Source organism: Lathyrus oleraceus, chromosome 4 (genome assembly GCF_024323335.1).
Source record: "Lathyrus oleraceus cultivar Zhongwan6 chromosome 4, CAAS_Psat_ZW6_1.0, whole genome shotgun sequence".
In the NCBI taxonomy this organism is placed as follows: Eukaryota; Viridiplantae; Streptophyta; class Magnoliopsida; order Fabales; family Fabaceae; genus Lathyrus; species Lathyrus oleraceus.
Window position 1 is genome coordinate 40,888,054 of NC_066582.1, and position 72,089 is coordinate 40,960,142.

At 36.2% G+C, this 72,089-nt stretch overlaps 1 protein-coding gene across 3 annotated transcripts; it reads right to left on the minus strand.

Annotated features, from left to right (window-relative positions):
- Positions 1-18,312: 18,312 nt before the first annotated feature.
- Positions 18,313-24,163, minus strand: LOC127138727 (uncharacterized). Of its 3 annotated transcripts, XM_051065230.1 has the most exons (5): positions 20,232-24,163; positions 19,142-19,621; positions 18,864-18,927; positions 18,687-18,758; positions 18,313-18,582 (listed from the first exon to the last, which is right to left on the minus strand). In XM_051065230.1, the coding sequence occupies exon 1, from the start codon at positions 24,038-24,040 to the stop codon at positions 20,279-20,281; it is 3,762 nt and encodes a 1,253-aa protein (XP_050921187.1). In that variant the 5' UTR covers positions 24,041-24,163; the 3' UTR covers positions 18,313-18,582; positions 18,687-18,758; positions 18,864-18,927; positions 19,142-19,621; positions 20,232-20,278. The 3 variants fall into 3 exon arrangements, with proteins under 3 accessions (XP_050921187.1, XP_050921185.1, XP_050921186.1); XM_051065228.1 differs by having other exon boundaries at positions 18,313-18,758; XM_051065229.1 differs by lacking the exon at positions 19,142-19,621 and having other exon boundaries at positions 18,313-18,758.
- Between the last annotated feature and the right edge of the window lie 47,926 nt (positions 24,164-72,089).

The following is a 72,089-nucleotide window of genomic DNA, read 5'->3' on the forward strand; positions in this document are numbered from 1 at the left end:
CCGTAGACATTGTTTGTTCTCCACAAAAGCAGGTGTCTGAGGCAAGTGAGAAATACACCAATTATTCAGAAGAGGAATACAACAGACAATCGTTCCACCACCTTTAGAATTCCTTAGATGCAAAGAGAAATACATATCACCCAATAAAGTAGGCACAAGATTCCCAATCAAGAAAAGTCTAATGGCGTTAACATTAACAAAACCGTCAATGTTAGGGAACAAAGCTAATCCATAGATGAGCAACACAAAGATGGCTTCAAAAGCATCCATACTACCAGCTTGAGCAAAAGCAGTAGCTTCCTTGACGAGGAAATCAGATGGAAACCCAAATAAACCTCCTGTCTTCACCCAATGAGCCTCTATCTCAGACTTCTTCAAGTGAAGAGCCTCAACAATAAGATTAGATCGGGGAATCTCCTCCAATCCACTAAAAGGCACTCTACTAGAAATGGGAATTCCCAAGAGATGAGAATACTCCTTCAATGTAGGCACAAGCTGATAAGCCGGGAAAGTGAAGCAACGGTAGAGAGGATCATAGAACTGCACTAGCACACTCAAAAGTCCTTCAACCACACTAGTAGACAAGATAGACAGAAGCTTCCCATGACGTTGTTTGAAGTCCAAGGGATCTAATACAAAAGATGCTAGCTTCCTTAACTCTTTCAAGTCGGGACATCTGAAACTGTACTTCTTAGTGTTCCTTCGTCCATAATCCATGGTCTGAAAATATTTGCAAATAATACCTCAGTTCCTTGAAATTTTTGTGTGATGAATTTTATGATGCGCATGAATGCATGAATGCAACAATCACAAATAATGGATCACACACAAGGCAAACAAACAAAGGTCAAGGGATTAATCAAGTCATTGTCAAGATCAATAATCCATTTTGGTGGATTATGGTTTTCACCTTATCAACACCCAAGTTCCATTGATATTGACAAGACTTTATTGGATCAACCAAGAATCAAGGGTTTGTTGCAAGTCACGAGCATAGAGTCTGGGTAAGAACCATCCCAAAGGAGTAAACTAAGGATAAAAACCTGTAGATCATGTTCTAAAAAGTTCCCAGAGTCTTAATTCCATCTATCAGATATTACAGGTTAAGATGACTGACTTATCGACCCATCATATTCTCAAGAGAAACTCGTCTGAGTGTAGTATCGCGTAACAACTATTATCAAGTCTACACTTGAACAGTTTCTGCACTACGTCCTAAATAGGCCAAGATGGGTTAAATGTTCTAAGGTTCTCAGCTTCTCAGACCCAATTAGAAACAGTAATGTCTAACCATAAATACTTGTGTGACATTTCCAAATCCAAAAGAGTCTCCACTAAGCAGATGGGTCTCAAGCCAACTTGTTAAGGACTACTTCGCACAAGTTGAACATGACTATACCATTCTCCTATCTTAATTGCACTCAAGTTCAGGTTAGAACTTATCTCACCACTCAGAGATCACCAAGCACAACAAGCAGATTATATCACACATACATATATACAAACATCACATATATACAAATATATACACACAAAAAGTAGGCTAAACCCACGGGGGCTACTCCCCAGCAGAGTCGTCACTTAATTTCTGTAGCAGGAAATTCATGATCATCAAGCTATTGGCAAGCTAGAGATCAAAATACAAGAGTCGCCACCGCGCTTTTATTGTTTCCAAGGGAAAAGGGGAAAAGTACGAATAAAACCCAAAAGTAAGAAGTTTTCAAATCAAAACTAATAAAAAGTCAGAGATCACAGGTAAGGGGGTTGGTTACACAGAGGGAAGGTGTTAGCACCCAAAGTGTCATAGGTACTCATAGGAAGCCCTTTTGTATGCATATGTACTTGGTATAAAGTGATGTTTACAATCAAATAGAATGGGGGGATGAGAAAAGTATTCATTAATTATATTTTTGTGTTTGACAAGACCTTCGGTCTTATGCCTACGTACCAACATAAAAATGAGGGATCAAAACCTCGTAGTTCGTGATACAAATTTCAAAATGGATGCATTATTTTTAACAAAAATTAAGTTTGAAAGACACAAAGGCCTAAAAGATGGTTTGAATGAGTTAGTTCTTTTTGGCTTTTTTGAAAGTTTAGGTTGAGTATAATTAAGTTTATTTACAAGTCTGATTTAAGAAAATAAGTTTAAAAATGCAATGGCATAAGGCCAAAGTTTCTATCTTTTTCGTAAAAATGGTCTAAGTTTAGAACAAAAGTAGTTCACACAAAGAAGATTTTAAAAAAATGGAGGAAGAGATTTTGAAATTAAAGAAATGGTGAGAATATGAAGAGACTATCCTATGTACAAAATTAAAATTTTAGAGTTGAAAAGATCTGACCAAATGGGTAGCAATCCAATAGACAAGAATGTCAATAGAAACCCAGAATTCCTTGGACTTTTAGAATCAAGCAACACACAAATGCACAATTATATTATCTTGAAGAGCAAGGCATCAAATAAATATGGCCACATCCAAGCTTATCCATTCCATGATCTTCTCCAAAATAGCTCATGTAATAGATGAATTCCACAAGTCATAGGTTCAAAATAACAACTTCACAATGATAATGTTGCAGATGAACTTAGAGATGTCTTCAAAGATGCATCAGATGAATTTCAAATTGCAAGCACTTGGTTTCTCAACAAGTTGGCATTGGCCAAGTCCTTTAGCATAGGAATGTTGCCTAGATTCTAAGTCCATTAGTCCAAGATCAAGCCAACAGTCTACTCAAAAGTTTTTTAGGGTTTTTTGTTATTATTATGTACATTAATGGTCAAAGACCACACAAACAAGCAAAGTATACACAAGAAAAATATATCACACAATATGGTCCAAATGGACAAAGTGAAAATTGCATTAACATAAACAATTAGAATGATATGAACAATGGCAAATGAAATAGAGTGCTAAAAGTAAATTACATTAAAGTAAAAGCTTAAAATTAAAATTTAATAGTTAATTGGTTAGAAGTTAGTATTGTTTTGCTTTTGCTTTTCATTTCAAGATATTCTTTGGAGAACACTCAACCCACTCATCACAAGCGTGAATCCTTGAACCAAAACATCTTCCAAAGGAAGGAAATAAGGCTAAGTTTCCACACAATACCCTGAAAGAGGGGAGACTTACAATCTCGCTAACTAGAATGCTTATGCCTTTTATGTCACAAATTTAGCGTTATGTTAAGCAATTGTAATTGGACTTAGGTAGAAGTCACAACTATTTGAGGTCGGGCAATAGAATTTTGATGTTAATACATGTTAGAGACATAGTATAATGAACTATGCTTATGAAACATACCACACACAAAAAGAATATGTAAAAGGTGTGACCTAATTTCATCCATACTCATGCCAAATTTTCAATCAACTAGCATTAAGACTTTGAGATATCATAGGCCAAGTGGAATGAAGGCATCAAGAAGGGGAATGAGATGAAGAGGGAGGGGAATGGATTAAAACACAAATTGGCCAAAGGAGGACTTTTACCAAATTAATATCATCCATCCATTTTGGGAGATTGAATGTACATTCCATCAATCCCCTAAATCCAATGATATTAATTTGACAAAGTCAAATCAACCTTGACCAAGGCCCAACAACAAGAGTCAAACATAAACAAGTCATCACAATTGGTCAACAAATTTATTTGGCATTTTATCGAATTAAAAATACTAAAATAGTGCATTTAAATTAAATATGGTTTGTCCAATTCCTAAAATTTCATCAAAATACCAAAGAAATGGCTATGAGATTTATCATAGGTCAAACAAGGTCAAAGGACTTTGGAGAAAAAAATTCATAATTTTTGGACATTTAAAAATATTTGTAGACAATTAAAAACAAATGAAAAATCATTTAATTCATGAAAAATATTAATAATGATCCAAAAAATAATTTTAATTCAGAATATAAAAGAGAAAAATATTTAAATTTTTTTGGTGAAAGTCCCATATTTTTTGGATCAATATTGAATTTAATATGAATTATTGAAAATGGTGCAATTAAAATTAAAATTAAAATATCAGAAAAAATGTGGACCACTTGATCTCCCTCATTAATTGAGGTGGCAGATCAAGTGGCCAGGAACACGCGTTCCACCGTGCACATGAGTCAGCACGCAATGTGCATGGTATTCAAAAGGAACGATCGTGATTAAAACAAATGAGATGGATCCTATGGCTGCGAGAGATGCCAACACATTGTCGGAGTTATAGCTCCGATCTTCTTCTCCGGTGGACGTCACCAGACTGGTCCACCATCAACCATCACCAAAATTAAAAACAAGGACATGATTCCAAAGTAAAAATGGCACTGAGCTCGAATCTTGCCTCAATTCACTCTAACTCCAAGTATATTGAGAGATACATGGAGTTGAAATTTGAGGTACATGAACTAAGTTGCTTCAATTTGGCCTCAAAGCAACTCAATCTTCTTGCCTACATTGGTAGGACTTAAGACAACCAAAGAATCAATAGAATTGAGCAAGAACTTGAGAGAATCGAAGAGATCAAAATTTCTGGAAAATACCTTCAATGGAGGTCTGGATTCAACTGATCTTGATCTTGCTTGTGCTTGATCTCACTCCATTTGCTTGCAGAAGAAGGATTGAATGCTTACAAGCTTGTAGATTCCTGGAGATTTGAATTTCAAAACAGTGGAAATTCAATCTCAAATTCAAATGAATTTCTCAGGTTTATCCTTTGCAAAGTAAGGGTTAGAGATGGGGGATCAAAGCTGGCGCGAATGTATGTTGATTGCTGAGCATATGAGGCTCCATTTATAGCTGAATCCATTGCTTTTTGCACACTTGAAATCACTTTCCGAATTTGGTCATTGATGATGCATGGGTGCATGGGCGTGCATAAGCCCATAAAATCATTGCCATAAGTCCACAAATGTATGTTAGATAGTATGAATTCAGCTTGGATTGCAAGGCAAGTGTACATTTGGATTTGAAGTTTGATCTTTGCCATGTGATGACACCATGTTCATGCCATGCGTAGCCTATGCATTCCTTGTCCAAAATGAATGAATTTGAGCTCTTCGGAAAGGTGAGATTAAGAGGAACAACTTCCATGTTCAACACTTTTTAATTTGGAGCTTGGAACTTGAAGAAATTTGAGGTGGAACTTTGGAAATTTTTGACATATCAAAAATTTTCTAAGTGTCAAGCCATATGTATCAATATTCCATCTTGCTTAACTTTTTATATGAGCTTCAAATGAGAAAAGTGTATTCACCAAAGTTGTATCTCTCTCAAAGACCTTCAAAATGGTCACAAATTTCATGTCATTTGGATTTAAAATGATCGAGTTATGCATTTTTGAAGTTTGGAAAAATCACTTGATGAATGGTATAGGTCAAAAGTGACCTATAATGTAACCTCATATCACATGCTCAAAAAAGTTGAATTAGCTCCCACTCCAAACATAAAAGTTGAAGTAGACACATTGAATTTGATTGTGCAACTTGGAAATATTTCATCTCATAAAAATTGAGCAAGTTATGGCCTTGGGAAGTTGACTTTTAAATTAGGGTTTAGACAAAATGACCTATAATGTTTCAACATAGAAAATGATTTTCCAAGCAAAAATAGCTCTAGGTCTCAACATTAAAGTTGTTTTGAATTTAATTTAGAGTAAGTTTTATCTTGGAATCATTTTAATATAGTGAAAATTGTAGGATATAGGGTCTAGGGAGACCCAGTTTTGATCAGATGAATTCATGTGACCAACCACCATCAACCAACTTGCTAACCTTCAATTCTCTTGGCTTTTTAGTCTCATGATAGATCATATATGCAGAAGATGATGAATTTTAAAGTTTCCCTTGAGAAATTTGATCAATTGGTGAGATAGCTTGTTGGAGAAGTTACTCAAGATACCCAGTCAAACTAGGGTTTCCCAGGCAAATCACCTTCAAACTCTTGAAGAATACTTGATCAATATGACATGTAGAAATCATTGGGACTCATATATGATGCTTTGAGACATTATGGATCAATATTTGATTGTGATCTTAGCCGTGAGGGTCTCAAACCCTAGATGTGAACTTGATAGATCAATGGTGATCATGCCATACCTACAAAAGAGTTAGGGAAATACAAAGACATACTTTTGGTATTTTGATTAGTAAAATGATAATATACAAGTATGATACAATCACATGGTGCTTGGTCATCTCTCCCAAAACAAACCCAATGAACAAGGGGTAAGGAGGATGCCAAGGTGTGATCCCAATGCTAATGCATATGATGAGATAGTATGAGGGATCTTAGGGTCAAAATTGGGGTCTTACACACCAAAAGACTATGCAATTTCAAGGTAAGTGGGAGAGTTGTCTTCTTATGGGAGATTTAGGCATTCAGGAAAGTGAGAGTTCCTTACCCTCCTCCTATTAACGTCTTGGGATTTATGTTGTTTTCCCCTAATTTTCCCTAATTTATATGATATGTGTAATTCTATCAAATAGGGTTTGGGCAAAACCCTATGGGCATAATCGATAAAAAAAATTATTGTATGATTATTTTGAGACCTAAAAAGGGGATTTGGGATAAATCCTCTATGATCTCTTTATCGTGCTATTATTTGTAGGTTTACTCTATTGTGTTTGATTATTGTTGTTGATTATGATGGTCTGTATAAATCCAATGCCATGTTATTTGATCAGTTTTTTTTTTTAGTTGGGATTTTTCCCCAGGAATTCGAACGACTCTATTTTGGTCGTTAGATTCTCAATTTTGTAATCACCATAGTTTTTGGTAGATGTGTGATTTGGTCTATCTATGACCATAATCTTACATAGTATATGGTTTTGGCTATTAAGTCCTTTGATAAGGCGGGAGTATAAAATTGTAAAATTTGAATTCTTATTATCCATGACTAACCTTCTCGGTGTTGGGGAGGTTGAGACTCAATTGAGCGAATTAATCGAGTTTTGAATCGGTTCAATAAAGTGAAAAATGCAGAAAATTATAGGTAGCCATAGAAGGGGGTTAACCTTCTTATTTTAGGGATAACTTGAGTTTCATAAATCGGTTTAAGATGTCGCTAGTTACATTGAAAAACTAATGAGATAATCTTCCTTTTGAAGTAGAGAAATTGAGTTTTGGGGCACTATAACACTAGCAGTTCATTGGCTTTTATACCAGAGGCGTGGTCAATTTCAGCCTTGCGTTAGTCATCATATTTCACGTGTAACTTGAGTTTCATAAGTTCTTTTGGGATGTTGTTAGTTGCGTTAGAGAGAAGGCTTAATGATCGTTCAAAATGGAGAGTTTTATGATTTTATCATGAGTATATAATATTTCATGCTACTTTGAAGTCAAACATTCTGTTTTAGAATTTATGCAGGAATTATCATGATAGGCCTGAACTAAAACGAATAGAACTAGAGCTTTATAACTCCTCTTGAGGTACGATTAAGTTCATTTGAAAGAGGGTTTAAATAACCATCAAACTGGAGAGTTTCATAGTTTTATCATAAGTCTATAATATTTGGTGCTATTTTGAGGTGAGACAATTTTAGAGTTAGGTCTAGAGTTTCAAGCAATTTCGGGTGCGATGACCTTTCGTTACCTTTTTGATTAGTTTAAGGGTACTATTTTATTTTCTTAGAGATTATAAAGTTGTCAGCGTTGCTTTTGAGTTGTTCAGAGTTGGAGATCAGAATATAGGATACACTTGAGCTGAGATTGGAGCATTATTGACATTATAAGGTTACTTTTCGAGTAATTTGGAGGAAAAATGTCTGCTATGTCCTTAGTAGAATTAGCATTTGTGAATCTTACCCTTAGAGTAATTGGGTACTTTAGAGTACTCTTGATATACTCGATGGTTATCTTGAGCATTATGAGTTTTTAGACATTCTAAATTCCCCGAGTATTTTAAGGAGTTGAGAACTTTGGGTAATAATATGACTTTACCTTTTGATGATACGTGATTACAATTATTTTTAAAACATTTTTTAGTATAGTAATCCCGGTTGATTAAAATGACGACCTTTATTGGCAATATATGGTTCATACTCGAGACCCATTTTTGGTGGATAATTATTTAAATAACTTTGGGTGATTTATATTTGTTTTGGCGAACTGTATTGTTTGACTACTAGCATTCTTATGCATGCATATATATTGGAGTTATGTGGGACTTCGATCTATTCGGTGGACTCATATCTATTTGGTGGGATCATTGGTCTAGTTGAGAGACCAGAGACAGGTCTTAGATCCATTTGGTGGGGATCGTCAGTTCAGGTAAGGGATCGAAAACCGTGGGAGAAATCAGTAACATGCCTCTGATATCCACAAAACATGGTACCACGGGCATATAGGTGAAAGAGTTTGTTAATAATAACATTGCATGTGTTTAGTGTGTTTAGTGTGTTTGTATCCGCGTATATGTTTATGTAATAGTATTATTGTTATATTCATTTATCATATTGTTTTTAAATTTCATCGTTATTACTTATAAGTGTATTCTCACCCATATTTGTTATTGTGGCGTATATACTCTTTTAGAGTATAGACAATCAGGTACAGGAGTAACCGCTTGAGTTAGAGGGTAGGAATGATGCCTCTTTAGCTTTTATAACAGGGTCTTATAGGAGCCGCTCTGATATGTAGCATTGGGGATTGGATATCATTCGTTATTTGTGTTATGCTTTATTTATGTTGGAGTTTTTGGTTGTTAAGACTTTTATGTCACACTTGTTTATTTCCACTGCTTGCTTTTACATGACTATTCAGTATTTGATGTTTTTATGTTATGGTGAAACATGTGTGATACTCTAATTATGGATTTTTATTTGTATTATTTTATTAAATGTCGTGTCATGAATTAGGGTGTTACATAGTGGTATTAGAGTAGGTCGGTCCACCCGGCCAGGTTTTGTGATTTCTATTTGTTTCTTAGTATGCGACATGTGTGTGAAATACTATCGATACTTGTTTGTTTTCTTACCGCTTGCCAGCAGGAGCAGGATTAAAACAAGTGAGAATAAGCTTCTACTTCTCTAAGGGTCTTCTAGTGTTGAGGATTGGTTCAGTGGGCTGATGATTGCAAGAGAGTAGATGTTGTTGCGACTATGTTGTTTCTTGAACCCAAAAAGCATACAAATTTGAATTCCTTTTCCGTCGGTCAAGATGAGATGTCATCGAGGGAGGAAGATTAGGTGCTCGTGATGTTCACTCCCTTGATAATGGAATATGATGTTGTGGCTAGTGATATGCATGTGATGTGTGAGTTTTTAGATGTAGTTCTTGAGGATATTTGTGACTTTCCTCTAGAGTGAGAAGTTAAGATCACAATGGATTTAATACATAGTACTAGACATATGTCAATAGCACTATATAACATGCCTGCTTCAAAGTTGGTTGGACTGGAGATTCAGTTAGAACTTAGAAGACCTTCTTGAGAACAAATTCGTTAGACCAAGTGTATCACCTTAGGGAGCTCCGGTGTTATTAATGAAGAAGAAAGAAAATAATGTGAGATTGTGTGTAATTACTGTTAGTTGAATAAGGTCACCATCAAGAATAAGTATTCTATTAGGATCGATGACCTTATGGACCAGTTAGTGGGTGCATGTGTTTTTAGTAAGATCGCCTTGAGGTCAGGTGATCGTTAGATTTGAGTCGAGGATGAAGATATTCCAAAGACTTCATTCAGGGAATGATATGGTCGCTATGAGTACTCAATGATGTTGCTTGGTGTATCTAATGCACCTGGTGTATTTATGGAGTATATGAATAGGATTTTCTATCCTTATTTATATTAATTCGTAGTGGTGTTTATTGATGATATTCTGGTATACTCTAAATTAGATGAAGATCATGTTGGACATCTTCGTATTGTACTACTTGTTTTGAAAGAGATGAAGTTGCATGCCAAGTTATCTAATTGTGAGTTCTGGTCGCGATAAGTAAGTTTTCTTGGTCATGTGATTTCCAGTGGTGGTATAATGGTGGACCCTTCTAAGGTAGATGCGGTGCTACAGTGGGAGGCTCCAAAATTAATTATTGAGATTAGAATTTTCTTAAGGTTGGATGGAAACTTCGAAAGATTTATTGAAGGCTTTTCTAAGTTAGCCATTTATTTGACTCAATTGACTCGAAAAGGTCAAGTCTTTGTGTCAGACATGTTGTACGAAGAGAATATTTTAGAATTGAAAAAGAGGTTGACAACAACGTCAATATTGATATTGTCAGATCCGAAAGAGCCTTTTATAGTGTATTGTGATGCATCTAAGATGAGATGGGGGTTATTGCTTACATGGTGGAATTGTCGTTATCCCTTTCTAACCTGCATGATATGTTCCATGTGTCTCAACTCTGGAAGTACATTCCTGATCTGCCGCATATAATCCAGATGGACGATGTACAAGTGAGAGAGAATCTGACTGTTGAAGCATTGCCCATAAGGATCGAGGATCAAGAAGTGAAGCAACTCAGAGGGAAGTATATTGTTTTAGTGAAGGTGGTCTGGGGAGGACCTACTGGGGGAAGTTTGACATGGGAACTAGAGAGTCGAATGAAGGAATCATATCCTGATCTATTTTAGCCAGGTAATTTTCGTGACCGAAAATCCTTTTAAGTGGGGGGAGAGTCGTAACACCCTGATTTTTAATTAAATGTTTTATTTAATTATTAGTGTGTTTCATTCGTTATATTTGAATTTTTGTGTTATTTGGTGTGTAAGGGTATTTTAGTCATTTAATAATTACTAGAGTTATAAGATTGAAGAACAATAAAATACAATATTATTATTAAGGTTATTATGGATACTTAGACAAATTTAGTTATTTTATAATAGGTTAGAAGAGAAGAAAATATAAAGACCTTGATTAAATAATTATTTGACTTAAATATTTATATAAATTAAATATTTATTTAATTTAAATAATAATTTATGAAAAATTGATAATGGGGAAAAAAGTTTAGTTTTTAGAGAAGTTGTGGAGCTAAGTTGTAATGTTGGAGTGTTATGGGTAAAAATTATGAATTAACTTTATATAAATATAAAAAGTTGGGATTTAAAAAATTTTCACGTAAAATTGTAAGAAGCCTGGGAAGCTGATACGAGGAACCCTAAGGAGAACGTTAGGAAGGAAAAGTTAAACTTCATCAGAAGACTATAGGTTTCATTGAAATCTATTTCTTCATGTATCCCTTCGCAACAAGTCTAACTTTATTTATTAAAACATTTTCATCTCCATCTAGCTTGTTACGAAAGACCCGTTGGGAACCAATTACTAGATTAGTTGAAGTTTTGGGAACGAGTTCCAAAATATTGTTCCGTTCAAATTGATTTAACTCTTGTTCGATAGCAGAGGACCAATGTTCCTAGACTATAACTTTGTTGATTCCTATTGGCTCAATTTTTGAAACAAAAACCACAAAATTACAGACCTTATTGAGATGTTGTTGAGTAGCGACTCCCTTAGATATATCTCCAATAACATTTTGGATGAGATGGTCTTTTGTAGGTATCCATTCCTTTGGGAGATTTGGATGCTCTTGCGAAGTGCTTGAGATTTGATTCTGAACCAGTTTTTCCTCCGTGACTTGATTTTCATTTTGCTCTTGATCCAGTTCTTCATTATCCTTCTGACTTATCTTTTCCAAAATACATGCACAATCAACAACTTTTACTTCTACAGGTTTGGGGTTAGATTCATCCTAGGTAACATGATTTGATTCTTCAGTTGTCATAGTTCTTTTTATAGATTCTAAAATCTCTGCTAGAAGTGGAATATCCTATGAATATGCCTTCATTAGCTTTTGTGAACCACCATCATGTTCAAGTGGTCCATGTAGATATGAGATATTCTCATACGTCGTAGCAAAGGTTCATCTCCATTACTTATGAGACATACATCACTTAAAGGAATCTTATTTAAGTTTATTGTATAGGTATTTCACATCTTGAGCTAGTAAATAGAGTTTCATTTGATTTTGATTTTATGACCCAGTAACCAAAAGAATTAAATGTTACATTGTTACCCTTATCAGATGATTGACTTATGATGAGTAAGTTATGCTTAAGTACTTTTACCAAGAGAACTTCCCCAATCGTTAGATTTGCGGACTTACCAATGGTGCCAAAACCTAGAATCTTTCCCTTACTATTGTACCCATGGTAGATAAATCCTCATTCTTTGGGAAATAAAGTCAAAAATAAGGTTTTCTCACCTATCATATACTTTGAACAGTCGTTGACAAGATACCATTTGGTGTTTGAGACTGTAAAGCATTCCTACAAAAATAATGTTAGTTCTTAACTTTAGGTATCCATATCATCTTGGGTCCTTGCTTGTTAGTTTTATAAACATTTTTCTTCTTTGTTTTAGAGATATATGCATTCCCCGATTTAGACAAAACAATTACTTTGTGTTCACGGTGTTTCTGATTTAAGTATGAAGGAAGATGTCCTTCTTTGCTTTCATGGATTTTCTTAATGAAACAAAACATGACAATGTGAACTTGTTTATTACAGTAGTTTATTTTAAGGTTTTACAGTGAGATGTGGTTTTGGTCTTACAGATGTTTTCAAAACTTTTAGTGTTCTTATTTGGTTCATAGCCTAATCCATATCTGTTTTAAGAGGCTCTTTGATTCCCTAATAAGACATTTAAGTTATCTCTTCCTTTGGCGGACTTGACAAGTGTCTTTTGAAGATCAAAAATTTTATTTTTTAAATTGTCACAGTTACCGCACTTGTCAGATTCATCATCTTTATTTGAAGTCGAGGAGTTTTGAATATAATATTTTTGTTTCTCTCTAAGGAGTTCTATATCCTTTTCTAAGGTTTTATTTTTATATTAAAGAGAGGATATAGTATCCTTATATGTAGAAACAATTTGTTCTAGTTTGTTCATTTATTTTGTTACTTTTTATACAAATTCTAAATAAATCATGATAAGAGAAGTGAGAAGTTACCTCGCTGTCTTGATGATTTACCATTATACAGATGTTGGCTTTTTATTCTTCTTCATCGTCCAAGTATTCCATATCATTATATTCCCATGCGACATAACTTCTTCTTTTTTAGTTTTTATGAATTTTTTATTTGCTTTCTTGAATAGGGGACAATATGATTTGATGTGTCCTTTTTTTCCACACTTAAAGCATTAGAATGAATTGTGCTTTTTCACCATCTTTTTCTTGCTCTTCTTTTTGCTTTTTCTCATTCTTCAAAAATATTTTTGAGGTTTTTTACTATAAGAGTCATATCACCATCACAAACTCTTGTTTTTATTTCCCCCTTTTTCATATATGGGAAAGTCTTTTAAGTTTCATTTCATGTTCATGCAATTTACCAAAGAGAGTATGTTTGTCCATAGTCTCTAAATCCTTAGATTCACAAATCGCAGTGACTTTGGGTTGCCAACTACAGTTTAGGCATTTAACAATTTTTATGACTAATTCCTCATTTGAGAATGTTTTTCCCATCATATGACTCACGGTATGGGTGAATCATGTTTCCATTTGATTTATGTTCTCTTCAGGTTTCATTCTAAAGAGTTCATACTCACGGGTTAATATGCCCAACCTTCAGGTTTCATTCTTAATCAAGATTTTCACTTGCAAACAACACTTAACTATATTTCGATATCAAAAGGGACAATATCATCTAGAACTTTAGGTAATGTACATTTATATCATTGATCATCATATATATATTATGCTTTTTTTTACCATGAGCGCATAATCCGGAGATTGAAATCTAGATTCATGTAGAATTGGTCAGGAAATTGAAGTTCAAAGTCGTTCAAAGTTTATTAAAATTGTCTTCTTCTTTTTTTTTGTTATTGTTGTTATGGTGCACTCTGATGTTTTGATAAAACACCTTGATGTTGTGATCAAAGACCCTGGTGTTGTTATTAAAGTTAATGCATCTAAGGATGGTGATCAGATATTACCCCCAATAAATTCTTGTACACGTTTATATTCAGAAATAATTACCAGTAAAAATGAGTTTACTTTACATGAACCTATGCTTACATGGGCCCGCACAGAGGATGTTAAATTAGGTTTTGTCATTGTTATTGAGATATCGGATTCTGGTTTTCATATAAGACAGACATTTATTACAATGAGATGTGAAAGAATTTTCCATTATAAAGAACCTATCAAGAAGTTGAAACACAGTGACACTAGAACAAGGAAATATGGGTTTCCTTTTAAGTTGTGTGGGTACCACAAGATGAATAATAATGGACATTTAATGTGATATATGGTGCACATAATCCTAATTTAGGTCATAAGTTAGTTGGTCATCCGATTGTATGTCATTTTAATGTTGAAGAGAAAAAACTTGCTTCAGACATACGTTGAACCATTTTTAGCCCAAAGTTATACTATCCACTTTGAAAAGGAAAAGACCATAAAATGTCTCAAATATTAGACAAGTATACAATGTTTTCAACAAAAAAACCAAGGCAATAAGATGCCTAATATCTGAAATGAAATCATTGTTGAAACTGTAGGATGATGATCATTATGTATCTACGTAAATAGTGTGTGAAGATGAAAAAATTGTTCGAGATATATTTTGGGCTCATCATGATTCCATGAAGTTGTTCAACACCTTTTCTAGTGTGCTGATAATTTATTCAACATATAAGACCAACAATTATAGTCTTCTTCTTCTGAAGATTATTGGTGTTACTTCTATAAAGATTACTTATTCAGCTAACTTTGTGTTTTTGAATGTGAAAAAGTGGATAATGTTACATGGGCTTTGGAAGTGTGTTAGAAATTGTTGAAAGACCAATAAACATGCCACACGTGATTGTCACTTATTGTGATACCGCACTAATGAACTCAGTTGCAAAAAAAAATCCTAAATCATATGTTTTATTGTGCAAGTATCATATAACAAAAAATGTGATAAGTAGACTTAAACATGCGGTTGGGACTAAACAAATTAAAAGTGAAGACGGGAAAATGGTTAAACTAACTAGATTTTGGAAAGCATAATTGATTTCTGGAATTTTATAATAAACTCATCTATAGAGGAGTTATATGTCGAATATGTCATATAGTGTAGAAGGGCTTGCGTGAAATTTCTTAATTTCTTGCAATATGTTGAAGGCATTATATTAGACTACGTGAAGGAGAAATTTGTTTGTGCATAGGTTGATTAAGTTAGACACTTTAGATTTACTATAATTAATATAATTGAATCTTGTCATGATACATTTAAGAACTAGTTGATAAATAATAAAAGGGATTTGTGTAAGGGTTATGAATTAGTGAATTAAATGACTCAAAATCAGCATAGCGAGATACAAACATCATTTGGTTGCAGTATCACATAATTAGAACATAAATTCAAAGACAGTAATTTATATTCATAGTTGGTTGGTAATATACCTTGAGCTAGATTTAACTTTATTTATCATGAAGTTGTGTGAGTTGAGAAAATAGGTACAGATAACTCCAATTGTAGTTGTACACTTAGAAGAACATAAAAAACTTATTTGTGCTTGTATAATTTTGAAGATGATGAAACTTGATCGACTCATACATATGGATGAGTTACACATGCATAGGAAAATGCTTCAGTTGGATGATGATGGTTCGATCAAGGAGGATCCATCGGCTATATCTATTATGATAGAATGAGAGGTGATTCAAGAGATATATGTATTATGTTAAAATGAGAGCTGATTCAAGAGAGATTTTTGAAAGATGATTATAACATGAAATTTCATATCAAATAAGATTTGTAGAAGATATCTTATCTAGAAACCACAAATATGAAACCACCCGCAGAGCCGACAAAAACTAAGGGTGCTCTTAAGAAGATCAAACTAACACTAATTGACAATTCAACCAAGCAATCTCCATCTTATTTTGAACATGTTAACTCACCTTATTTGGATTATCCAAATTCACAATCCAAAATAAATTATATTAAAGGTGCTCGCATCAGCAAACCATTGACTTCACCACATTTATAAAAAATGATACATATTGAAGAAATGCTTGCTTTTATGCACAAACACGTTGATTAGATTATAGATATGAAAAGTGATGGTAATTGTGATTATTGCGTTGTTTCAACTCTGTGTGTGCGTGTGTGCGTGTGTGTGTGTGTGCGCGCGCGTGCGTGTGCGTGCGAGCGTACGTGCGTGTACGTGTGCGTGCGAGCGTGCGTGCGTGCGTGTGTGCGTGTGTGTGTGTCCGTGTATGCGTGCATGCGCGTGCGTGTGCGTGTGTGCATGTGTGTGCGTGCGTGTGTGCGTGTGTGTGTGTCCGTGTATGCGTGCATGCGCGTGCGTGTGCGTGTGTGCATGCGTGTGCGTGCGTGTGTGCGTGTGCATGTGCATATGCGTGTGTGTGTGTGTGCGCGTGCATGTGTGTGTGCGTGTGTGTGCGTGTGCGTGCGCGTGTCCGTGCGTGCGTGCATGCGCGTGCACGTGCGTGTGTGTGCGTGTGCGTGTGCGTGTGCGTGTGTGTGTGTATGTGTGTGTGCGTGTGTGTGTGCGTGCGTGTGCGTGCATACGTGCGTGCATGCGCGTGTGTGCGTTCATGCGTGTGCGTGCATGTGTGTGCGTGTGTGCGTGTGCGTGTGTGTGTGTGTGTGTGTGTGTGCGCGTGTGCGTGTGCATGTGTGTGTGCGTATGTGTGTGTGTGTGTGTGTGTGTGAGAGAGAGAGAGAGAGAGACGTTGACTAGATTGTAGATATTAAAAGTGATGGTAATTGTGATTATTGCGTTGTTTCAACTTTGTTAGGTAAGAGGGAGAGGGAGAGAGGGAGAGAGAGAGAGAGAGAGAGAGAGAGAGAGAGAGATCATACATTTTGTCCGCCATCTTATCAAAGAGTTGAAGCCACATAAAAAATCATACACGAGGCTATACGAGAAAAAAGTTTAATATGATGAAATTCACAATGCTCTTATTCATTCTCTTAACAGTGCAACACTAACGTCAAAATGAATGTATTTCCCTAAAATGAGTCATCTTATAGCAAGTGCATACATCCAAGTGTGTATTGGTCTGAAAAAATGTGGTTTCTTGAAATTATTTTTTCCACTTCGAAGTGACCCACCTTAAAATCCAGCTTGACGCATTATGTATATTGAATGACTTTTAAAATCACAATATTTTGTTCAAGTTTATTTGAAACCATGAAGTCTTATATCACGGACATCCCTTGAGTGGACATCTTCCGCAAAATAAGTTAAAGCTTAGTTGAATACTTTTTTGAATAGAATGGAAGAGTTTTCTAAATTGAACAATAATGAAAAAGATCAAATCAGGAAAATCAAAGGCAGAACCACTCATAGGTTTAGACGGTGACACATTTTTTAATAGATTTTAGTTTTTATCTTACGATGCATTTAGGTAGTCACACATTTTTTGGATGTTAGTTAGTTATTGTCATGGATGTAATTCAGATACATTTTGATGTGTTTCAATGTATATCTAACATTACTAGTATAAATCTTAGAATTAACATTTTGATGTGTTTGTATGCCATAAAACAAATCCATAAAACATGTATTGTCAACTCGTATGGTGTGATGCTAACATGGGAGAATCTAGATTCCAATCTCCATACAAACCCTATATTTTATGAGTATATGATGCTAACATGGAAAAATATGATATCAAAATTTAGATAAAGCTTGTATTATGTGCATATGTGATGCTGAGAGGGATGAATCCGAATTCAGGGACACCAAATGGGTATTCTTCGTACATGATAAAAGAAATATGAGGGGTGAATCCGAATTCGAAGACACCAAATGGGTATTCTTCGTACATGATAAAAGAAATGTGAGTTTGAGTTTCAATATTCGGACCAACCTTTTGAGACAAGATTATATTTGTATGGTCCAAAAGGATCTAAAGTATATTGCATACACCTCTTGAATTTAGAGTCAAAGAGAATACACCTCTCGTGTATATTTGAAATTAAAAGTGAAGAATCAACATTACACAAACCATTGAAGAATGATTAAACTCGGGTATCATTCACTAATGGTTGATAATAAAGAGAAGATTAAGTCTAATTTGAGCTAAGGCAGATATCAATGTATTATGTAAAGTATATTTTATCACTACACAACTAAAATTCCAATCAAGATGGATGCAACCCTCGCAGAATCTACCATAAATATTCTAAAGCTATGATGAAACATTCTAAACCATGTTAAATTTAAATTAACAAATATTCATATTATATATTTTGTGTTGGATAACAAAAATCTATATTAAATTATGTTATTTCATATTGTTTCTCAGATTGCTTGTGACAAGAGAAATTAATCCATATTTCAATATCTAGACAAACTCCTGGACCAAATTGTTTGTTTGATATATCTGCAACGAGTAAACACGAATTTCAATATCCAGACATGTTTGTTACTTGAATTTGGCGTAGTTAAGGTGTGAGTAAACAAACATTCCCCTTTTCAATAGTACATAATAGTTATTGAAACTACAAAGTAAAAATGGTTGAACATTCATTTTCAACATATCATCTATTGGAGGTCCCACGTCAAAGTCCGAGTTTTCCTTAGACCCAACAGCATATTACATCCCTCGAACTCCAATATTTTTAGTTCTGGTCCGGAAAATTGCCATAGAGAGAGAGACCAAATTTCAATTTAAAATAAAAATAGGTGTAGGTCAGTGAACCGTGTAGACTATCTATAAATTCTATTATACCATTTCCACAACAAAATATTACGGCATTATGTATCATATGTCTGCAGCAAGGATGTTACCTGACAGTGCTACCTGCAAAAATAAAATAAAATAATAATAAATGACTTATGCAACAAATGCTACATAACACATACCAAAGAAATGGCACCAAACTCGAGAGGGAGAGAAAAGTAGTACCTTGTCATCCATTTTGAAAGCAGGCCAGGCAGTCCCTGCTGCACCTAAACGCATCCCTAACCCACTGCAGATCAAAGGTAAACTTTCAGAACAATGGCCATGGAAGGAAAATAATAATAATCTTAAATAACATTAGTGAATATGTTGACATAATAGAGAGTAACTATTCAGAGAGGAAATCTCAGAAATTCACTGTCCAAGTTGATTAGAATTCAACCCAACCTTAGAAGGATTACTTTATGTACATAAAGGATTAGATAAGCAACTTAATCACTAACTTGGTTGGGACAGTGAGCTACATTTGATGCTGCTGTTTTCAGAAACAACCACTACAGGGCCCAGGTGTTAGACATTAGCTTGAACACGCACCTGCACTACTTAGTGATTGATCTGCTTCTGTCACAGTCAACCTCAAGCAAAATCAAGTTAATAATGTCTCAGCCAACCCAAAAAAAACTGACAATAAAGGAATCCCACACGACAAGGAAAGCCAACCCAAAAATAAAAACTTAGAAGCCAGTTAGTTACCCAAAATCTGTTCAATCAAACAATAACCAAATTCGAAAAAAGACGTGAGAAGAAAAATTTTGAACAAAAGTTTCACTGCTCCAACAGTAGTGATGCTTGAATCTGCCAAACTTGTGGCATCTCCCAATAGGAAGCTTGTGAGAAGGAAATGATTGAACAAGATTCATACTCCTCTAGCTAAAGTGACGGAAGCAAGGATGGATGAATCTAGCAGTGTCATGTAGAATATCCTTGAATTTTGACAAAAGAACAACATGTGAAAGGTCTGCAGTTCAAATATACATGTTTGCAAAGAAAATTGTTTGCTGGTAGAGTTTGATATGTAATTATGGCATCAAGGTAATTACTATATCATAGCAATATGTAACAATCATGCTATTAATGGATTGGTTCAATATTTGTTGGTCAAAGTTTTATTGTAGAAATGCTTGCTTTGAAAGACTCGGAAGTCAAAACCAGAAATATAGAACACAATCAAGACAACAAGAAATGCAAAACAGAACGAAATCATGGATGCCATAGTAACATATTTAAGAGTGCCATTCCAACTTTAGTACCTTTTTCTCCCGATCACACCTCTAACTCCATGCAATCAAATCAAATCAAATCAAATCAAATCAAAGTAACAAATAAGCAATTTCATACACTTTATTCTTTCAACAGCAATTCAATTTAAGATAATCAAAGTAATATACAAGTTATTACATACACAGATTCCACAGTCGTTTGATTTCAGATAAACAAAAATAACACTCAGCACATTAGAACAATTTTGCATAGAAAAGTGAAAGATGCATTAAGGTTAGGCAGTCAAAATACTACAATTCAGAGAGAACTTACCAATCCATTGATGTCTAACAAAAGTTCTCATTTGTCTAAATTGTAATCTAAATAAACATCATCAACTCTGATCTACTGTAAACATTGCTGTGCTCATCCTCTAGAGAAGGGTATGCTGCAACAAGAGCGTCCTGAGCTCCAATATACAGTGAGTTATAAATCTTCCAATACACTTCCCTAACTTTTCGAGCAGGGTGGAACAATCCTTGGAGACAGTAATTAAGAACAACAGCAGCACCCAAGGCTACCCGCATCCCTTCAATGGCTTCCATCACAGCATTTATCACATGTGGAGATGTTTCAAATATGTTTGGCCAGACATAGTTCAGCAAATGGACCAGCGCATCCTCACAACCCAAACCAGCCACTCCCAGTGCCATGTGCTTCACAGCAGATGCAGCTGTCTGCCTATGAACCAAATCCCTGTCCATAAGAGCATCCTCAAGCAAAGGAGTCACAGCATAGATGTAGTCCTTTCCCATTTCGCCTATATACTCAAAGAGGAAAGAAAGAGACTTGAGCACACCATTTTGCACATTAAGCTCTGGCACACGATACTCATTCATCAGTGCTGGCAAAACTGTGAACGGTGAACACGTTTCTGCAACAATAGCAATGGCCACAGTAGTGCATACACGATTCTGCCTCTCCTGCACTTTGAGATTATTCAATAGAGTTGCAAGGACATCCTGTGGTCCGATGGCTTTCGCAATATATCCGAAAGTGTTGACAGTAGCTCTACGAATTCCCTTCTTGTGTGCCTTAAGCATCTCAAGAAGCTCAAAACAAATCCTCATCCATTCCCTGGCAGGTACAAACTCAGCCCCACGATCAGCAATCCTACCCACAAGGTCGATACAGTTCTCCTGGACTTTCTCATGCCTATTCTTCAAGATTGGAGTCAGCCTGGGAAGCAAATCCTTAATAGGCGGAGTCATCTTCGTCATACCAATAACATTAACAATCGACTTGAGAGCACCCAGAATTGAACCAAGAACTTCTGGATACTCTTCTCCAAGATACTCATACAAGACAACACCAAGATGACCCATCAATTGTTCCTCATGGCATTGCTTCATGACAACAGCAATCCTCGAAATGAGGTCTGCTGCTTGCTGCCTCACCTTTGCACTTTTATTGTTCAACCTCCACTTGATGGTACCACAAATCTGAGGAAGATATGGTTTTACTCTCTGCCCGAGTGAATTTACAACTGCTCCAAACCCATTAAGCATTACATTAGCATCATCACTGGTCTGCTCTTGGAAGGCATAAAGAATACCATCAATCAAAAGCTCTTCCAACCGTGGATCTATATCAGATGATCCTAAGTTAGTGACGACCTTTTCAATAGTTTCCATGACCATTCGCCTGTAAGGTTCACTCTCATCTTTAAGATCTTCAACAATTCTTCCAACAATATCAGCAACACCGACCTTGTTTGCTATCTCAACTGTCGTCTCCACAAGTTGCTTGTAGTTTCTTCTATCCAAAGCCATCCTCCTAACCCAGAAATTTCTGAAAAACTCAGGGAGGATATCAGTTCTAATATACTCAGCTTCCACACCCTCAGTGCTCACACACTGCTTCACCACTTTCAGAACAATTTTCTTCATTTCTTCATCGGGTGACTGAAACTCCCGAATCAGAATAAGCATGACTTCCTTAGTATAGTAGCTGGCATATAAGGCTTCCATCAATGGAATGATAAACCCAATTGCCTTCAAAAACGCAGCCAGCACCTTACCGCGGTGTTGCCTAATACCCTTCCACAGAGGCTTCAACACCGAGTCAAAACTTTCAATACCATAAGGAGCAGCAGCTTCGGCAAGAGCGGCAAGAGACAGTGCAGTGATCGTCCTTACCTTCTGATTCTCATCACTCAAACCATGCTCTATAATTTCCACAAGAGATCTCAGATGGGGCAACACAGCGCAGCCAATTAAAATGGCAATCTGCTGCACAATCTTAATCCCAGTGTGCCGAGCTTGCCAAGATTTCTTACTCTGACAAACAGCCTTCAAGAATGGCAATAAAGCAGGTATACCAAGAGCAGATGCAACAACACTGAAAGCTCTAGCAGTAGTATTCCTAACATATTCATCAATGTTATCTATGTCAGGCCTCATGGCAGCAATCATAGTAGCCAGGCCAGCAGCTTTACTGAGATTAGATATTATTTCCCTCCCCTCAACACGAGCATAATAGTCTTCATCAATCAAAAGGGGCTCAATAACAACAAGAATCTTATGCACGTAAGGGCGAACCAATTCGTCCAATTTATAAAGAACTCTATCAATTACCTTAACCAAAAGATGTCTTTCCTGGTCCTCCAAAGTAGGTTGCATAAGCAACGGAAGAATTCGGTTAAACAAAGGTCCAGCGCCAAACTCACGAGCCTTATCAGTTAGCTGCCTCAAAGCTGTTTTCCTTTGTGGGGGTGTACCGTTCTTCACTTTAAGCAGAAGCTTCATAATCTTTCTCTCTTTCTGCTCATCTGGAGTCAATTCCTCTTCATTTTCTTCATTCAACAAAGCCCCAAAATACTGATAATCCTCAGGCTTCATGAAAGGCAAACCACCAGGAGCTTCCTTGGGTACATCAAACTGCTGACCACGATTCTCTTCGGGAATTTGATAAAGTGGAGTCCCCATAGGCGTAGGCGTAGCAAGAAGCTTCCTTGCAGGAGTTCTAATTGGCACATAAGAAGCAGGAGGGTCCAAAACCTTATACCCTTCTTGTGGAAACATAGCATCAAGCTCCTCATCAGTCAAAGGACGATTCCTCTCTTCAATATCTCTCTCCCACCTCAACAAATTATACTGCTCGGGAGTGAACGAACCTTGTAAAGCACCAGGAGTAGGAGTAGCCAATTCAACACCACCAACAGGAGTAACACCAGGTGTATAAGCACCAGCAGGAGTAGCACCAGGTAACGGAGTTGCACTTCCCATAGTAGCAGGCGTTTCATCCCACCTTGATCTTTGTCTCTTAGGAGTTGGAGTAGCCATTCCAGGCAACTTAGGAGTTGAATCCCAAGTAGTTGCACCAGGTGTAGCGCCAGGTGTAACACCGCCAGGAGTAGCATCGGAATCAACCAACCTCCCCGGCGTCGGAGTCTCATCCCACCTATTCCTCCTCCCCGGAGTAGCATCAATAACTCTCCCAGGTGTCGGAGTCGCATCCCACCGGCCCGGCGTCGTGGCATCAGGAGCATCCCAATCCGAAGTCTTAGCCTTCTTAGCACCGCCTTCATCCTGAGATTGATCCCACCTGTTCCTCCTCTTCTGCTGTTGCTGCTGAGCCTTCTCCGGTCCAGCTTCCTCCTCTTCCTTCTTCTTCTTCGAAATAGCCCTCAAAGTCTCCTCCTTCTCTCTCTTCAACGCTTCCTCTCTCATAATATCAGCATAAGTCCTCACCGACGGATCCGGCGTCTTCTCTCCAGCAGCAAAAGCATCATGCCTATCCGGCGAAAGAAGCTGGTTCAACCTACGCCTACGGTAATCATCTTCCCTATCAATAATTCTCTGAGGCTTTCCGAATCGGGTCTCCTCAGCATCATTACCGGCGGAAGGCATGTCTTTCAAGACGGATTTGGGGGCGGTGTATGAAGGCATTTTGCGAGCAGCCTCGTTATCTGCGTCGAGATTCTCGTCGTACTCGGTAGCGGGGATTGAAGTGAGGTATGAGTCTTTATCGCTTGCGCCATAGAGATCGGTGTCGAAGGTGAGTTCAGTGAGAGAGGCGAGTTGCTTCTCCAACTTTTTGCGCTCTTCTTGCGTCTTCTCAATCTCGTCATCGGAAGCCATGGTTCTACTTCGGTTTGGGTTCTAAAACCCTAGATATGTATTTTCAGGAGGTGATTGAGGAAGAGTAATATTACGTCTTTTTTTGGTTGAAAATGATTTTGCGGTTACATAGGTAAATGAACGGAAATACGAAAATAATCACTATGTAAATGTTATACTTTGGTTTTAGTTCTATAGAATTTTTTTTTTAAATAACCATTATTTTTTTAAAAATTCTAAAATAATCATTATTTAAAAAAAAATCTAAAATAACCACCTTTTAAAATAAATGCGCCGATGAACTGGGGCATCCATTTTGCATTAGGTGGAGGCGCCAGGTTGAGAGACGCATGCTTTGGAAGTCTCATGAAGAGGTGTCAATGTCTCTGGCGCATGTATTTGACTCATGAAGAAGCATCAATGCCTCTGGCGCCTACATGTCTTTGACATGTGAGGCGCCTAGCCCTTTGACGCATGTATTTTATGGCTCTTCTATATAAATATCGTCCTGGATGCAATATTTTTCGCACAACTCTTATCTTATAACCACATTTTTTTTCATTCAACTTCACTCTTCTTCAAGTTTTTAAGTTTTAACCATGTCTAAATACATTCACAAGCGAAATATCGATTTAATATTTTTCGTCGTTGCGTCTCCGATAAAGATTCGACTTTGGAATATAGATTCGTTTGAACGTCTTAATCGGACGTTGAATAGTTAGTTAGATATAAAAATTGGAGATGATGAAAGGATTAGAAGAATCCAATGGCTTGTGTCCACGTCCAACCAATATGGAGAAGTGCGTGAATGGATGGATATTAAGACTGACTGAGACGTTCATAGAATGGTGCATTACATGTTTGTGTTGTTGTTTTGATAGTTGTAATCGCTTAGTTATTGTATTGTAGTGATTTTAATTGTTTGTGTTGTTGTTTATGTAATGGTATCTCCTCACAAACTTATAATATGAAATAAATTTAGTTTTTCATATATTACAACAGAGGTACATGTGAATTTATTTGGTTGTGCTCATTCCAACACTAGGGCAGTTAGTACGATTGTGACCTGGCTGACGGCATGAACTACATAATCTAACCATTTTGTTTGTCGTATCCATTTCGGTTCGAATGCGGGTGCTGTTTGGGCGGTCCTTTTTTTTCCTTTGCATAACTTCGTTGTGACATATGATGTCCCATCGATATTCTGGACAGTAATCCTCGTTTGCCACTACGGAAAAACTAATTTTATAAACATTTGATAGGCTAGTGACTTTGTAAACGTCAGATAGCAAGTAGGATGAATCCCTTCGAACCTTTGAACATGCCACAATGACATGGGAGCAGGGCATACGGAAGGCTTGGAACTTTCCGCATTCGCACCAACCTCTATCTAGTTTAACTTTCTATTGTCATGTCGGCATGCCCTCATTGTGATCCATGTGTAGCGGTAAATTCATGATCATCAAGATATCAAATAACAAGAGTCGCCACCGCGCTTTTATTGTTTCCAAGGGAAAGGGAAAAAGTACGAACAAAACCCAAAAGGTAAGAAGTTTTCAAATCAAAACTAATAAAATGCCAGAGATTACAGGTAAGGGGGTTGGTTACACAGAGGGAAGGTGTTAGCACCCAAAGTGTCCTAGGTACTCCTGGGGAACCCTTTTTGTGTGCATATGTATTTAGTATAAAAAATGATGTTCACAAACAAATAGAATGGGGGGATGAGAAAATAATTCATTAATTATATTTTTGTATTTGACAAGACCTTCGGACTTGTGCTTACGTACCAACATAAAAATGAGGGATCAATGCCTCGTAGTTCGTGGTATAAATTTCAAAGTGGATGCATTGTTTTTAACAAAAAAATTAAGTTTGAAAGGCACAAAGGCCTAAAAATGATTTGAATGAGTTAGTTCTTTTTGACTTTTCTGAAAGTTTAAGTCATGTATAGTTAAGTTTATTTACACATTTGATTTAAGAAAATAAGTTTGAAAATACAATGGCATAAGGCCAAAGTTTCTATCTTTTTGCAAAGTGGTCAAAGTTTAGAACAAAATAAGTTAAATCAAAGAAGATTTTGAAAAGGGGGGGAGAGATTTTGAAATTAAAGAAATGGGAAGAAGATGAAGAGACTAATCCTATGCACAAAATTAAAAGTTAAGGGTTGAAAAGATCTGACCAAATGGGTAGCAATCCAATAGACAAGAATGTCAATAGAAACTCAGCTTTCCCTTGGACATTTAGAATCAAGCAACACACAAATGCACAATTATATTATCTTGAAGAGCAAAGGCATCAAATAAAGATAGCCACATCCAAGCTTTAGTCATTCTATGATCTTCAAAATTAGCCCATGTAGCAGATGAATTCCACAAGTCACAGGTTCAAAATAATAGCTTCACAGTGATCATGTTGCAGATGAACTCAGAGGGATCTTGAATGATGTATCAGATGAAGTTTCAAATTGCAAGCACTTGGTTTCACAAAAAGTTGGCATTGGCATAGCCCCCCATCAATGACCACTCAAGCATCCCATCACCAAAACATACAACCATTGTTTAACTATAGTACACCCCATGAACTATTGCTTCGCTTCCAAAACGATTCAATGTCCCAATTCGGGCAACTATACCGTCCATAATCCACCCAACCACATCGATCTAACTACGATGACATAGACATCGAACTCCATTACGGAAACGCTGTTAGCCAGAGCCCCCCGACTATTAGGAACAAATGATGACACATCTATCAAATATCGTTGGAACTTCCTTCGGACCTTCACACCAGCCATCATTGGATCAGGTCAGCATGCAAATACCCCAAACACCTCAGGAAAATTGTGGGAGACCTCGAAGACAAACTAATGCACCTGGATGTGGAATAGGGGGACGTTTTGATCGTGCCGGTCATTAAATTTTTGTCAATCCCATGTGACATTTATTATATCATGAATAAAAAATATAACATTATATTTTATTATTTAATAAAAAACAATTAATACAAAGGTGTATGCGCTAGATGAATTGGCGCATACACCACATGTAAAATGCATGCGCCAAAGGCATTGACGTCTCTTCATGAGGCTTCCAAAGCATGCGTCACTCAAGTTGGCGCCTCCTCCTAATGCAAAATGAATACGCCAGTTCATCTGACACATCTATTTTGAAAGGTGATTATTTTGAGGGGAAATTGAAATAATGGTTATTTTGGATTTTTTTTAAGTAGTGGTTATTTTAAAAAATATTCAGTTTTATATTACTACAATATTACAAAAGATAGAATGTTTATGTTATTTTATGTTGCTTTGTCATATTAACTAGTAGTAAGAAACATGCTATGTTCGCATCGATTCCGTCTGAATTCATAATTTATTTTGTCATTGTTGAATTCATATTTTATGATAGTTAATATTTAAAGAATTACAAATACAAGTTAATATAATCCTCAATTATGATTTTTTTAATCTAAAAAGTATATTTAAAAACAAAGATAATATAAATAAAACATTTAATAGGACGTAGTATATAAACTTCAAAGGGCAACATTTTTGAATTGTAATTTCTTGTGTCAAAATAGGTAGTGATTGACAGAAATAAGAATGTGTCGAAACATGTAATGTGTGTCAAAGTGTATTAGATGTCGAAGTGTCGAAGCAGGTTGTTTGACACGGGATTTTGACTTAGACCAAAATAGGTATTTTGGGCCTTTGTAATTTGTGGTCTTTACCTTAGTGAGCAAGCTATCCCAATTATAAATAGAGGGAGTAACCCTTATTTTCATAACAATCTTGTAATCACTGCAGTTGGAATATTAATGAGATTTTTCACAGATTATGGGCAGAGAGACTATGCAAAAATCATCTGCTTCCCCAATTTCCGTCAAACCCTAATCTTCTTTCTTATTCAATTTTCTTTTCTTATTTTCATCATTATGCAGCGATACAATCTTATAACCAAGGTTGGTTGATTAACACGGGTGAAAAGTGAGGAAGAAGTGGGAATTTGATCGGTTGATTGAATCTTGTTCATCAAGATTGACTCGGAATTACTCAAAGTTTTGAGTTTAATTTCAACATCTGGTATCTAGAGCATTGGTTGAGCGATTCGTGGGAAGCAAAACACGATGGTGATGAATCATCCGAACATACATTTTCCAGCGAGTCTCCCAATTTTGAAGAATCTGAATTACAAGAAGTTGTGCAAACACATAAATATTGTCTTTTGCTATCATGATCTTTGGGATCTTGTGAATGAGGGAGTGTCACTGCTTACAGCAAATGCGACGGGTGAAGAAAAAGCTACACACAAAGAATTAAAGAAGAAAGATTATAAAGCTCTCTTTATAATCCATCAATATGTTGATTCTGATAATTTTGAAAAGATTATTGATGTTGAATCAGCGAAAAAAGCATGGGAAATTATAGAAACAACATTTGGAGACAGAGAGAAGGTGAAAATGTGAGGTTACAAACTCACAAAAGAACTTATGAATTACTTCAGATGGATGACAACGAAAGCATAACTGGTTTTTTCACTAGAGTTACAAAACTGGTGAATCAAATCAAGGTATGTGGAGAAGTATTGACATCAAGATCAGTTGTTTCAAAGATCTTAAGGTCATTGGCTCCAAAGTTTGACCACATGGTAGTAGCCATAGAAGAATCAAAAGATTTGTCAACATTGACAAGGGAAGAGCTTCAAGGGACGCTTGAATCTCATGAACAAAGAATGGCTGAAAGAGTTGCAGGCAAGTCAAAGAGTGATGTAACTTTGCAGGCGCAATCAACAAGAGAAAAGAAAGGCAGAGGGAAGTGGGTCGACAACAAAGATAGAGAAGGATACAATAATTTGACTGGTTAAAATCAGCAAGAATGAGGTTGGGTGAACCAGAGAAGACCCTCATACCAAAGCAACCAAAGAGGTGGTGGTCGAAAATCTGACGAAAGTCACATTCAATGTTTCAACTGTCAGAATTATGGTCACTACTCCAGTGATTGTCCTGAAAAACAAAAGAATCAAGATAATGATGTAAAGTTTGCAATGCATGAAGAAGAAGAAATATTGTCGATGGTCACAACAAGAGATAGAGAAAAATTCCAGGACCAATGGTATTTGGACTCAGGATGCTCATCACACGTGACTGTTAGGAAATATTGGTTTGTCAACATGAAACCCTCAATGAAGAACATGGTAAAATTTGCAAATGACAATACTCTATCAGCTTAAGGTATTGGTGATGTTTTGATTATGAGGAAAGGTGGTAAAAGGTCGGAAGTTTCTAATGTACTGTATAAACCAGGCATGAAAAGTAATTTGCTCAGCATAGGACAGTTGGTCGAAAAGAACTACAAAGTGTCTATTAAAGACAAGATGATGAGAGCTCTCGACCCAGGTGGAAGGTTAATCTTGAAGGCACCTATGTCTTAAAATAGAACCTTCAGGATTGAACTTAATGTGATGGAGCACAAATGCCTTGCAACTACGACTAGCAGGGATGAATGGATATGTCATTGTAGACTTGTCCATCTTAATTTCAAAGACATTAGAGATCTGAAAAGAAGAAATATGGTTTCAAGGTTACCGAAAATCGACATTCCAAATGAAGTGTGTGAAGTATGTGTGCAGGCAAAGCAACACAAGAATAGCTACAACAAGGATGCAAGAAGCAAGTCGAAGGAAATCCTTAAAGTCATATACTTTAATGTGTGTGGTCCTATCCAGGTGGATTCAATTGGAGGTAACAGACACTTTGTCATATTCATAGATGATTTCAGTCGAAAAATGTGGACTTACCTGATCAAGAAGAAAAGTGAAGTGAGCGAGGTATTTTCCAAGTTTAAATCAATGGTCAAAAGACAAAGTGGTTGAAAGCTCAAGATTCTGAGTACTGATGGTGGTGAAGAGCATGTGTCATAAGACTTCGACAAGTTATGTGAGAAAGAAGGGATTGTGCATGAGGTGGTGTCACCCTACACTCCACAACAGAATGGAAATGAAGAAAGGAAGAATAGAACCATCATGAATATGGTAAGAAGTATGTTAAAAGGCAAACATTTACCTAAAGAATTGTGGGGAGAAGTTGTGTCGACAACAACATATATTTTGAACACATGTATGACGAATAAGCTAAAAGGAATTACGCCAGAAGAATGTTGGTTTGGTGTCAAGCCTAACTTAAGTCATCTGAAGGTATTTGGATCTATAACACATAGACATGCGTTAGACTAGTTGAGAAGAAAACTTGATGACAAGTCGAGTCAGATGATCTTAATAAGATATCATTTAATTGGAGATTACAAGTTATTTGACCTAGTGAACAAGCAAGTAGAGATTAGGTGGGACGTGATCATAGATGAGCTTACGGAGTGGGATTGGACTGAAAATGTCAAGAAAGATTCAGTGAGAATCTTATGTGAAGAACCAGCAAATGAAGTCGAAAGAGAAGTTTGACAAGAAGAAGTCAGAGGTCAAGCAAGCACAAGTAGACCTTAGAGAACAAGACATATGCCTACAAGGTTGCAAGAATGTGTGATTACATAAGATGATATGGTAGGTGATGAAGGTGAGCCGGTACACTATGATTTCTATGCAAATGTTGAACTCGTCAATGCAGTTGAGGCATTGAAGGAATCGAAGTGGGTGAAAGCAATGAACGAGGAAATTAAGCCCATGATCACTTCTCAAATTTCCTCAAGGCAAGAAGATAATCGATGTGAAGTGGGTATACAGGGTGAAGTTGAATCTAAAAGGTAAAGTATCGACACAAGGAAAGACTTGTGGCGAAAGGATTTCTTCAAAAGGAAGAAATCGACTTTGATGAAGTTTTTGCACCTATTTATAGGACTGAAACAATCAGGTTGGTTGTTGGTCTAACAAACATGATTAATTGGCACACATGTCAAATGAATGTGAAATGTGAGTTCCTGAATGTCCCCTTAGATGAAGAAGCGTATGTTACACAACAAGTTGGGTTTGTGAAACTTGGCGAAGAAAGCAAGGTATATAGGCTGCATAAAGCCTTGTATGGACTTAAGCAAACTACAAGAGTTTGGTACAAGAAGATAGATAAATTTCTAAGGGAAAAGGAATTTGTGAAGTGCATAACTAAGCATGAAGTATATGTAAGAAGAAGCAATAATGAATTGTTTATATTATGTCTCTATGTCGATGACCTATTAATAACATAAAGTTGCAAGAGGGAGATCGAAGATTTCAAACATGTCCTAAGTGAGGAGTTTGAAATGTCAGACTTGGGAAATCTCTCATACTTCCTCGACATTGAATTCTACAAGAGTGGTCGAGGTTTGATGATGCACCAAAGAAGATATGCATGCGAAATACTTAAGATATTTGAGATGCAAGATTGCAACCCAACTTCGACTCTATCTGAGCCCATATTGCAATTGGGAAAGACATAGATGAAGATAATATTGATCCAACGCAGTACAGAAGACTCATTGGATCATTTTGATACCTTTGTCACACAAGGCCTGATCTAGCATGCAATGTAGTTATGGTGAGTAGATTCACGCAGAAGCCAATGACATCACACCTAGCAGCGGCGAAGAGGATATTAAGGTATCTGAAAGGAACGTTTGAATACAAAATTTGTTTCCTGTAGATGATGAAGGAAAATAATGCAAGTTAGTGGGATACACCGACTCAAGTTGGTGTAGTGATGTTGAGGATAAAAAATCCACAACTGGCTATGTGTTTATGCTAGGTGGTGCACCAGTTGCTTGGAGTTAGAGAAAGAAACCAATAGTAGCATTGTCGTTGTATGAAGCAGAGTACATAGCTGCTTCTCTTTGTGCATGTCAAGCAACGCAGGTGGTGAATATGATCTAAGAGATTACGGGGAAGAATCATGGAGCAATTACCATGAAGATTAACAATATGTTCGTTATCAATCTGGCGAAGAATCCGATACCGCATGGATGAAGCAAACACATCAAAATAAGGTTTTATTATCTTCGAGAGCATGTAGCAAAAGCAAAGTTGAACTTGGAACATTGCAGAACTGAGAATCAGATTGCAGATATCATGACGAAAAAAGTGCAGGACGAAGTGTTTAAGAAGTTAAGATTTATGATGAATGTAGATAGCTTAGACACGATGAATTAAGTGGTATGTTGAATTGTAATTCCTTGTGTCGAAGTAGGTAGTGTTCGATAGAAACAAGGATATGTCGAAACATGTAGTATGCGTCAAGTTGTATTAGATGTCGAAGTGTCGAAGCAGGTTGCTTGATACACGATTTCGACTTAGACCAAAATAGGTATTTTAGGCCTTTGTAATTTTTGGGCTTTAGCTTAGAGAGCAAGCTAACTCAATTATAAATAGAGAGAGTAACCCCTATTTTCATAACAATTTTGTAATCACTTGCAATTGCAAAATTGACGAGATTTTCCACAGGCTGTGGCAGAGAGAGACTTTGCAGAAATCATATTCTTCCCTAATTTCCATCAAACCCTAATCTTCTTTCTTATCAAATTTTCTTTTCTTGTTTTCATCATCATTGTGCAGCGATATAATCTTGCAACCAAGCGATACAATCTTGCAACCAAAATTGGTTGATTCACTCGAGTGAAGAGTGAAGAACAATGAGAATTTGATCGGTTGATTGAATGTTGTTCATCAAGATTGACTCGGGATTACTCAAAGTTGTGGGTTTAATTCCAACAAACATGTCAACCTATCTAATAATATCTCTCAAATTAAACCATAAAACTTTACATTTCATCATTGCAGCAATACCAAAACTCATAACTTCTTTTCCCATCGTACAACAACATGAAGAAATTTATTAAATTCTATATTGTTTATTCAAATATGCAAAATGCACTATCAAGGTTATGTTTCAATGATTCATAAATTTACATAGTTTCATAATCAAACATAAACTAAAACTTATTGTAAAATCAAATCATACATGTAACATATCAATCATCAAAGATCTCCATTTGAATCAATATACATTGTTAGCCTCTCTGTAGTTTTTAAACTGAATCACCATATCTGATACACATCAAGTATGTCAATATCAAACAATTTATCACAAATATAAATCAAATAATTTTCTATTTTCTATTTGTTTTTATTTAAAGTAAATGGCAGAAAAATAATTATTTAAAAAGATGTAGATTTAAGTAGCTTTGAAATTTGTTTTATAGGTCATAAACATTCACAAAGTCACAAATATAAATTAACAAAATGTATCAACCTTTATGCATTGATCTAAATAATATTTTCAAATACTTGTAACAACAATACATTTATTTGATATAATATAAACGCTTAGAATTTGTGTGTGCATTTATAAAATTGTTTGTAACTTATATTTGTTTATAAAAATAATTATATCAACCATAGATTATTTTCTTTTATAAAAATATTTGTAACTTATTTTCATTTATAAAAATAATTGTGTCAACCGTAGACCTTTTTTTTCCGTTTATAAAAATATTTATAACTTATTCTCCTTTATAAAAATAATTGTATCAATAGAAGATTTTTTCCATTTATAAATTTTTTTGTAACTTATTCCCGTTTATAAAATAATTGTATCAACAATAAACTTTTTTCCATTTATAAATATATTAATAACTTATTCTCGTTTATTAATATAATTGCATCAACAATAGACTTTTTTTCGTTTATAAAAATATTTGTAACTTATTCTCGTTTATAAAAGTTATTGTATCAAAATAGACGTTTTCTGTTTATAAAAGTAATTGTATCAACAATTGAATTATTATCGTTTATAAAAATAATTGTAACTTATTCTCGTTTATAAAATAATTGTATCAACAATAAACTTTTTTCCGATTATAAAAATATTTGTAACTTATTCTCATTTATAAAACTAATTGTATCAATAATAAACTTTTTTCGTTTATACAAATATTTATAACTTATTTCCGTTTATAAAAATAATTGTATCAACAATAGACTTTTCTCGTTAATAAAAATATTTGTAAATTATTTCCGTTTATAAAAATAATTATACCGATAATTAAATTTTTCTCATTTATAAAAATATTTGTAACTCGTTTCCGTTTATAAAAATAATTATATCAATAATAAAAAAAATTGTTAATACAAATATTCGTAATTTATTCTTATTTATAAAAATAATTGTATTAAGAATTAAATTTTTCTCATTTATAAAAATATTTATAACTTATTTTAGTTTATAAAAATAATTATATCAAACCATTCAATTTTCAGCGTGTTTCTTGAGTTGCTCTTTGATATCAATGGCTTTCCATTTCTCAATGTGATCATTGAGTTGTTCAGCACTCAATGCATCGAGGAGAGGGATATTTGCATGGAGAACATAATAAATAATTATGATATATGATAAATTAAAATGGTAAATAATGGGCAAACATTAAAAGCCTTCATTAAATTAAATTAAGTGTGTATAAAGATATATAACCTTGTAATTAGGAGAAAATAAACTTAAGGGTTTAGATATGTGGATTGAGTTATTTTAAAATAAATAGTAAAATAGAGATGGAAAAAATAATACTTAAAATAATTTTGATAATTTTTTTTTTTATTAATCATATATGCACTTAACATATAATCAATTTTAAATTTAGTAATTGATTATGATACATCAAATTAGTGAAGTTATATATAGTTATGTCATTTTATAAACGTCCAAATAGAATAGTATGGTATCAATTTATTTTTAAATTAAACCTCATGTAGGCATCATATAAATATATATTACAATTAGGGGTGATAATTAGATCCTTTAAGACAAAATTCATTCAATTCATCCATCAAAAAATTCATCAAATTCATCCACTACATCAAAATTAAGTTAATAGATTATAGATTGAATTAACTTCATCCATTTATAAGCATGGATTAATCCAATTCATCAAACACGTTTTAATAATCAAATAAATTTTTTTATCTAATTTTTAAAAAAATGAATTTTTTCAAATATTAAAAAATTATTTTTAAAAAAAATACAAAATTAATTATTTTTTTCCGAAAAAAAAATCGATTTTTTTTAAAAATACAAAAAATTTAAAATCATATTTTTGGAAAATACCAAAATTCGATTTTACTTTCGGAAAAATTATTTTTTTACGAATATAGAAAAAAAATATTTTTTTTCAAAAAAAAAAGATTTTTAAATTATTTTTTTCCCGAAAAAAAATTAAAAAAAAAACTATTTTTTTTCATTAAAATACCAAAAATTATTTTTTCCTAAAAAATATAATTTTTTCAAAAAAGTAAGTGATTTTTTTTAAAAGTAAAAAGATTGAAAATTTTCAAAAATATAAAAATTAATATATTTAAAAATACTATTTTTTTAATAAAAAATGGATGAATGGATATCTATCTGCTAAAAATATGATAATGGATGGATTAGATGAATTTTATTGATTGAATTAGATATTTTTAAGAAACTTTTAGTTGATTGTTAATGAACTAATAGATTGTTTTGATTCATCCATTAGCGATCCAATCCATCCATTTTACCACCCCTAATTGCAATGATTTTAAACATTCAAATGTCATTGTTTTATATCAATCAATTTTTATCCATCATCATAGTTTTTCATGAATATCATATCAAAAACAAATAATTAATTAAGGTAAATTAACAAAACAAAATCTAAGAATGTAAAAACTGTACCCTATATTAACAGGGAAGTCACTGCTTTTCTTTAGTCTCATTACAGCACCTATAGCTAATTTGGAAAAATATATATCATGTTCATAAAAAAATATAGTAACCAAGCTATGACTAAAATACACTTATAAGTATCATATAAATCACAATTGTATCTAATTTTTACAATAAACTTTTTCAATCGCACCGTGTAGGTTTGCCACCACAAATTAAGGTTAGCAACGACACAACAGCAAACAACAATTGGTAAAATGGAGTTCAACTTTGAGTTAAATAAAGTCTCACCAAAATTAAAGTATTTATAAATAGAAATTTGGGATAAGATGCAAACAATAATACATTTATAAACATGCTAAAAGCAAATTAAAGCTTAAAAGACAATCGGTCTCCAACCATCAAAACCAAATATTGGTAGAGATAAAAAAAAATGAATCATATCAGAAAAAAATGTACATGTTATAAAATGTCTTAAGAAATCAACTTTTGTGTATATAAACCAAACGATTCATGTCACATTTCTAACAACACTTAGATAGAAAGCTTAGAAGACGTGACACACGTCGAAACACTAAATATGGATAGGTGTAAAATGAAATGTTCCTGATATGAAGTTTGCACCTTACACCACGATCTTACTATGTATTGAAGGTACTATGATACAAATGTAAATAAAATTTGTTTCTTATCAATACCAAATCCACAGTAAGACGCTAAAACACCCAAAGTCATGATGTAAACCAGGACTTGGCCTCCACCTCCCTTCTTTTCAAGCCAGCACACAATTGTGCCAGCACAAATGTCACTATAGTAAATTGAAGGAAATCATAAAAATCAGACTTTGTGCTAATGTCAAGTGTGAACCCATATCTATGTATCATCCATAATATCATACAAAACTGAGAGAGCATAGATATTAAACAGGCTAGTCGAATTAGAGTAAAGTTGTTGTACCTCGAAAAATGAGAACACGATCTCGTGGAGCGCAATTGCACGCTCGCGAGGTGGATTGAACAAAGTCGCCACCAAATTTTATTTATTTTCAAAGAGGGAAAAGAAAAATATCGATAAAACCCCCAAAAGAAAGAATAAGATATGATCATCGCAACCAATATCATGGTTCAGGAGCCGGTTACGCAAGGGGAATGCATTAGCACTTCTCACAACCATTGTACTCAACGGGAACTGTTTAGTTAGAATCGAATTGAATGTTAGCTTATGTTAATTTGCGATCTTCTACTTATTTGGGATAAAAAAAGAGAGAAGATAAATATTTTGAATTTTATTAATTAGAGAGGGCCTACAAGGTTTTTATTATTAGGGGAAGAAAGGAACTAAACCTATATTTTTTATTAATGGGTCTGACAAGATTTCACAATTCTACTCCTACGTATCTCCAGGTGCAATAGAGAATTCAAGACTTACGTAGTTCTTGGTAGAAAATGTTTGTTTGTTGGTCGATTTTAGCGAAAGCTATCTGTGTTAATCGACGAGAAATATTGTTTTACCCAAAATAGATGAGGAACAGACATATTCATCACATCGAATGGATTTACAAATCAACATTCGGGAAAACGTCACTTATCTCAACTCAACAATTATGGATGAAGCATTGCTTTGTGTCGCGCCACGAAAAATACAGAGTTGCCACTAGATTTTATTTATTCCAAACGAAATGGAAAACAACGATAAAACCTCAAATAAGAATGGTCTCGCAACTAAGAGCAGATTCTGAAGTCGGTTATACAAGTGGAAGGTATTAGCACCACACATCCATGGTACTCCATGGGAACCACTTGCTTATATCAATGTGTATGAATGTTGTTTATCTATATGTTGCTTACTATTAGTGAATGAGATGAATAAGAATAAGATGGGGGGAAAATAAGTTTTAAATTAGTGTGCTCACCAAGGGTTTGGGCCCTTGTGCCTACCTATCCTCATACGTGCAATGAGGAAGTCATAACTCTATAGTTCCGCTCACAAACGGAGTATGTGTTTGGTTATTTTTACTAAACAATATTGGTGTTCACGTGCCACTGTTCACTTGCTTGTATATTTTGTAATGGGAGCGTGAAGTATTTACTTGTTTGCGGTAAAGCGGATGCGCTTGGATCACACTCTAACAGTTAAACATTATTTGCTCACACATGGAGGCTTAAGTGTCATTCACGTTAGAACAAAAGTAACATGTCCTTTTTGAAAGGTTTGAAGAGTGTGCACTGAGGCAAAAGATGATTTGGTTTGTTGGGGTTGATTTTAGTGCGGAGACAAGCATCAAACCATTGGCTAGATACATTCAATACTCCTAAAACTCGGGAGTTTAGAGGATAATATTATCCTAACCACTCTTTTTCCTTCAAAAGAGATTTGAGTCGTGAAAAAGGTTTGGCAAGTCTAATCATGGGAACTTAGAGGGAAACAAGTATCTGACCCCTTAATTAAGTATTGCCAACAATCAGAATACTTGAGAGTCGAGAGTGTTGAATTGTAATTCCTTGTGTCGAAGCAGTTTGTTCGATAGAACAAGGATGTATCAAATAACCTAGTGCGTCAAGTTGTATTAGTGTGTCGAAGTGTCGACGTATGTTGATTCACATAGGATTTCGACTTAGGCCTATTTTAGTAGTGTTAACTATTTTGGGCTTTTATAGTTTGGGGCTTTGGCTTAGGGAGTAAGCTAACCTAAATCTATAAATAGAGGGAGTAAGCCTTATTCTTATGAAAAACATATAACATTGTATTCACAAATTTTTGCAGTTGCAAAGTGAATAAAGAAGTTTTCCACAGGTTACAGGCAGAAAGAAAACTGACAGAAAATATTTTTCTTCTTCTCCAACGTTCTTTTTCTTTCTTTCTCAACCGTTATTTTCTTTTCATTATCATTGCATGGTTGATAACAATCTTGTTCATCAATATTTATAGAAACTTTCCACGGGTTGTGGTGGATTTCTAACATCTGTTATCAAAGCTCCGGTTTGAGCGTTTCGTGGGAAAAAAATCACGACGACAATGAATCATCCAAACATGCATTTTCCAGCGAATCTTCTGATTCTCAAGAACAATAATTATTAGAATTTATGAAGGCAAATGAAGGTTGTGTTATGTTATCAAGGTATTTGGGATCTTGTGAAAGAAGGAGTAACAACGCTTGTAGAAAATGCAACAGATCAAGAAAGGGTTGCACATAAAGAATTGAAAAAGATAGATTATAAAGCTTTCTTTATAATCCATCAATGTGTTGATCCATATAACTTTGAAAATCTTAGTGATATAGAGTTAGATAAAAACGCATGGGAAATTATGGAGAAATCATTTTAAGGCACGAAGAAGGTGAAAGAGGTGAAGTTACAAACTCACAAAAGGACGTATGAATTGCTTCAGATGGAAAACAATGAAAGCGTGACTAATTTCTTCACTAAGGTTATGAAACTGGTGAATTAAATCAAGGTATGCACATCAAGATCTATTGTTTGAAAGATCTTGAGATCGTTAACTTCAAAGTTCTACCACGTGGTAGTAGCCATATAAGAGTCGAAAGATTTGTCAAAACTGAAAAAGGAAGAGCTTTAAGGGACGCTTGAATCTCATGAACAAAGAATGGCTGAAAGAGTTGTATGAAAGTTGAAGAGTGGTGTGGCTTTGCAGGCGCAATCAACAAAAGAAAGGAAAGATAAAAGGAAGCTGGAATGGCAACAAAGGCAAAAGAGGCTACAACAATTCGACTGGTCGAAATCAGAAATAAGGAAACTGGTCAAATCAGAAAAAACCCTAGAACCAAGGCAACCAAAGAGGTGGTGTTACAGGTAGAAGAATAGGTGGTGGTTGAAATCTAGACAAGAGTCACATTCAGTGTTACAATTGTCATAAGCATGGTCGATATTCTAGTGATTGTCCAGAAAAGCAGAAGAATCAAGAAACTGATGCAAAGTTGGAGAAATATGAAGAATAAGAGATGTCATTGATGGTTACAACGAGATATGAAAAGAGATTCAAGGATCAGTCGTACTCGGTCTCAAGATGCTCATCACACATGTCTAGAAGGAAAGACTGGTTTGTCAACATAAATCCCTCAATGAAGAACTTGGTGAAATTTGCAAATGACAATACTCTAGTAGCTGAAGGTGTTGGTGATGTTTTGGTTATGAGGAAAGATAGAAAGAGGTCAATAATTTCAAATGTGTTATACATACCAGGTATGAAGATCAATTTGCTCAACATAGGGAAGTTAGTTGAAAATAACTATAAGGTGTCGATCGAAGACAAGATGATGTGAGTTATTGACTCAAATGGAAGGTTGATCTTGAAGGCTCCAATGTCTCATAATAGAACCTTCAAAATTGAGCTTAATGTGATGGAGCATAAGTTCCTTGAAACAACAGTCAATAGAGATGAATGGATATGGCATTATAGACTTGGCCATCTCAATTTCAAAGGCATCAGAGATTTGAAGAGAAGAAATATGGTTTTAGGATTACCATAAATCAACATTCCAAACGAAGTGTGTGAAGAATGTGTGCAGGCGAAGCAACACAAGAACAACTTCAGTAAGGATGCAGGAAGCAGGTCGAAGGAAATTCTTAAAGTCATATACTCTGATGTATATGGTCCTATCCAAGTGGATTCAATTGGAGGTAGTGGATACTTTGTTACATTCATAGATGATTTTAGTCAAAAATTATGGGCTTACTTGATTAAGAAGAAAAGTGAAGTAATTGAAGTATTTGCCGAGTTTAAATCTATGGTTGAAAGACAAAGCAGTCGAAAGCTCAAGATTATGAGGATTGATGGTGGTGGAGAATATATATCGAAAGACTTCGACGCATTATGTGTGAAAGAAGGCATCGTGCATGAGGTGGTGCCACCCTACACTCCATAACAAAATGGAGTAGCAGAAAGGAAGAATAGAACTATCACAAATATGGTGAGAAATATGTTGAAAGGCAAGCATCTCCCCGGAGAATTATGGGAAGAAGTTATGTTGAATACAACATATATTGAAGGTGTCCGACGAAGAAGCTAGATGGAATCACGCTAGAAGAATGTTGGTTTGGTGTCAAGCATAGCTTGAGTCATTTGAAGGTGTTTGGGTATATAACACATAGACATGTTCCAAATCAGTTGAGAAGAAAACTTGATGACAAGTCGAGTCAGATGATCCTGATAGAATATCATTCGACCGAAGGATACAAGTTGTTTGACCTAGTGAACAAGCAAATGGTGATAAGCAAGTACATGATCATAAATGAGCTTAAGGAATGAGAATGTTAAGAAGGATTTAGTGAGAATCTTATGTGATGAACCAGCTAGTGAAGTTGAAAGAGAAGTTCGACAAGAAGTCAGAGGTGAAGCAGGCCTAAGCAGACATCAAAGAACAAGACACGTGACTACAGGGTTGCAAGAATGTGTGATTACATAATATGATATGGTTAATGAAAAAGGTGAGCTAGTACACTATGCTTTTTATGCAGATGTCGAGCCACTCAATACAGTTGATGCATTGAAAGATTCAAAGTGGGTGAAAGTAATGAACGAAGAACTGAAGTCAATCGAAGTGAAAAACACTTAGTCACTTGTTGATTGACCGAAGACAAGAAGGCAATCGATGTGAAATGGGTATACAAGGTGAAGTTGAATCCCAAAGGAGAAGTGACTCGACATAAAGTGAGACTTGTGGCGAAAGGATTTCTTCAGAAAGAAGGAATTGACTTCGACAAAGTTTTTTCACCTGTTGCTAGGATTGAAACAATCAAGTTGGTTATTGGTCTAGCAAACATGAACAACTGACAGATGTGTCATATGGATGTGAAATATGCATTCTTGAATGAACCCTTAGAAGAAGAAGTTTATGTTGCACAACCAGTTGGGTTTGTGAAACAAGGCGAAGAAAGAAAGGTATATAGGTTGCATAAAGCCCTGTATGGACTTAAACAAGCTCCACGAGCTTGGAACAAGAAGATAGATGGATTTCTAAGGAAGAAGGAATTTGTGAAGTGCACAACTGAACATGGAGTACATGTAAGAAGAAGCAAGAGTGAATTGCTTATACTATGTATCTATGTTGATGACTTGTTTATAATATGTAGCTGTAAGAATGAGACCGAAGACTTTAAAGGTGACCTCAACAAGGAATTTGAAATGTCAGATCTGGGTGACATTTCATATTTTCTTGGCATCGAATTCTACAATATTGGTAGAGGTTTGATGATGCATCAAAGAAAGTATGCATGCGAAATACTCAAGAGATTTAAGATGCAAGATTGTAACCCAACTTCGACTTCAACTGAGCCCAAATTACAATCATCGAAAGATTCAGATGAAAATGATGTCGACCCAACCCAATATAGAAGACTTATTGGGTAACTTAGATACCTTTGTCACACAAGCCCTGACTTAGCATACAATATATGTATGGTGAGTAGATTCATGCAGAAGCCAAAGGTATCACATCTAGCAGCGACGAAGAGGATACTAAGGGATCTAAAAGGAACTCTCGATTATGGAATTTTGTTTCTTGCAGGTGATGAAGGAAAATAATGCAAACTAGTGAGATACACCGACTCAAGTTGGTGTAATGATGTTGAGGATCGAAATCCACATATGACAATGTGTTTATGCTAGGCGGTGCACTAGTTGCTTGGAGTTCGAGAAAGGAGCCAGTAGTGGAATTATCATCGTGTGAAGCAGAATACATAGTTGCTTCCCTTTATGCATACTAAGCAATATGGATGATGAATTTGGTCGAAGAGATAACAACGAAAAGTCATGGAGCAATTACCATGAAGATCGACAACATGTCAGCTATCAATCTGGCAAAGAATCCGATAACACATGGTCGAAGCAAGCACATTGAAATGAGGTTCCATTATCTTCGAGAGAAGGTAGCAGACAGGAAGATGAATTTGGAAAACTACAGAGCTGAGAATCAGATTGCAGACATCATGACAAAGGGAGTGCAAGTTGAAGTGTTCAGAAGACTAAGAGTTATGATGAATGTAGATAGCTTAGACACAATGTATTAAGTGGTGTGATGAACTGTAATTCCCTGTGTCGAATCAGGTTGCTCGATAGAACAAGGATGCGTCGAATAGCCTAGTGTGTCGATAACTATTAGTGTGTCGAAGTGTTGAAGCATGTTGCTTCACACATGATTTTGACTTGGGCCTATTTTCAGTAGTGTTAACTATTTTTGGCTTTTATAGTTATGGTATTTGGCTTAGGGAGTAAGCTAACCTAAATATATAAATAGAGGGAGTAACCCCCTATTATTATGAAAAACATATAACATTGTGTTCACAGAATTTTGCAGTTGCAAAGTGAATAAAGAAGTTTTCCACAGGTTGTGGACATAGAGAAAACTCTGTAGAAAATATTCTTCTTCTTCTCCAACATTCTTTTTTTTATTTCTCAATCATTCTTTTCTTTTCATTGTCATTACATGGTTGATAACAACCTTGTTCATTAAGATTGGTAGAAATTATCCATAGGTTGTGGTGGATTTCCAACATTTGGTTGTTGAGAATGTATTAAGTGTGAGTAGTGTGGGTATAGTCCCACATTGGATGGAAATATAGAGAATTGAGCATTTATAAGTGATAGAACCCACCCAAATATCACCTTAAGGTTTTAGGTGAGTATATGGTGTGTCTCTCACAAAGGTGTTGCTCAAGAAGGAGAAGTCTCACAATGTCCAATGCTCCGCAGTGAAAAACTCCTCCAATAAATGGTGTCAGAGCCTTTGGTTCGAGAAAGGGACCGACTTACTTGTATCAAAAGTCAACGGTGCCACAAGGGTGATGAATAAGAAACATTTTATTGAAGAGTGTCAGCAGCGCCGGGGTGATGAATAAGAAACGTTCCATGCGGTACAATAGTTCGTGAAAGTAAAAAGAGCTTCCGCTTTAGGGGGAGCATTGTGGAATCACACTTGAGGGGGAGTGTTGAGAATGTATCAAGTGAGAGTAGTGTGGGTAGTAGTCCCACATTAGTTGGAAATATGGACACTTGAGCATTTATAAGTGAGAGAATCCACCCACCTATCATCTTAAGGTTTTGGGTGAATATGTGGTGTGTCTCTCACAAAGGTGTTGCTAAAAGGAAGAAGTCTTACAATGTTCAATGCTCCCTATTGAAAAACTCCCCCAACAAAGAGGACAATGGTATCCTAACTACCCTTTTTCTCCCTCATAGCACCTAGATCTAACTTGTTTGAATCATTAGATGTTTTAAGGGGGAAATCAAGTGTCGGGCCCTCAAGCTAGGTACGACTGATAACCCAAGTACTTGAATATTATTTACAAGCACGTACACCCCATTTTTGCATTCCGTTTGTTATGAAAATGTTTTGAAAAAGGAACTTGACGTTGGATAAAGTGTTTGAATTATTATGAGAGTGTGTATGAAATGGAGGTGAGAGATATGTTAAGATTGAGAAGAGAATGGATAAGAGATGAGGATCATGGATAATGGAATGGATGGGAAATACTTAACATTAGATCAAGTATTCACGTTACAATGGTGTGAGTTTTATTTGGAAAACAACTTGGACATTGGATCAAGTACCTTTTGTTTCTTTTGAAATGATTTATTTTTATCATTTGCTTTTATCTTTTTAGTTAGCATGCATGATGAACTGAAAAAATAATAAACATGGACTATTACATCTTTATGGGGTGGGGGACATATAACCCATAATGGGATGGAAAGAAATTAGACAGGATTACAAACTATGTATCGTGCATATAACATACAAGTGGCGTGGTACTCCACACAATACAAGTTAATTGAATGGGTTAAAGGCATTGAATATTTGGATCTCGTCTTGAACCTCAAAACTACATATGGATACAAAGGCAAATAGAGTTAGTATGAGATCAAGTCAAATGAGAATGATACAACAAATGTAAGCATATTCAAAGATTTAATGAACATGATCATGACAATCATAATGTGATATACATATCAAATTGAAATTAACCTAAAACCTAATCATGGTAAAAATTTACAATTAACCATATTAATCATGAATAAAATGAAATCAAGATCAACAATCCCTAATGACCCATTATATTAAAATCAAGGCATGATTAATTAGTTATGAGATTAATTCTGGAAAAATAAAATCCCAAAATCCAATTAAAACGATTAAACCTAATTTCTAATCTAATTAGAATCACATTAACTTCTAATTATCGATTAACCTAAACAAAAATATGCTAATCCTAATTAACAAAGTCAAGAACATCCCACGTTTTTAACCCTAACATGAAGAAAACTCAGTAACATGAATTAATCAACAAGAATTAAACAAGATAAAAATAGATTAATTAAGATTAAGAAAAGTGGATTATGGCTTAAACATATTGGGCCATGGGGTATCCAATTAATGGAGGGGTACATGAGCATGAATTACTCATTTGGGCCAAAGGCCAAGTTTCAAGATTTCATGCACACAGGTCTCACATGCCTGATCCAAACCGCGCCCATGTTGAAAGTTATATAGGTCAAATGCTCAATTCAAACATGCATGGGTTCAACACCAGTATGCCATGGCCTCACACAACTGTATGCCAATCTCAAACGCTTAAGACAATAATGACAAAAGTTCAAGAGAATCGGTGGTAACGAAGTTCAACTCAACGAAATCCGATTCTCAACCATGAAATCTCAAGCTCCCAAAATCCACGATTAATCATGATCATATTTCCTCCTCTATGAAGAAAAAAACACAATTTAGTTTGCGTCCATCCTCGTCTTCAAAAATCGAACTCCAAACTGAAGTTGTGCGTGAAATATAAGCGATTAAAGATTGAAGATGTGTCAGATTTGATGCAAGCTTCAGGTAATCCTTCTTCCTTGCTTTGTTCTAATATTTTTCTTGAGTTCTTGGTGAATTTTTTTCATTTTTTTCTATTGAGCTTCTTGTGTGATTGTTGTTAAAGGATGGAGGGTGAAGATCGGTGCAGTGGAAGGTTCTCTGTTGAAGTTGTTGAGGAAGCTTGGTTAGGGAGAATCGTGTCTAGTTCTCAATTATGTTAGGAGGTTTATTGTGGTTAGTAGATGGAGCTTTTTGGGAAGGTTCTATTGTCGCACCGTAAAAAATATAGAGTCACCATTGGATTTTATTTATTCCAAAGGAAAGGGAAAATAGCGATAAAACCCCAAATGAGAACGATCTCGCAACCAAGAACGAATTCGGAAGTCGGTCATGCAAGGGGAAGGTATTAGCACCCCTCACATCCATGGTACCCCATGGGAACCACTTACTTGTATCAATGAATATGGATGTTGCTTATATGTATGTTGCTTGCTATCGGTGAAATGAGATGAATAAGAATAAGGTGGGGAGAGAATAAGTTTTAAATTAGTGTGCTCGCTAAGGATTTGGGCCATTGTGCTTACGTATCCCCATACGTGCAATGAGGAAGTCAGAGCTCCATAGTTCTCCTTACAATGGAGTATTTGTTTGGTTGTTTTACTTAACAATGTTGACATTCACGTACTACTGTTCACTTGCTTGTATACTTTATCATGTGAGCGGGAAGTATTTGCTTGTTTGTTGTAAAATGGATGCGCTTAGATCACACTCTAGTAGTTAAACATTACTTGCTCACACATGGAGGCTTAAGCATCATTCACGGTAGAGCGGAAGTAACACGTTCTTTTTGAAAGGTTTGAAGAGTGCTCTAAGGCAAAAGATGTTTTGATTTGTTAGGGTTAATTTTAGTATGGAGACAAGCATCAGACCCTTAGCTAGATATAGTCAACAGTCCAAAAACTTGGGAATTGATAGGATAATATTATCCTAACCACTCGTTTTCGTCCAAAAAGAGATTTGAATTGAAAAAGGTTTGGTAAGTTTAATGATTGTAACTTAGAGGGAGACAAGTATCTGACCTTTGACTAAGTACTACCAACAATTAGAATACTTGGGAGTCGAGAGGACAATGGTATCCTAACTACCCTTTTTCTCCCTCATAGCACCTAGATATAACTTGTTTGAATCATTAGATGTTTTAAGGGGGAAGTCAAGTGTCGGGTCCTCAAGCTAGGTACGATCGACAATCCAAGTACGTGAATGTTATGTACAAGCACAGACACCCCATTTTCGCATTCTAGTTTGTTATGAAAATATTTTGAAAAAAGGCACTTGATGATGGAATGGATGGGAGACTTGACGCTGGATCAAGTACTCGTGTTGCTATGGTGTGAGTTTTATTTGGAAAACACTTGATGTTGAATCAAATATGTTTTATTCTCTTCTAAAAAATTTCTTTTTATCATTTGATTTTATCTTTTTTAGTTAGCATGCATGGAACTAATAAAAGAAATAAACTTAGGCTATTACATATTCATGGGGTGGGGGGACATATGACCCAGAATGGGGGGATGAAATCATTACAACATTACAAATTGTGTACCATGCCTAAAATATACAAGTTACACGATACTCTACATAATACAAGTCAATTGAATGGGTTTGAGGCATGGCTTGTTAGGAGTGTGTTTGAATCTCAAGGTCACACATGGAAACAAACAACAAATGGAGTTAGTAGGAGATTAAGTCAAATGAGAATAATATAACAAGTGTAAACATATTCAAATATCTAAATCAATTCAAATGAAAATGGATTAACCAATGACAAGTAATAAAAGATCTATCATGTAATCGTGACAAATGAAATTAAGCATACAAGGCATTCATCACCTAAATTGAAATGGGATTTTCAATTTATTCAAAATGATCACAAACCAAATAAATTGATTAAATGGACAATTAAAGTGAACATTAATTCTAAGGACAAAAATCTACCTAAACATGAATTAGGGAACAAACTAATCAAATGGGGAATTATCAATCCAAATCAAAACTTCATCTAATGAACATGATCATGACAATCATAATGTGATATACGAATCGAAATGGAAAATTAACCTAACAGACAATTCATGATAAAATCTATAATTAACCATATTAATAAAAATTACCAAATGGATTATCAAAACCTAATGACCAATTATCCTAATCACGACAAGGTTAATCAAATATGAGATTAATTCTGAAAAATCCAAGACCTAATTAAATATAAAATTGATTAAACCTAATCGAATTAACAAAATATTAATTCCTAATCAACCCTAATCACCCTAATTAAACCTAGTTTTATCATGTACTAAAAATCTACAATTCACCTAACCTAATTCTAGCATTCACAAAAAATGTAATCCAAAACTAAAAATCAAAATCAAAATTAGCTAACATAATTGCTAAAATTAACATAAATTAAAACAATAATCAATGATCAACTTATGGGACATGGGATTATGGGGTGTATGAATGGAGGGGGTGAATCCAGAAGAAGGAAAATAAAAGCACTTGGGCCAACAAACCAATCTTCTCAATACCAGACCCGGATCCAATACTAATGAGAAAAAAACTTTACCTCGTACCCCTACAATTGTACCCATACCTCTACAAATGATTTTTTTGACCAAAATACCCTCATATAAATAGGGTATATTTTTTAGAAATAGATTTTTTTTTTCATTTGGGCTTGAAGACTTTCGGAAGAGATTTTTTTGGCATTGTAAACCGGAACACTGGGAGTAAGTCTTCCGGTTCACAAAATGTATACCGGAACACTTCTTCAAAGACTTCCAGTTCGTTGTATTTTTGGGGCATTGAACCAGAACTCTTTAAGAAAGTCTTTCGGTTTGTAAGTGTATGTACCGAAACTCTTTCTCAAAGACTTCCGGTTTGAATGAACTAAACCATAACTCTTTTAAGAAGTGTTCTGATAGTCAACCTTATTTTTTTCCACACCGGAACTCTTTTAAGAAGTGTTCCGGTGCATTTTTTTATAGTTTTTTTTTTTAATTTTTTTTAATTTTTTGTATTTTTAATTATTTTGTTATAATATTTTTTTGTAGTGGTTCGAAGATGAGGTGCAGACGGTAGGATTCCAGACCGCAGTTTAGGCCGTGGTGCATCTTCATCTGCAGCAGAGCCGACTAGATATCCAGGAGGGTCGTACGATACGTCTCTTTTGGTAAAGTACGAGCATCATGTTGCTCGCTATTTATGGTTTGGTGAGGTAAATAAATGGGATATATTTGAAAATGAATCATATTTGAATATTTTATATTGTGTTTTCTAATATGTGTTTTAATTGTTTTTAGGAAAGAGGTCCGAAGAAAGAGTTAAAGGTTGTTGGACACGGACTAAAGCTGACATTGAGGGTTCCACTAGCTCTTCCACAACAGGTGCAAAGTTGGGTATCTAGATCTGGGTTATCTTCACTTCAGAGAACTAATAAATCTGGTATCTGCATTTGTAGAAAGATGGCATCTAGAGACATCTTCATTTCACATGTCGTTTGGTGAAATGAGTATTACTTTGGATGACGTCTCATGTCTGCTTCACTTGCCCATCATGGGTGTCTTCTGGAGTCCTCAGTATGGGTGGAAAACGGGCATGCCCACCTCGCAAAAGCCCGCAAAAAAATGGGGAGGGGCGGGGCCGTCATAGTTGAGGATGTGGGCCTAAAACTTAGACCCGCCCCGCAAAAAAGTGAGGGCGGGGCGGGAAAAGCCCATGGCACTGCACTCTTTAAGCCTAAAAATGCAAAAATTCATGTAAATACACGTGCCCGCAAAAGCCCACGAAAAAAATGGGGCGGGGCGGGGCGGACACATTTGAGAGTGAGGGCCTAAATCCTTGGCCTGCCCCGCACAAAAGTGCGAGCAAAACAGGCATGCCTAGCGGGCCGAGCCCGTTTTGCCACCCCTAGTCCTCAAGATGTCACGAAAGAGGTTGTTGTTGAACTTGTTGTTGACTACTTAAGAGTGTCACATGGTGAGGCACAATCACATGTTCGTAGCTGCAGGGGTTTGTATTATAAATTGGAGTGGTTATACGATTTATCCGTACAACATAAAGTTGCTTCTAGCTGGGCATATGCGACTAAAGCATATTTGTTGATGTTGGTGGGTTCCACCATTTTTTCCGACAATACCTTTACACTTGTCAAGGCACGATACCTCTTACTATTTACGGACTTAGATAGATGTTCGAGATATAGTTGGGGAGCAAATGCTCTAGTTACCTTATACATATACCTTGGAGATGCGTCCATGTTCAGTTGCAAACAACTCGGTGGATATCCTACTCTCCTACAGGTATATAATTTAATTTTGTTTATTAAGTGTTGGCTTCATTTCATAAAATATGTTAACTTAATTTATTTTGTTTATTATGTTTTTATTTTGTAATAGTGCTGGATTCACGAGTACTTTCCAACTGTTGGAAAAAGAGGAAAGAATTGGAAATCAGCTGATAATTGTGGTCTTCCTCGAGCGATGAGATGGTCCTATAGGCAAAGAGTCCTGAAGGTTGATGATTTACGACCTATTTTGGACGGGCTGACACCTGTCGACGTCATATGGCATCCATTTGAGGATCATAGAGCATGGCGTCAGTTTGATGAGTTAAGTGTTTACAGGGGGTGTTTGAAGTGGGGTGACACAGTTGTTCCATACTTGCCTGACAGATGTTTACATCAGTTCGGGTACAAGCAGTATGTTCCATCCCCACCTCTTGATTGTATGATGGTGGCTGATATTGATGTTGATTGGATTGGTTACCATCAGAGCGTTATTGTTGTGATCCGTCCAACTACCCTGGCCACCACTCCATCTAATATAAAAGATGGTTATCTGGAGTGGTATTATTGTGTTTCGCATCCATGTTTGGTCCCTCCCCATCGTGAAGAACCAAGAGAGGTACCAATTCCTGTTTATGACGCATGACCATCTGATCCTAAGTGGGCTTGTGTATCTACATTGATTCATCTTTATTTGAGACAGGTTAATACCGAAGAGGAAGATCCATAATTTGCTGATTTATTTGAAGCTTTGCATATTTCTCGTTCACATTGATTTATGTATTAAGTTTTAGAACTGAATATAATAGACATAATATAATATTCATGTTTTTATTACATATTCATGTTTTGAGTACATATTCATTCGAATATAGGTGTAAGTAATTGCCAATATTGTAGACGTCCTGCAAATCCTAACACCCAAGACGTTGTTGTCTGACAATGAAACTTCTTCCAATTTAATGTGACTGGTGGCAACAGAAACCCCTATTTCATGTTAACCTGATGACAATAGTTAAAACATATATTTAATAAAGTGAAATAATTAAAGTATTAAGTAATATAAAATCAAATACGTACTTGAACCCAATGATTTTGGTTAACAAAACCAATGCAATAAATGGAGACATTTGGTGAATATGAACTTGTCATTAGAAAGAAAGTCATGCACGAATTGCCTAAACAGACAAGTACAACATTATAGTGATTCGCTATCAAGTAACCCATATCTCGTAGAGTCAACCATTTTTCAGGTGGATGTGAACTAAAGGATTCTATCATCAAAGATTCTCTCACTTCTGACAACCGATTACAAAATAACTTGTCATACAAAGTTGACCTATCCTTGTCTATTATTTCCAACCCCAAGTCTCTGCGAACCATTGACCAACCATCCTCACCATATCCATGCAACGATTCAATGACTCTAAATCCACAATTACCATCTGATTCAACATTAACTACATCTTTAATGTATGACCTAATATGATTAGGAAATTGAAAAGTGAAATGTTTCTGTGATTGTGGTTACTTATTTGATAATTTTAACTTCTTCGAAGTCTGTGATGGTTGAGATTGCCTTTGTGAAGATTGAGATGCCTTATCAACATACTCATGATACGAAGCGTCCCTATTGAAATTCTAGTTAACAGACTTTCGATGTCACACGGGATGTTATGACATCCAATTCTGCACAGACAAGAATTATGCAGAACTTAAAAAGTAAGTGCAGTAAATAACACAAGGAATTATTTACCCAGTTCGGTGTCACACACACCTACGTCTGGGGGCTACCAAGCCAGGGAGGAAATCCACTATTAGTAGTATTAATTCAGACCTTAAACCAACTGTTTAATCCTATCACTTAATACCTACCCAATGCAATTTCAATCTTACACTAAGATAAGAGTTCCTACTCATTCCCCCTCAATCACCTCAGTGATTACAACCTTTAATTAGATTAAAGTTAATGGTGAAGTCACACTTCAAACAACTCTTGATTGTGCTTAACAACTTTAATCAAGATACACAGCACTCACGCTTAAAAGCTTAGAGTGACACAACACTTACAACTCAATGAACACCCTAGTCCAATGCAATCATCTAGGTGATAATTGCTTGGCTCACAAGATACACCTATTACAAGACACACACAAAAATACAACAGTGAAGTATGATGGACCAATAAAATCTTCACGCCTAAAACCCCTGAGTTCTGAAAGAAGGATTACCATCCTTTTATATTGCAGCACTTGAGCCTTGTACTTGTATTTCCTAAAATTAAGGTAAGCAAGTTAACCTAATTTCCACATATTAGGGTACTAACAAATATGCTATTTGTTAGGTTCATTAATTGTAGCTCAGTTGTTAGTTTCCTGGATTTTAGCTCAGCTGTTGGACTCCTGAAGAATAGCCTGAGAAAAATACTGAAACAGAAAAACTAACCATCCTACACTTTAGCATATGCTGTCAGGGATGAATGTCACAACATTCAGTTTGACGACCAGAACATATACCATATGCTAAGTCTGTTATTTTCCTGAAAACAGACTGTGCTAAATGTTGTACTGTAGCAGACCAACCAGTCTATACTTCAATATCAGCTTACAGTAATAAATGTCAAAACATCCAGTTTGACATTTACACAATGGCCTTATACCAGGTCTGTTATTCCCTTGATAAACAGACTAAGATACATATTGAACTGAAGCAGATAAACCAATCTGCCTATTATTCAGTATATGCTGTCACTGATGAATGTCATAACATCCAGTTTGACATTCAGACAGTAGGCCTTATGCCAGGTCTGTTATTCTCCTGAATAAACAGACTGAGATAAATACTGAGTTATAACAGACAACCAACTATTCTAAACCTCAGTATCTGCTGTCAGGGATGAATGCCATAAGATCTAGTTTGACATTTAGTAAATCCTTTATTAGCTACACCTACAGCATACTACTCAAGTATGTCATGACATCAGTTAAGACATCATAGTACAGTTAGATGTTCTAACACAAAATACAGCCAATCAAACATCTACAAACTCCCCCTTTGGCAAATTTTTTGCTAAAACAACTTGGCATCCCAACAGAGTTCACAGCAGCGAAAAACACACATCTAGTAGGGGAATTTACCTAGCTAATACATTCAGAGCAGCAACACACTCAACACACATAGAAGTTAAATAATAACTTCTAACAGCAGCACACATACAGAAGTTAAATAAAAACTTCAAACAACAGCACACATACAGATAACACACTCACACTCATCACACATAGGAGTGGAACATCAGGCTGCAGCACAACCTCTGGATTAGAGGATCTTCAATATCTGTTTAATCACATAGCAAATAATTTGTTGTCCTGGGGCATCACAGGTGCTACTCCCCCTTTTTTGTCAAAAATGTTACCAAAGCAACAACATAAATTACAGTTCAAAATAAAACAGAATTACACATACTTGTCAGGAACACAATCTTGATTTTACTTCACAGTTTCAATCAAGAATACCCCCTCTTGATCTTGCTTTACAGCTTTGATCAAGACACCACCCACTTGATCTTGCCTCACATCTTTGATCAAGTAGTCACACACCCTTGCTTTACAGCAGGTACACCCATATCAGATGCCATGACTTTGAGTCTGACATCTTGAACCACTCCTGCATGAACACTTTCTTGAAGTCCAGCAGACACATAGGCTGTCTCATGTTAGGATATCCCCTTAACATCTTGTTACCACACTTGCAGCAAGTAACATAGCTATGATCTGTTGTCCAGTCATAGCACACTTTCAATTGTTTAATAGGTTGAGATATTAAACAATACATCCCAAACATCATTGGTTTCTATAAATCCTCATAAAGGCATATTCTCAATTTGCCCCTTAAATTTTCAAACTGAGTAGCATCCAGAGCCTTTGTGAATATGTCAGCAAGTTGTAGTTCAGTGGCTACATGTTCCAAGGTAATCACTTTGTCTTCCACCAGATCTCTGATGAAGTGATGTCTAATGTCAATATGTTTGGTCCTGCTGTGTTGGATGGGATTCTTGGAAATATTGATGGCACTGAGATTGTCATAGAATAATGTCATGACATTCTGAGAGACATTGTACTCAGTAAGCATCTGTTTCATCCACACCAATTGGGAACAACTGCTTCCAGCTGCTATGTACTCAGCCTCTGCAGTGGACAGTGATACACAGTTCTGTTTCTTGCTGAACCATGATATGAGATTGTTTCCCAAGAAGAAACATCCTCCTGATGTGCTTTTTCTGTCATCAACACTCCCAACCCAATCAGCATCACAATACCCAGATAAGACAGGCTCAGAGCCATGAGAGTATAACATACCATAGTCACAAGTCCCACTGACATACTTGAGAATCCTCTTGACTTGATTTAAGTGGCTCACTTTGGGTTCTGCTTGGTATCTAGCACACACTCCAACTGCATAGGAAATATCAGGTCTACTTGCAGTTAGATATAGTAGACTACCTATCATGCTTCTATACAAGCATTGATCAACACCGAGACCTCCTTCATCTTTGGTTAATTTTAAATGAGTAGGTGCAGGAGTTCTTTTGTGTCTAGCATTATCCATACCAAACTTCTTAACTATGTTTTTGGCATATTTGCTTTGGGAGAGAAACATAGAATCCTCCATTTGGTTAACTTGCATTCCAAGAAAATAAGTCAATTCCCCAACCAGACTCATTTCAAACTCAGATTGCATCTGGTGAACAAAATGTTTCACCATTTGCTCTGACATTCCACCAAAGACAATATCATCCACATAAATTTGGGCAATCATGATTTTACCATCTTCATCCTTCACAAACAGGGTCTTATCTATCCCTCCTTTCCTGTACCCATGAGAGGTCAGAAATTCAGTCAACCTTTCATACCAAGCTCTAGGAGCTTGCTTCAACCCATACAAAGCTTTCCTCAACTTGTACACATGTTTAGGCAGGTTAGGATCACAGAACCCTTTAGGTTGTTCCACATAGACTTCTTCATTTAAGTAGCCATTTAAAAAGGCACTTTTCACATCCATTTGGAACAATTTGAACTTCAGAATGCAGGCCACACCTAACAGCAATCTTATTGACTCAAGTCTTGCAACGGATGCAAACGTCTCATCAAAATCAACCCCTTCAACTTGAGTATACCCTTGTGCCACTAGTCTTGCTTTATTCCTAGTGATTACTCCTTTCTCATCAGACTTGTTCTTGTAAATCCACTTGGTACCAATGATGTTAGTCCCTTCAGGTCGTGGAACTAGATCCCATACTTCATTCCTTTTAAACTGCTCCAGTTCATCTTGCATGGCATTGATCCAATATTCATCAGTCAGGGCTTCTTTCACATTTTTTGGTTCAACCTTGGATATAAAACAGGAATTTGAGCTAATTTCCCTTGATCTGGTAGTCACACCACTATTAGGATCCCCTATGATAAGATCCTTAGGGTGGTATTTCTGAATTCTGATTGACGGCACTTTGTTGGATGCATCTACCCCACATTCAGGAGGAGTCTCCTGTACTTTTTCAGACTTGACTGGTATGTCTGTTGAAGTATCAAGGAATGTTCCAACATCCTCTATGACATCGACTCCTTCCTATTTATCATTCACAATAACATTTATGGATTCCACCAGGACATTGGTCCTGGAGTTGAATACTCTGTAGGCTCTGCTGTTAGTTGAGTATCCTAGGAATATACCCTTATCACTTTTGGGGTCCATTTTCCTTCTTTGTTCACGATCTGTAAGAATGTAACATCTGCTTCCAAAGATATGAAAATACTTCACAATGGGTTTTCTGCCTTTCCATATTTCATACAGAGTGGACGAGGTTCCTTTTCTCAAGGTAACTCTATTGTGAACATAACAAGCTGTATTCATAGCTTCAGCCCAAAAGTGCACAGGTAGCTTCTTTGCATGAATCATAGCTCTGGCAGATTCTTGAATAGTTCTGTTTTTCCTTTCAACTATCCCATTTTGCTGAGGAGTTATAGGAGAGGAAAACTTATGACTTATCCCTTCAGACGAGCAGAACTCATCAAACTTGGAATTTTTAAACTCTGTCCCACGGTCACTCCTAATTCGGACCACACAACTGTCCTTTTCCCTTTGAAGTTTGATGCACAGTTCCTTGAAGACGTCAAATGCATCTGATTTTTCTCTGATGAAGCTTATCCAAGTGTATCTGGAGTGGTCATCAACAACCACATAGGCATATCTCTTTCCACCCAAACTTTCAACCTGCATAGGTCCCATTAAGTCCATGTGCAAAAGTTCTAGAGTTTTGGATGTTGTAGGATGTCCCAGCTTAGGATGTGACATCTTGGTTTGCTTGTCAACCTGGCATTCTCCACAGACTCTTCCTTCATCAATAAGCAGCTTTGGGATTCCTCTAACTGCTTCCTTGGATATGATCTTTTTCATTCCCCTTAAATGAAGATGACCAAGACATCTATACCACAGCTTCACCTCTTGTTCTTCCTTGGATGAGGAGAAAATTGTGGAGTAGTTTGAGACTTTAGGTTCCCATAGATAGCAGTTACCTTTGGATCTAGGTCCTCTCATAACTTCCTGATTATCTCCATTCATCACAACACATAGCTCCTTAGTGAACTGAACATAGAACCCTTGATCACACAGCTGGCTTATGCTGATGAGATTAGTGGTTAGTCCTTTTACTAACAACACATTATTCAGTTCTGGAACTCCAGAGCTGTCCAGTTTACCCACACCTTTGATTTTTCCTTTAGCACCATCACCAAAGGTCACATAACTGGTAGTGTGAGGTTGTATATCCACCAATAAATTCTCCATACCAGTCATATGTCTTGAGCAGCCACTATCAAAGTACCAGTCTTCTCTGGTAGATGCCCTTAGAGCTGTGTGAGCTAACCTAGCAACCCATTGACGTTTCTTGATGGGGGCATTGTGCTTATATGCCTTATGCTTAGGTTTGACATGAGGGGTTTGGTTAGGATAACCATGCAACCTGTAGCAGAAGGCTTTTATATGACCAAATCTACCACAGTAGTGACATCTCCATCTCTGAAATTTCTTCTTCTGATGGTTACTCATCCTGGTTCCCTGATGTTGAGACATTAGTTGTGACTTCTGCTTGAATTTCTGAACTTCAGCCTTTGAGCGTTTGAGGTCAGTTGAGGATTTCTTCACAAAGCCTAAACCAGACATGGCTCCTGACTTCTGTCCCACCTTTAGGATCTCTTCCAATGTGTCTGTTCCTTTATTTAGCATTCTGATGGATTTTGTCATTTGATCTAGCTTGGAGGTCAGCAAGGTTATCTCACCATTTAGACCATCTATGACTGTCAAATGCTTCTTTTTCTCATCCTCCAGCTCCTTGATGAGGTTCTTCTGCTTTCCTCCTTGGACATGCACTTCTGCGCTTTTGACACATAGCTCTTTATATGATGCAGCAAGTTCATCAAAAGTCAGTTCATCAAAAGTCAGTTTATCTCCACTTGAGTCATCATCATATGCACAGACACTAGTTAGTGCAGTGACATGTTTAACAGATTCTCCTTCAGATTCACTCTTAGAATCTCCTTCAGACCAGGTGACAGATAGCCCCTTCTTTTGCATATTGAGGTAAGTAGGACATTCAACTCTAACGTGTCCAAAACCTTCACATCCATGACATTGGATTCCCTTGCCTTGGTTGAACTTTTCTTCAGAAGTTGATCTTTTCCTGATGTCAGACGAGATGTTCTTGACATTTGGTCTACCTTTTTGATCAATCTTCTTTATGAACTGTCTCCCAAGCATGGCTATGGCTTCTGACATGCTTTCATCACCTCCAGTACTTCTTTCTTCTGACTCCTCTTCATTATTTGATACAAAAGCTACACTTTTGTTCTTCTTTTCAACATTCTCACACAAGCCCATTTCAAAAGTTTTGAGAGAAACAATAAGCTCATCAACCTTCATATTGCTGATATCTTGAGCCTCTTCTATGGTTGTGACCTTCATGGCAAATCTCTTTGGCAATGATCTGAGAATCTTTCTTACAAGTTTCTCTTCAGCCATTTTCTCACCTAAGCCACCAGAAGTATTGGCAATTTCAAGAATATTCATGTGGAAGTCATGAATAGTCTCATCCTCTTTCATCCTCAGATTTTCAAACTTGGTGGTCAGCATCTGAAGTTTAGACATCCTCACCTTGGAGGTACCTTCATGAGTTATATTGAGGGTATCCCAAACTTCCTTAGCCAGCTCACAGTGATGCACCAGTCTGAAGATGTTCTTACTTATTCCATTGAACAATGCATTCAAGGCCTTAGAATTTCCAAGGGCTAATGCCTCTTGCTCCTTGTCCCACTCTTCTTCAGGAATTTGCATACTGACTCCATCTGTACCTGTCTTCGTTGGATGTTCCCATCCTTTGTTGACAGCTCTCCAGACTTTGCTATCTAGAGACCTCAAGAAGGCTATCATACGAGGCTTCCAATCATCATAGTTAGAACCATCCAGCATGGGTGGTCTATTTGAGTATCCTACATCCTTGTCCATGGTACTAGAAAGTAACTTCCCTAGATCTCACCTAGAAATTAACAGGCAGGGTGCCTGCTCTGATGCCAATTGAAATTCTAGTTAACAGACTTTCGATGTCACATGGGATGTTATGACATCCAATTATGCGCAGACAAGAATTATGCAGAACTTAAAAAGTAAGTGCAGTAAATAACACAAGGAATTGTTTACCCAGTTCGGTGTCACACAGACCTACGTCTGGGGGCTACCAAGCCAGGGAGGAAATCCATTATTAATAGTATTAATTCAGACCTTAAACCAACTGTTTAATCCTATCACTTAATACCTACCCAATGTAATTTCAATCTTACACTAAGATCAGAGTTCCTACTCACTCCCCCTCAATCACCTCAGTGATTACAACCTTTAATTAGATTAAAGTTAATGGTGAAGTCACACTTCAAACAACTCTTGATTGTGCTTAACAGCTTTAATCAAGATACACAGCACTCACGCTTAAAAGCTTAGAGTAACACAACACTTACAACTCAATGAACACCCTAGTCCAATGCAATCATCTAGGTGATAATTGCTTGGCTCACAAGATACACCTATTACAAGACACACACAAAAATACAGAAGTGAAGTATGATAGACCAATAAAATCTTCACGCCTAAAACCCTCGAGTTCTGAAAGAAGGATTGCCATCCTTTTATATTGCAGCACTTGGGCCTTGTGTAACACCTCAAAATTTGCCCTCCTCTCTTGGGACTAGCATATCATATTGCATATCATTTTTAGGTCATTAGGCATTGCATATTGCATATCATGTGGATACATTGTGCAAGTCATCCCTCACAAGTCTTGATCAGGAGATGAAGAGGTCATGTGCAAGCTAGGGTTTCATTGGACTGGTCATTGATCATCTGAGGATATGAAGGTCCAAATTAGGGTTTTGTGGTTCTCAAGGAGATTGGTCTTCATCTTGGTGGGATTGATACATCATCATCATCATGGTCTTGATATCATTCAGAAGATTCCAGTGATTGATCATATACCTTGAGATTAGGGTTTTGACCACTGGTCAACCCTAATCAGTTGCATTGGGCCAATCAGGGCATAGCAAGGAGATGGGGTCTATGTTGGACATGAGGATCATTTCATGGTTTTATTGAGCTTATGGAGGCTAGGATTTCACCCTTGAGCCATTTCATCAGAGGATTGGGGCTCAGATTGATCAGTGCATTGCCAGATTCATCTATCAGTTGAAAAAGTCAACTGTGGTCAACTGTGCTTGATTTTATGGATTTGGAGGTGGAAATGAGTTGGATATACTTCATTCATGTTGAAACAAGTGTTATTTGACATGTCAAAGCTTAAGAATGAAGAAAATCAAGTCAGGACAAGAATTGCCAAAAATAGAAAGTGACTTGTAATGGAAGTTTCCAAAAATGGAAAGTTTTTGACCACAAAATTACATGTCCAAGGAAGCTTCAAATGAAAATTTGTTCAACCTGAAAGTTGTAGATCTTGGTCTCATCTTTCCAAAAAGTCCAAGAACTTGAAATTCCCATGTATGGTTGGCAAGTTATGGTCCATTCAATTTCAAAAATGACCCATAATCAAAGTGGCATAACTTCCACATGGAGTGTCCAAATTGAGTGATCTTTTTATGAGCAAACTCCATTTGACATGTAATTTCATGGTGCATAATTGGAATTCATCAAAAATGGTCAATGCAAAAAGTCAATTTTCCAGTGTACAGTTAAAAATCCAAGGGCAAAATGGTCCAAGTTGAGAAATAATTGGAATTTTGGCATGGGAGTTTTTGCAACACCTCACAAATGCAAATTAGAAATTGTTTCAACTGTCATAACATGTTAAGGTTCAATATTTGACCAAGTCATTTTGGAATTGTACTTGAAAATGCATTTTGTGGCATGACATGGTGAAAATGAGAATTACAAGTTCAATTGCCATGAGACAAGTGCCAACACATCACAACTGGTATTTGGAGAGTGTGTGAGCTGTCATACAGTTGTCACAAGGCCTGATGTGAAATACCAATTTTGCCCTTGCTTAGTAAAATGCATTTTTGCTAATCACATTTCATTTTGGTTAATTGGATGATTAAGAGTGTGATTAAGTGGAGGTATATATCACTAATCATAACTAACTTTGAGATCAGAATCACATTTCACAAAATCTCTACCAATTTTCCCTCCAATTCTCCAAATTCACCAAGAACATTCAAGAACCAAATTCAACAAAACTCCTTCAATTCTTCATCAATTCGAGTGATTCTTCTTGCTGCCTCTTCCATGGATCGTGAGCTTGAACTGTTTTGACTAATCCATGCCAAAAACCTCACGAATCTCAACTGTTGCAAAGGAGCTCATCAATGGCAAATTGCAATTTCTCATAATTGGAGCATCCTCGAGCTGTTCTATCTTCTCCAATCAACTTCCCTAGCATCATACTTCATCTGTTTTGGATCATCACGCGCAAATTTGTCAAGAATCATCACTGCCATCTCACAAGGTGCAAAATTCGAATCTCATGATTTCTTAAATTATTATATGCGTTTGAAAGATCGTTGCATGTAGATCGACATGATATAGCTAGTTTTTGATTTGATTAACTGTAGATTGAGTTATCATGCTTTTAAGATTTGAATGCGAAACTTTAATTGATCGATCCGGATTGTACAGTTAGAATTAGGATGAATTGATTACATATTTGAGATCCTCACGCTCAGACCTTTCCAATGGATATCCGTTTGTGTATTTTGGTTGAGGAATGAGCGAAACCGATGTTGAGGCGATGAACATGTGTAATGACGCGAGGAAGATGATGAAATTTCTGGATTTTTCACTGTTTGATCCATTCAGCGCCTGGCTATTTTTAAATTGTTGTTTGCCGCCAAATCTGGCGAATGGAAGCGAGACACTGAATTAGTAAAACGCATGCGTTTTGGCTGTGGTTAGGGGAATCACAAAATTGCCACTGTAATTTAATTTAACTCATTTTCACATTCAATAATTATTCAATAATTCATTTAACTTACAAAAATCATAGAAAATTCAATTTAAATCCAAAATTAGTGAGACTTTTTTTGTTGGATTCATAATTTTGTCTAGAATTTTATAGGCATGATACCATAAGTTGTGCATGGAGAAATTTTGACCTTGCCTATTGATCTTTGACTTGTGTGCATATTTTGTATGTTTTGCCATTTTTAACATGAAATGCTCATACTTGTAAATAAATGGATGAAAATTTTTGTGCTTATTCTGAACATGTTGATGGTGATTTCCATGTAGAGTTTGTGAATTTTGGATACTTGGTTGATTAAATATAATTTTTTGAATTAAGGTGTGACAATTTGTGTCACACCAAGCTAGGTCAACTTTCTGAATTTATTTATATGACCTAGGGTTGTTGAATTGCTCCAATTTTTTGCATGAATGATCACTGATATGTCAAGATAACATGTGATTTTTGCTGGAATTTTTGGTTGCATTTTCAAATTGATTGATAATTTTCTTCACTGTTGGTTCATTTTGCAACATTGTGTGACACATGTTTGTATATTGTTTGTGAAATTCTCATATGGTTTTGGATGAAGATGAAATTTGGTATGCTGGTTATAGACACATTGTAGGACATCATGCTTTTGGTCCCATTCATTTCTTAATTGTTGTCACTGTTTTGTGAATTTTTGAAGTGAATGCATGTGTTGGTGCTATGAATTGGCTTGAATAATTGTGTCTGGATTTCTTGATTTTCATTGACCTAGTTCCTTTGGTCCAATTGAGCTGAAAATTGACATGCTACTTGTTGATTGTGTCCTGTTTAGGTGTGAATTATTTGAGGATTTTTGGAATTGTTTTGGTATGCCTTTGATTGAAGTCATTCTGTTTGGACTTTTGGTGTTGTATTTGACCTAGTTTGTGGTATATTGTGCATGAATTGATATTGGTGAATGGTATAAGCATGGGACCAATTGCATTTGCTTTTGAATGGTTTTAATTTGATTTTGGATTGGTTTGGCTTGCTGTTTAGATTTTTTTCTCCCTTTTGGACCCTAGGCTTGGCCTAGTGGTCTAGTTTCTCACATTTGGTGTGGATTTTCAGGATGAAATGCACAATGCTTAAGGAGATTGCTTCAAGGCAATTTGAATTGAGTTTGGTTGATGTTTATAAACTAACTTGACTTTGTTTTGTAGGTTGTGAAGCTTGGGCTTGAGCTTATGGCTTGCACTTGTGTGCATTAAATTGTGTTGTCTGTATAGATTAACATTTGCTGTTTACTGTTGGTTTGTCTGAGTACTGATGATACTTGATTGATTTCAGGTACATTTAGTCGCTTACAGTTCTTTAAGAACTTGCTTGCTGCTGCTTGGTTTTTAAACCACTTGAGGTAGGACTTCTATTCTTCATGTAGTCTGGAAGACCTGGCCTGTTACTTGGCCAGGCAACTGTCTGAAGTCCTCCTTAAGAGGCGATGTTTGTGGTTGTTTACATTTGTGCCAAGCAGGTAAAGACCTCTATGAGGCAATTGGTGGATCAAAGGGATATGCAATCTATCCCCCACTATTCTGTGAGTCGTCCCTCTGCTCACACGGCTGTGTGTTGATGCATTGGGACACAAACCCAAGATCTTGTGCTGTTGCACAATCGAGTCAGAGTCTTTGAGCGTAGAAGGGTCCCTCCATTCTGGACCCACGCTCCTTTGTCTGAAGCTCTCCCTGGTCAGGGATAAGAGTTGTGAAGTCTAATCTTCACTCACCTTTCATCTGCTTCACCTTAGCCTCGCAATGGCAAGGTTAAGAGCGAATAATACCCATGTACAGATGACTTGCTTCGGCAGTCAAACCCATTGTGTGAGCCTCACTTGATTGGTTATAGTGTGTGCTATGTGAATATTTGCTTGAAATGCTTGTTTTGATCTGTTGATGCTTGTATGCTTGTATGCTTGTTTTCCTGGATAGGATTAGCTTGCAGTTGTGCAAGTAGGTAGAAACCACAACGTAGGGCAATGATGCATGACAACACTAGGCTCGAGTACAGCTCCCTGGTAGTGTGTCTTCCCTTGGTTTCTGGCTAGATTTTCTTCCCCTTGAGGGGGAACTACATCGCCCTGATCCTCGTTCCAGACGAGGTATGTAGGCAGGAGACCGTGCGAGGTCTCTCCGGGCACTTTTTTTCTTTTTGTGTGTGTTTACTTGTTATCTTCTGGTGTGTGTTTTGGTTCGGATGCCGACGTAAGTCCAGTGATTGGCGGTCGGGCTCCACGTTTGCCCTTTTGTGTGCGTTTTGGTTCGGATGCTGATGTAAGTCCAGTGATTGGCATTCAGGCTCCATGTTTGCCGGTGTGTTTATTTGCTTGTTTGGCGTGCGTGAGCCGAACTACGGCAGCTCTGATTCTCGTTCCAGACGAGATACGTAGGCATAGGATGCGACGTCCTATCGAGCTCTCTTCCCCTTAACCCCACCTGTGTTGTCTTCGGTGTGTGTGTGTGATGTTTTAGCAACCTTTTCTTTTCTTAGAACATGGATCCCGTCGAGTACGACGGACGTGAGGGGTGCTAATACCTTCCCCTTGCGTAACCGACTCCCTTACCCTTTCTCTTTGGTCGCGAGACCATGCTTTTCCAGGTTTCTCTGAGCGTTTCCTTTCCCTATCTTGGGATAAATAACACGCAGTGGCGGCTCTGTGTTGTGTTTTTGTTTCAGCCCGCCGGTTGTTTTTTCGCGGATGCGACACCTTGTACTTGTATTTCCTAAAATTAAGGTTAAGCAAGTTAACCTAATTTCCACATATTAGGGTACTAACAAATAGGCTATTTGTTAGGTTCATTAATTGTAGCTCAGTTGTTAGTTTCCTGGACTTTAGCTCAGTTGTTGGACTCCTGAAGAATAGCCTGAGAAAAATACTGAAATAGAAAAACTAACCATCCTACACTTTAGCATATGCTGTCAGGGATGAATGTCACAACATTCAGTTTGACGACCATAACATATACCATATGCTGAGTCTATTATTTTCCTGAAAACAGATTGTGCTAAATGTTGTATTGTAGTAGATCAACCAGTTTATACTTCAATATCAGCTTACAGTAATAAATGTCAAAACATCCAGTTTGACATTTACACAATGGCCTTATGCCAGGTCTGCTATTCCCTTGATAAACAGACTGAGATACATACTGAACTGAAGCAGAGAAACCAGCCTGCCTATTATTCAGTATATGTTGTCACTAATGAATGTCATAACATCTAGTTTGACATTCAGACAGTAGGCCTTATGCCAGGTCTGTTATTCTCCTGAATAAACAGACTGAGATAAATACTGAGTTATAACAGACAACCAACTATTCTAAACCCCAGTATCTGCTGTCAGGGATGAATGTCATAACATCTAGTTTGACATTCAGTAAATCCTATATTAGCTACACCTGCAACATACTACTCAAGTATGTCATGACATCAGTTAAGACATCATAGTACAGTTAGATGTTTTAACACATAATGCAGCCAATCAAACATCTACACCTATAAACATCATATTCTGCTGGTTTTTTCCCTTTCTTCTTCACTCCTCCTTTGGTTTTTAATTTTTCGGGTGGTGGACACAATGGAGTCATTGTGGGGTATGCAAATTCACATACCCTACTCTTTAATTCCCTTTTCCCAATAACATCTAATGACCTAAACTGTTTCCACAATTCATCTATTACACAAGTCATATCCACCTCTGATCCATCATCTGCACCTACCTCTATCTCAACTTCCATAGTTAGTTTCCTATAATGAACATGAATAACATCTATGGGTATCGCTATACCACCTAGTGCGTATATTCCTAACTCACAAGCACAAGGTAACCCATAAGATGTTCTAAGAATACAACCACATATTTGCCTATTAGTTCCAACATAATCAACTCTCAGTAACTCTTCAGCAATACATCTCAAAGCAGCTCGAGACACGGAACTATGCAAATAACCATAAAATGGACTTATGTGCGCGTGCTCAACTTCGTAAAAACACTTTTGAAAAGAAGCTCTAATGTTGCCCAGTTGTAACCTCAAGTTGTTACTCATAGCTTCCCAACATTTTACCATGTTACCTATACTGTTTCCTAACATATGCTTTAACTTCCAATGAGCAGATTCAACCCTAAAAATATTGAAAATAACACAAAGAAAAAATTATAACACGTATCGATTAGTCGTCGTGTTACCCAAATGTAGCACTCGATTAATCCATGCTCCAACAAATCTATGTCTATGTGGAGTCAACCATGTGTCTTTCACATAATTAATAAATCCACTATAATCAACACATGCTTGCTCAAGTTGATGCAACTGTTGACTATACTCAACCTCATCACTAGCCAAAACAACTTCCATCCATAATGCGTCTATCGTCTTTTGCAGGTCATTCACCACATGTTGGTTGCATTTTGCACCAACATTTTTGTTAATAAGAAATCTACATAGCAAATTAATCGACATGGGAAACACAATTTCAATTGCTTTCATCAAAGCAAGATCTCTATCTGTCAAAATCACTTGTGGACACAAATCTTTCTTCGAAAACAATTCTTTTAGTTTCTCCAATACCCAGCAAAAATTCTTTGTCTGCTCAGACTCCATATACGCAAACACAACAGCAAAAGTCAATGATCGCGACTTTATGAGTCTATTGGGGTATTAACTGCAAGTGCATAGTCTAGTCGCATAGTTTTAAAAGATATCGATCCCACAGGGACTTAATGAATCGATATACCGTTTTTCTAAGGTTACTTCGTAAAGCTAAGGCGGATGATCCTTTGATGATTAGGGGGAAAAGTAAAACTAATATTGGATCTAGATTAAATATCAAATAACGCGGATATCAGTATGTAGTTCGTCGTAATTAGGGAATCAAATCTTCGTTGGTTTCCTAGTTTTAAAATAAGTCTTTTCAGTAGACACTATTAGTTAAAAGTCTTTTCTCAAACTCTCGCTCTGTTGAATCAGACTATGACTTTATATTAACGTACGCTCTCACTATTTAGTTAAATCTAAAATCCCTTTTTGAAAACAATAGAATATATAGAAACTCTTTTTAAGAAAATACTAACCGTTTAAACGCCCTCGTCTCAAACTCTCGCTCTGTTGACTTAGACTATATGATTAAACTTAAATGCTTAACTCTCGTCCTCACATTTAACCTTTAAAATGATTTTTGAAAATGATTAAGATTTAATTAACTTTAAAAATTGCTTTCGTCCTGATTTAAAGTTAATGTTCAATTTACAATGTCCAGTTAGAAGCTCAAACTGTCGTTCTATTGATTTTAACTTCTTTATGTCTTTTACTCTCGTACAAAAACTTTGGTATTAACTCTGTAAATTAAGACCATAAAAAGAGTGACTAAATTTTGAAACAAATTTAAACCAACTAGTTTTGATTCCTTTATTCCGCTTACTTTACATACCAATATCTAAATTAATTAGCCAGAAATGGCAAACACGCATAAACAATAATCATGCATAAATACAGCCATATCAAACAGACAATATATATAAACAGCAGCACAGAGCATATGTAAATTAAAACAATAACTCAATTAATTAATGAACCTGGTAAATTACTAGAAATCTTGGTTTTGTTCCTAGCTTCGATGCTCGAACACTCCACCACAAGTCGGTTGGATTTGTTCTTCACAATTCTTGAGCAGACAGGTAAATAAAATAAGGAAATAAAAATACTGTGATCTGACGTAAGGTTAGATCCAGTGAAAAGTACACAATAGTTTCCGGTGTAGAAACTATTGTGAGAAAATAATTTGAATGCTTAGTAAATTAAACTAGCAAAGAAAAGAAAAGCAAAAGCAAAGAAAATAAAATGCTGAAGAAAATATATTGCTGTAAAAATATTGCACGGCGTTGAGAGATACGGCAGAGAGAGGAGAGCTTCAATTGGATCCCTTGAGGTCTATTTATATTCCTCCATAAAGTAATCGTTTTCCAAAAGTTCCTTCAGTATGGTTTCTAACACGTCAACGAGTCAAGCGGAGAAATAGGGGAGAAATGCGTCTGTTACGCGCGTCAAAGGCAGAAAAATAAGAGTGGGGGTGTGACGTCCGTCACACCATGTGTTATGCTCGTAACACTAAGTAGAGGGGCGTGACGCTCGTCACATGAGTGTGGCGGTTGTCACAGGCCATTTTCCTTGTAGTTGGCGTGGGCTGAGCTTTAGTGAAATGCTTTTCTTAGAGAATCCTCTTTTTGCACCCCTTTTCTTTCCTTTTCACACATGCTTCAGTTTATGTTACCTGAAATAAATAATAATAGAATACCAAGTAATATCGAATAATATAAAATAAATCGAATCAAATAACACTATAATTTAATTAAATCAAGTCCAAAAATGTGATATTATTTCAGATTATCAAACTCCCCCATACTTAGACTTTTGCTTGTCCTCAAGCAAGATACAATGTAGAGATTGATTTAAAATATTAGCCAGATGAAATTTCCAAACACACATCAATTCGTACTAGGTTGCAAGTAAATCTCGTTTAGGAATAACCTGAGTTTAGTCTTAACATCAACAACTACCGTCACAACATCAGATAACCCCACCTTATGCAAACCAGTTCGAGTCGTGCTATTATAGCTAGCCTAGTTCTTTTACTCTTATTTCACCCGTTTTCATTCTAGCGAAATCACATTAAGCCCTTTATCTTTTCGCGCACATAGTGGAGTAACCGGTTAGCGATTCTGATCCCCTTTTAGCTAGAAGTTTTGGTACATAAGTTGGATAACTTCGTTATTTAGTCCATTGCAAATTGCGGGGGATCGGACCGTAGTCCGCCCTACCAAGTTCAGCACCAGAAACCGCTGAACCAACTCACAATGAATCGTTCATACTATGTTTTTTTTGTAGGGTCCGTAACCTTTGGATTAAATGATCGGGTAAGGATCACCTAACTTAGTTAGTGCATTTCCTGATTTTTAATATGTTGTTTTGGGAATCATTCACTTATATTCATCGGCTCTCCACGTAGTTTGCTATTAAGATGGTGTCGACTTCTCTTATAAACTACTCGGGGTTACTATAAAACTAAAAGTGCAAGGAATTGGTATAATAGGTACTTATCCTGATCTAACATGTTGAGGTTTTTAGAGCGTTGGGGCGGTAATAATTTATGTCTTGATTTCACTCAAGTTTTATAAAATAAGCAACCTTTATACTTATCGAGTGTGTTAAATTTTTGTTATGGCTCAAGAAAATTGAGGGGAATAGATAATAAAAACTTTTCACACTAGGGACTTGACTTAAAATAAATTATATATATATATATATATATATATATATATATTATTTTTGTATATGAAAGGGAAATATTGAAAGGAAAATAAATATAACTGAAACAAAGTTTTCCCCCCTACACTTAAATGAAACATTGTCCCCAATGTTTTAAAAAAAACGAAAGGAAAGGAAAAATTTGTGGGTTGTCTCCCACGAAGCGCTTTGTTTAATGTCGCAAGCTCGACATAAAACTATTAAATGTTAATCTATTAATTTTGGAGACAATACGTCTAAGTGCAGGACTTGCGAGTCTTCATTGTTTTCATCATAGTGATAATGTTTTAGACGCCGCCCGTTTACGATAAATGATTCAATAGATTTTCCTTTAATTTCTACAGCTCCACTGGGAAAGACATTAGTGACTTGGAAAGGGCCAGACCATCTAGAGCGTAGCTTTCCTGGGAATAACTTAAGTCTATAGTTGAACAAAAGGACTACATCGCCTTGTTTGAAAGTTTTTCTTGATATGCGTTTATCATGCCATTTTTTCGTTCTTTCCTTATAGATTCTGGCATTTTCGTATGCGTCTTGTCTAAGTTCCTCTAATTCGTTTATATCAAGAATTCGCTTTTCACTGGAGGCCTTATAGTTTAAATTTAAATTTTTTATAGCCCAATAGGCCTTATGTTCTAACTCTACCGGGAGGTGGCAAGATTCACCATAAATAAGCTTAAATGGGGTTGTTCCTATGGGAGTTTTATAAGCGGTTCGGTATGCCCATAAAGCTTCGGGTAATTTTGTTGACCAGTCTTTCCTCGATGTAGCGACTGTTTTTTCTAATATTTGTTTGATTTCTCTATTAGACACTTCCACTTGTCCACTAGTTTGAGGATGGTAAGGTGTTGCTACTCGATGTTTTACACCATACTTAAACAGTAATTTTTCGAGTATCTTAGATATGAAATGCGATCCACCGTCACTGACTACTATTCTTGGGACACCAAATCTTGGAAAGATTATATTCTTAAAGAGTTTAATTACTACTCGTGTGTCGTTTGTTGGAGAAGCTATAGCCTCAATCCATTTTGATACGTAGTCAACCGCTATGAGTATGTACTTGTTACCGAAAGAGGGTGGAAAAGGTCCCATGAAATCTATTCCCCACACATCGAAAATTTCTACTTCCAAAATGCCCTTTTGTGGCATCTCGTCACGTCTAGATATGTTTCCTGTGCGTTGACACCTATCGCATTTCTTGACAACATCATGCACATCCTTCCATATGTTTGGCCAATAAAGACCGGCTTGTAGGATTTTGGAGCAGGTTTTGGATGTACTTGCGTGTCCACCATAAGGAGCGGAATGACAATGTTGGATTATACTTTCTACCTCTTCTTTAGGTATACAGCGACGGAAAATACCATCGGGGCCTCTTTTGAAAAGTAAAGGGTCATCCCAGTAATAATGTTTTACGTCATGGAAGAATCGTTTCTTTTGTTGGTAGGATAAATCAAGTGGAACCACTCCGGCGGCTAAATAATTGACAAAATCGGCGTACCATGGTGTAACGCATACAACCAAGGTGGTCTCTACCTGTTCATCAGCTCTATTTTCTTCCAAATTAGATATAAGTTTATCGTACGAGAAATTATCGTTGATCGATGTTCTTTCCGGTTCCAGGTTTTCAAGTCTAGAGAGGTGATCTGCTACTACGTTTTCAGTTCCTTTTTTATCTTTGATTTCCAAATCAAATTCTTGTAGCAACAAGATCCACCTTAGGAGTCTAGGTTTAGCATCCTTTTTTGTTAAGAGGTACTTAATGGCAGCGTGATCAGTGTAAACGATTATTTTAGCTCCGACCAAGTAGGAACGAAATTTATCTAGTGCAAATACTACTGCTAAAAGTTCTTTCTCGGTCGTGGTGTAATTCATTTGTGCTTCATCTAGAGTTCTACTCGCATAATATATGACGTGAAGTTTTTTATCCTTTCGTTGTCCTAGAACAGCGCCTACGGCGTAGTCACTTGCGTCACACATTATTTCGAATGGTTCATTCCAATTCGGGGTCTGCATTATGGGCGCGGAGATCAATGCTTGTTTAAGTGTTTGAAATGCTTCTAAACATTTATTGTCGAAGATGAATTCAGCATCTTTCATTAATAATCCGGTTAAAGGTTTAGTTATTTTAGAGAAATCTTTAATGAATCTTCGGTAAAAACCGGCATGTCCTAAGAAGCTTCGTATTTCTCTCACAGTTTTCGGAGGTTGAAGGTTTTCGATTACTTCTATTTTTGCTTTGTCTACTTCAATTCCTCTATTTGATATGATGCGTCCTAAAACAATTCCTTTTTGCACCATAAAGTGACATTTTTCCCAATTAAGTACTAGGTTCACTTTTACACATCGTTCTAAGACTCTTTCTAGGTTTTCAAGACATTCTTCGAAACTTTGTCCGCATACGGAAAAGTCATCCATAAAGACTTCCATGATGTTTTCGAGAAAATCGGTGAATATTGCCATCATGCACCTTTGGAAAGTTGCAGGAGCATTGCACAAGCCAAACGACATTCGTCGATAAGCGAAGGTACTAAAGGGACATGTGAACATTGTCTTTTCTTGGTCATCAGGATGAATTGGTATTTGAAAGAAGCCTGAGTAACCATCTAGATAGCAGAAATGAGAATGCTTGGTTAGTCGTTCTAACATCTGGTCTATGAATAGCAAAGGAAAATGATATTTTCGGGTTGCTTTGTTTAGCTTCCTAAAGTCAATGCACATTCTCCATCCCGATTCAATTCGTTTGGTTATAGTTTCTCCTTTTTCATTTACGATCACTGTTATACCTCCTTTCTTTGGTACTACGTGTACAGGACTAACCCATTTGCTATCGGATATAGGATATATGATACATGCCTCTAATAACTTCATTACTTCCTTCTTCACTACCTCACTCAGGATCGGGTTTAGTCTCCTCTGATGTTCCCTAGAAGTTTTACAGTCCTTTTCTAGCATGATGCGGTGCATACAAATAGAAGGACTTATCCCTTTAAGATCGGTGATGTTGTATCCTAGTGCGGTTGGATATTTTCTTAAGATATGTAGGAGTTTTTCGGTTTCAAGTTTTCCTAGGTCTGCATTGACTATCACTGGTCGTTCAAGTTCTAAGTCTAGGAATTCATATCTCAGATTTTTGGGAAGTGTTTTCAGGTCGAGGGTTGGTTTCTTAAGGCATTGCGTAGGATCCGATGTTATTGCTAAACATTGGTTCAGTTTGTCTTCTACACGATAGTCAGACAAATCGTCATTTTCTAATTCTGTTTCTTTTATGCATTCGTTGATGATATCCATGAAGTAACATGTGTCATCTATTGCAGGTGCTTTCAAAAATTTGGAAAGAATGAACTCAATTTTCTCTTCTCCTA

Bases quoted from the DNA above. Each gene is read 5' to 3' on its own strand.
- LOC127138727 (XM_051065229.1), bottom strand. From the start codon at position 24,040: ATGGCTTCCGATGACGAGATTGAGAAGACGCAAGAAGAGCGCAAAAAG.